This window comes from Pistacia vera, unplaced genomic scaffold, assembly GCF_008641045.1.
Source record: "Pistacia vera cultivar Batoury unplaced genomic scaffold, PisVer_v2 Contig581, whole genome shotgun sequence".
In the NCBI taxonomy this organism is placed as follows: Eukaryota; Viridiplantae; Streptophyta; class Magnoliopsida; order Sapindales; family Anacardiaceae; genus Pistacia; species Pistacia vera.
The window spans coordinates 812,804-884,892 of NW_022196425.1; the positions used below are offsets into that span (position 1 = coordinate 812,804).

The window sequence follows — 72,089 nt, forward strand, 5'->3', positions numbered from 1 at the left end:
ATGGACGAGAGTCCATTGTTATTGGATGGTTGTCCATCAAATATGGACACTCGTCCTTATTTGATGGATGACCATGTTAGAGTAGGTGCCCTAGAGCCAATCAATTATTGTAGAATTGACTCTCTGAAATAATGTTTATTAATCAATAAAAGACAATTTTCTTATATATCATGTAAATCATAATTGTGTGTATTGATATATATCTTTAGGATGGTAGAACCGTGACAAGGGTATCAGGGCTGCAAAAATTCGGTTAACCGAACCGGATATATGCTTTTTGTAACCGAACCGGTTTTTCGGTTCAAGCCATATTGAAAACCGAAACCGGTCCGGATTTTGCATAAACCGGTTTGCAAACCGATCCGGATTTTTAGTTTGCAATCCGGTTAACCGGTTTGCGAACCGGTTTTATTAATAATTTTTTTAAAATACATTACAGTCTCTAACTAACTCCAGCAGATACAATAGTCTGCTTCTCCCAAATTCATCCAAATCCCCCACACTATTATATAATATATGCTTCTTACTGTGGAGTTCTTGAAGGAAATACCAATTTGAAATCCAGATACCCAATTAAAAGCATCTACTTCACACCTATTTCTAGTGTGAAATACGGTAAAGAGTATGAGCAATTGTTGGCGATTCATTACCCTAAAAAGCACTCAAAGCGAGCATCACTGTCATAAAAAATCAATAATTTTATTTAAAAATTTTAAAATGATACCATTTAAGTTCTTAAAGATTTCTTATCTGTAAAGGGCAGGGGTGAGTGGGAGGAGAAGATTACATATGATAAACCCATATATTGTGGCCGAATAGTGAATACATCAACAAGGAACAAAAGATGCAAGAATAGTAAATAAACTGAAAATGCCGAACAGTGCATAAAGAGCACCAACATGTCTGCACTTTGCTGAGGATTGATTCCTACACCATCTGCATATAATAAACAATAAACTCCAAGTCTCCAACCATAATCACATTGATGTAAAGCCAAAACAACTTCCCCAGCTGCTAAGGTTGCACCATGGCGCATGCATAAAGAAGAAGACGGAGAAAACAAGCGAGTTTGAGAAGAGAGGATGGGAGGAGGAGAGACGAGTAAACGTAATGAAGAAGAAGACGAGTTTGAGAGGGCAGCGACGGCTAATGGAGTTTGAGAGGAGTATGGAGTGTGAAGTTAGGGATTCAAACTAATAAAGATAATAAAGATTTTTAAAAATTAAAATAATATTATTATATTAGGATTATAGGAAAACCGGTTTATTAAACCGGTTTCGGTTAACCAGTTACAAAAATAATATAAACCGTAAACCGAACCAAAAAACCGGTTTAGTCATTTTTTGAAACCGAAACCGGTTAACCGGTTAACCAATTTTTCAGACCGGTTTCGGTCCGGTTTCTCGGTTCGGTTCGGTTTCCGGTTTTTTTTTTGCAGCCCTAAAGGGTATCAAGTGTTTCAAATCTTGATAGTGAGAACCCTATGATCACATATGGTGGCCATTCTAGAAATGTCTGTAACCCCAGTATTATTCAATGGTGGTGCATGTGATCTTTAGACTTGAGATCATCGGAGCGCCTTATGCACCGATTAGTGTAGTTTGACACTAGCCCAACGTAGTTCTATTCAGAGCTATATCAATATGGTAGTAATTGGCTGCATCGAGGAGTGTATCAAGACTATGGTGGATTGACAAAAGATTCATCACTCCTGGGTACAAGAAAAGTTATCTCACGACATAATTCAGTGAATGACAATGACACTAAAGTTGTGGTCACAGTGTGATTGAGTTGTTGATCGATCTAATTTATTATTCCGGTCATTGGTCTAGTAACTGAATATAAAGATATCGAAGATAATTGAGGTTGACACAATTTATGTCCCTTAGCCTCAATGAGATAACAGATGATGAAATGATCAAATTGCATAGTAACCATATCGTTGATAAGCAAGCTGTTTCGCTGAATCTGAATCTATCGGGTGGCCATGATGCCTTGCTAGAGGTCAATCTTGGTTTGTGTTTAGTGAGACGATTGATTGGTGTCAATCGTGAGACTACTCACTGCCGATATGATGAGGAGCATTTGTGTCACACACATAGAAGACATATTAAGGATGAATTGGTGAGAAAGGGTATTTTTGTCATTTGTGATGAAATAGTATCTTCGTCATTTATGATGGAAAGAATATTTTTGTTTTTTGATATGAAATGGCATTTTGGTAATCTCACAGTGTAATTAAATTTGCTGAGGTCGTTGCCTATATTTAATTTCATATTGAAATTAACATTAGTGAGATTATGTATTTAAATTTATATATATATATAATATTAATATTTGATGATATTAATATTAGTGAAGATAATATATATGAAATATGAAATTCATATTTGAATTTAAATATATATTCAATATTAAATTTGATGATATTAATAAAGATAATAGATGACTATGAAAATCATATTTGAATTTGAATAAGATGCCATGTGGATTATTACCTTGTTTGGTAATGAGAATTTACTATTCTAGTCTTTGAATAAATTTATTCCTAACTAGATTAGGGTTTTAATTTTTGTTACATATAAAAGGCAACTTAAAATTAAAATAAAATGAGAGAACACATTAATTAAATCCAAGCCACTCACCTCACCCTCTCTCACGTTTTTCACTTGGTGGAGAAGAGAGTTTTTCTTGAAGAAAAATTCTGCATCCTTTTTTACTTGTGTGTCTTACTAGCACTTGAGATCGCAAGTCGATCGCCATCCTGTCTTCGTGTGGATACCAAGAGTTTACTCTTATCTTAGAGTGGGAGCGATTTGTATCGATTGAAGGAGCCTCCAAACGTTGGTATGAAATCTGAAAATTTTATATTCAATATCATTTCATATGTAAATAACGTAAATCGAGTATAAGGTTCTTGGGTTCAATGTTGTTGTTGGAGATTTTATTTTTGTTTTTTGCTGCGTAAGCCCCATCAGCGACTAACAGTGGTATCAGAGCCTTCCTTATACCTTTTATGTTGTTATTCGACGTTTGGTTGAATTGATTTCGATATGTATCGATTATGTTATTGCATGATGTGTAAAAACTAATTTTTTGTGTTAAAAATATGTTGCAGTTAATGTGTTGCTAATCTTTTTTTTTTTTTATTATTATTTTTTTTTTTGCATCTGTTTTTTGAGGATCAAAATCAAATAAAACTTGATTCCGATCAAAGGAGGATGCTGCCTTGTAGGGTGATGTGTTGCTGTTGTGTGCTTTCGTGCACTACAGCAACAAGAAGCAGTAGCGACAATGTGCAAACGCGCGCTGCTGCTTTATAGATTGCGTGTGACTGTTACGCGCTGTCGCATGGGGAGAGCATGTAACCTCGGGTTGTGCCGCCGCCGCAAATGGCACAACAGTAGCCTTGTGCAACTACACCAAGGCTGCTGCCGCACGCAGCAGTGACGCATGCGAATGCGCCACTACTGTCCACCTAATTGGCTGCTATTTTGGGGCTGCCTCGTGGTTGGCACCTGGTTTTTCAGCCAAGGGCTTGATCTGGTGTGCGTTAAAACGTGCACCAAATCCGGATTTTTGGGTAACCCATGTAGCACTTGGCCTTGGTTGGCACTTGGTTTTTCAGCCAAGGGCCTGATCTGGTGTGCGTTAAAACATGCACCAAATCTGGATTTTATGGGCAGCCCACGTAAAGATGCAATGGGCTGAATTTTGGGCCGCGATCGCATTGTTGTGTGATATTTTTAATCCATAATTTTCTAAAAAAAATGTTGTTGCATGTTAGAAACATTCTGGAGGCCCAATTGAGTGAGACCCGATAACAATTAACAAGGGACTAAAATGAAAATTTTAAAACTTGTTAGACTTAAAAAGTACTACCAAAATTCAAGGGGTAATTGATAATTTACCAATCTAATCAAAATTAAATTTTGATTGTTTATGCATGATTCTTGTTTGTGAATATGCATGGTGCTTGGTGCATAAGCCTATGAACCTAGTTTAATTGTTGTGGGTTATGTAATTTAAAATAGGGCTTGCGTGCCCTGTTTTTCTATAAACCTCCAATGTAACTTCTTTCTCTCATCTCACTCCCCTCGAATGTAACTCGAGGTTTCTTTTCAATAATGTAAAATGTAATTTTATTTTTGAAAGTTGTGTAATGTTCAAGAAGAAGAAGCGATGGAAAGGAAGGAGGCGAAATTACTTGAAGAATCTATTTCCTTTTAAACCTAGGTTGACCTCCTGATTCCGCTTGACTTGAGGAAATCGGTTTTAGTTAAGGCTATGCACCAACACATTTATTTTATGCTTAGTATGCATGCTAAGCGTGTATGTTATGACTATAACATGCTAAGAAAGATAAAATTGGTGAGACATAAAATAAAAAAAACTCTTAACTGAAGTATATTAAGTCAAAATTGAAATGTCGTCCATCACCCTGTGTTTAATCAAACCACTATTTGTTGGAACCTTGTTCACCACAGCGAAGGGTACACTTCTACCAGTGGGAGGTTACAGTTCATTGGAGTTTTCCTTAGTGGTGATGGGTCGACTTAAAATGATGAGTTTTGCTTGTTCGCCAAAGAGAAGGTTGCTAAGCTCTTCATAGGCATAGTAGAGAAGTACACTTATTGTATGTACATGGCGACATGTAGTGTCCATTCTACTAATACTGAGAATCACACTTGAGGACAATGGCTTCAGTCATTATATTGTGTGATTGGTTTGTTGGCTTACTTCGCATTTGAGGTTGGTAGTGGGAGCTATCAACTGATGTGGATTAAGTTTGTTGGCCTACCTAATCAACCCATTTTGGCTTGTTCGCCAAACCGAAGGTTTGAAATGGGCTAGATGAGATCTCAGCCCACTAGGAAAGCCAACGGGCTTTCCCGAGTTAATAGTGAGGGCTATTAGTTTGAGGAAAATAGTGGGAGCAATTATTTAATAAAAGGCCTTATTAAATAATAATAATAAACATTGTAATAATGTTTACTTATTCTGCACTTGTAGATTCACTTAAAAATTGAGAAATATGAACCCATCATCACTACGACAAATCATCGAACTAGGAGACAAATGGAATGGTGAGAATTTCATTGATTGGTGTAGAAGTATAAACAATATACTTCAGTCAAGCGATAGATTATATACCATTGAGCAGACTTTGTCACCAAAGCATGCTAATAGTTCTATCCATTTTATTGGGTATGTATATATGAAGCATACACATGATGCAAAAGCAAAAATGACAAGATATATTGTGCTTGCATCAATGACACCATTACTGTGATAGTAGTGCCAGAATGTGGATTTAGCTTCTATTCTTCATTTTCTCTAGAGAAATGAGAAGTATATGGTATCTCGGTCATTGTTCATATGCAAGATGGAAGAGGGTACCAAAATTGGCGATCATATACTCAAGTTAACCGAGTATATGTACAAGCTTAAGATTTTGGGATGCAGACTTAATGAGGGCTTAGTGATAGACCTAATATTACAGTCTTTGCCAGATCCTTACTCTCAATTTGGCTATGACTTCATTGAGGATGATAAGAAGAATACCCTTTCTGAGTTTCTAGATATCTTGAAGGCTACTGAGTCAGGCATGAAAATGTTAGAAACATTGACGTTGGTTGAAGCCAACTCAAGTGAGAAAGAAAAGGCTCAAAAGTCTTTGGAAGGAACTGTTGTAGATAGGAAGGGCATTTGTCCTCACTGTGGGAATCCTAGCCACTGGAGGAAACATTGCAAGGCCTTCCTAGCAAAAAGGAAGAAGAATGCTACTTCTTCGTCAGGTACGTTCATGATTGAGATTAACTTCTCCCATCAACACCTTGGGTCATTGACACAAGATGTGGTATTCATATTTGTTCAGATGTGCAGGAACTATGGTGGAATAGATTGCTTGCCAAGGGAGAGTTTGACCTATCAATTGGAAATAGAGCACGTGTTGCAACATTAGCTGTAGGAACTTATTATCTAATTTTGCCTATGGGCTTGGAACTTGGAACTTGCGGATTATTATGATTTTTCCTTAGTTTTTAGAAATAATATTTATGTGTCCACTTAGGACAAGTGAGAATATTACTTTACTAATGGATTGTTGTCATTGAGTATAAATAATATTCTTTATGGAACTATTTCATAATAATATGTTCTTAAATAGATAATAAGGATATTCTCAAAATAACAACTATGCCAAGTATGGCAAGTTGAGTTAAACATACCTGAAGGAATGTGGAATAGTATCAAAACTCACCCCTCCGTCTACACCTTAACACAATGGAGTGTCTAAAAGGAGGAATAGGACCTTACTTGAAATGGTTAAGTCCATGATGAGTTTTAGTGATTTGCTCACATCATTTTGGGGTTATGCCCTAGACACTGTGACTCACGTATTGAACCGTGTGCTGTCAAAGTCTGTCGATAAGACTTCATTTGAACTATGGAGTGAACGAAAGCCCAACTTGTCTTATCTAAGGATTTGGGGTTGTGAAGCTTATGTCAAGAAATTGACCTTGAACAAGCTGGACCCAAAATCCTGTAAGTGTATATTTGTGGGGTATCCAAAGGAGACCAAATGATACTATTTCTACCACCTAAAAGAGCGTAAAATTTTTGTCGCTCGTACTGGTGTCTTCCTAGAAAAAGAATTTTTCCTAAGAAATACTAGTGGGAGAAAAGTAAAACTTGATGAAGTTCTAGAACCACAAGATACATTAGACCAAGAACGGGAAGATGTGCCACAAGAGGTGGTTGAACATCGTGAGGAGGTCACTCCACAATCCGTGGATCAAAGTGAACCACCTCAAGTAGCACAAGAGCTACGTAGGTCTGGAAGAGTATGTCATGAGCTTGAGAGATATAGTTTTCTCGTGACTCAACATAGCGACATACTGGTCTACCAAGACAATGAATCCAGGACCTACGAAGATGCTATATCGGATCTGGATTCTGTTAAATGGCTTGAAGCCATTAAATCTGATATGGACTCCATGTACCGGAACCAATTATGGTTTCTGGTGGATCCACCTTAAGGGATAAAACTCATAGGATGTAAATGGGTCTTCAAGAAAAAGACTGTCATAGATGACAAGGTGCATACCTATAAGGCACGACGGTTGCCAAAGGTTTTAAACAAATTCATGGTATTGACTATGAAGAAACTTTTTCGCTGGTTGCCATGATAAGTCTATCTAGATTATGCTTGCGATTGTTGCATATCACAACTGTGAAATTTGGCAAATGGATGTCAAAATGACTTTCCTAAATATAAATCTTGAAGAGGATGTGTATATAGCACAACCCGATGGTTTCGTTCTTGACGGATAAGCTGATAAGGTATGGAAGTTGCAGAGGTCTATTTATGGACTCAAGCAAGCTTCAAGGAGCTGGAACATTCGTTTTGATGAAACCGTAAAATAATTCGATTTTATCAAGGATGAAGATGAGCCCTATGTTTACAAGAAAGTAAGTGGGAGCGCAGTGGCATTCTTGGTGTTGTATGTCGACGATATACTTGAGATCATGAATGATTTATCGAACTTGCAATCAGTAAAGACTTGATTATCCAACTGCTTCTCTATGAAGGACTTAGGAGAAACAGCCTACATCTTCGGAATAAAGATCTACCGAGATAGATCGTGTAGGTTGCTTGGCCTAAGTCAAGTTACATACATACACAAGGTACTGAAGAGATTCAGTATGGAAGAATCCAAGAAGGGATATCTTTCAATGTCACATGATATCTATCTCTCCAAGGATACGTGTCCTAAAACACACTATGAGAGAGATATGATGAAGAGGATCCCATATGCATCAGCAATTGAATCCATCATGTATGCCATGTTGTATGCTCGGATTGATGTCTTATGTGCATTAAGCACTTACAGAAGATATCAGTCAAATCCTAGTGAGCAACACTGGATGGGTGTCAAGAACATCCTTAAGTACTTGAAAAATGACTAAGGATATGTTCTTGCTCTATGGAAGGGAAGATGAGCTCACTGTAAGAGGATACAGTGATGCTAGTTTCCAAATGGATAAAGATAATTTTCGGTTGCAATCCGGGTTTATATTTTGTCTCAATAGAGCTGCAGTGAGGTAGAAGAGCTCAAAGCAAAGTACTGCAGCGGATTCTACTACTGATGCTAAGTATATCGTATTATCTAATAGTTGTGTAGATGGTTTGGATCAAGAAGTTCATTACTGAACTTGATGTGATTCCAAGTATTGCCGATCCAGTAAAGTTCTACTGTGACAACAATGAAGCCATTGTTGTGGCTAAGGAACTATGGTCTCACTAGTGATCCAAACACTTACTTAGTTGATTTAATCTTATCTAAGAAATCGATCAGAAAAGGGGATGTGCGGATTTACAGAATACTTACTAACCCACAGTTAAAGTTTCTGTTGCAGTAGAAGCTTGATGGGCACTTAGGGTCATTCGGTGTTGAGTACATGAATGATTGGCTATAGTGCAAGTGGGAGATTGCTAGAGTAGGTGCCCTAGAGCTAATCAATTATTGTAGAATTGACTCTCTGAAATAATGTTTATTAATCAATAAAAGGCAATTTTCTTCTATATCATGTAAATCATAATTGTGTGTATTAATATATGTCCTTAGGATGGTAGAATCGTGACAAAGGTATCAAGTAATTCGAATCTTGATAGTGAGAACCTTATGATCACATATGGTGGCCATTATAGAAATGTCTGTAGCCTCGGTATTATTCTGACCAAGGATACAGATAATACGGTAAGACTATCATAGTGTTGAATGACCCTGTCGAAAGACAGTGACTGATCTCACTTGTCAATGTTGTTTGCTGACAACCTGGTGCAACACATGGGTGCTTGCTGTAGGCAAGTTCACTGGACAGACCCACCAGAGGATTCCATATGGATGGTAATCCTAGTGTCTATGGAATAAATTCTCTAACGAATGGTGGTGCATGTGATCCTTAGACTTGAGATCACCGAAACGCCTTATGCACCGATTGTTGTAGTTTGACACTAGCCCAACGTAGTTTTATTCAGAGCTATCAATACAGTAGTAATTGGCTGCAACGAGGAGTGTATCAAGACTATGGTGGATCAACAAAGGATTCATTACTCCTGGGTACGGGAGAAGTTATCTCACGGTGCAATTCAGTGAATGGCAATGACACTAAAGTTGTGGCCACAATGGGATTGAGTTGTTGTTCGATCCAATTTATTATTCCGGTCATTGATCTAGTAACTAAATACAAAGAGATCAAAGATAACTGAGGTTGACACAATTTATGTATCTTAGCCTCGATGAGATAACAGATAATGAAAGGATCAGATTGCACAGTAACCATATCGTTGATAAGCAAGCTGTTTCGCTGAATCCGAATCTGAATCTATTGGGTGGCCATGATGCCTTACTAGAGGCTAATCTTAGTTTGTGTTTAGTGAGACGATTGATTGGTGTCAATCGCGAGAGTAATCACTGCCGATATAATGAGGAGCCTTCGGGTCACATACATAGAAGACATATTAAGGATGAATTGGTGAGAAAAGGTATTTTCGTCATTTATGATGAAAATGATATTTTTGTCTTTTGAGATGAAAGGCCATTTTGGTAATCTCACAGTGCAATTAAATTTGCTGAGGTCGTTGCCTATATTTAATTTCGTATTGAAATTAAAATTAGTGAGATTATGTATTTAAATATTATATATATTATTTAATATTAATATATGATGATATTAATATTAGTGAAGATAAAATATATATGAAGTATGAAATTCATATTTGAATTTAAATATATATTCAATATTAATATTTGATGATATTAATAAAGATAATATATGAATATGAAAATCATATTTGACTTTGAATAAGATGTCATATAGATTACTACTTTGTTTGGTAATGAAGATTTACTATTCTAGTCTTGGAATAAATTTATTCCTAACTAGATTAGGGTTTTAATTTTTGTTGCATATAAAAGACAACTTAAAATTAAAATAAAATGAGAGAACACATTAATTAAATCCAAGCCACTCACCTCACCCTCTCTCACGTTTTTCACTTGGCGGAGAAGAGAGTTTTTCTTGAAGAAAAATTCTGCATCCTTTTTTGCTTGTGTGTCTTACTAGCACTTGAGATCGCAAGTTGATCGCCATCCTGTCTTCGTGTGGATACCGAGAGTTTACTCTTATCTTAGAGTGTGAGCGATTCGTATCGATTGAAGGAGTCTCCAAACGCTGGTATGAAATCTAGAAATTTTATATTCAATATCATTTCATATGTAAATAACGTAAATCGGGTATAAGGTTCTTGGGTTCAATGTTGTTGTTGGGGATTTTGTTTTGGTTTTCCGCAGCGTAAACGCCATCAGCAACTAACAGACCGTTCATTCACGGAATACTTGTTAGTGTGCTACGTGGCTACGTCTGACTCAGATGACATGTTGGTCGGTACAAAAATTTGGTGTAAACCTTATGTGTCCGTAGCATTATTGTTTAAAATATCAAGATAGGTAGCAAGGCAAAGACCACGTTTGTACCATAGATATATTGATATTATTAAAATTTTGTAATTTTTTATGTAACATACCTAAAATGAATCAATTATATACGTAGTAATAAACTTCCATGAAGATTTTACAAATTCAACAATTAATTAATTATTTGACTACGGGGTATCATCCGGAAATAAGAAAATACACATATTGTAAAGAATTTCTACTAATATTTTTAGTATGTGACAAATAAATAAATTTTTTTTTTTTTATTTCATTATTTGACAGGTGATGGCATTTTTCCTCTAATAATCAATTGTCATCTGACTAACTTGACCGACACCTACGCATAAGAATTTTCTATATTGCATTATCAGATCTTGCATTAGTAATATAAACTTTGTTTACAAAATGAATATTATATTAGATTTATGTGAAAGAAATGAATATACATGTGCTTGATTGTTGTATAATCTAGGCTCCAGAACTAGTCGTCCCTTCTATAACTCCGCTTCAATGATCAGTACGGTTGTCCATTTGTAATTATAAAGTTTCTTCGCTAGCTAGATTCTGGATATTATCGCTGAATTAGTGTTCATATATTTAAGTGTAAACGACTTTTTCCCACCTAGTAATAGTTTATTGATATTTTTTCATCAGTATATTTTTAAAATATTATTTTATTATCTAAATTTATATTCTATTTTCGATTTCGGTATTATTATAACCTCACATCACCATCATTCTCTTCTTTGATCATCACTCACCAAAACCTCTTAAACCCTACTACCATCAACCTCGTCAATCATCGACAATCGAGCGATTAAGGATTACACAATCTTCTCTCTCAAGTCAAATTCCGATCAATCTCAACCACCAAAATCCAACCTTCCACCATCAAAAAATTCATTGGCCTCCCCTCTTCAAAAGCCCCAACAACTTGAACCGAGTTTCCTATCTGTTCACTGTCATAATATAAATTTAGATAATAAAATGATATTTTAAAAATATGTAGGTAAAAAAGTATCATTAATCCATTATTTGGTCGGGAAAAAGTCTTTTTAACTCTATATTTAACGTATTGGAGAAGCCCTGTTACCAAGGCAAGCAAAACAATACAAGGATAATGACATATGATGAAATTATAAACACGCATCAGCTAGGTATTGTCAAGAGAGATATATTGATGGTAAACTCTACTATTTCCGTAATGAATATTCTAAAGATAAAAATTATTGGTCCGATAAAAGTGAAAAGAGAAAAAGAAAAGGGTGACAGCATTACAGAACAGAATATGATTCATAATTTATACATAATTCGACTGTTTTTGTATTCATAAATAAAATAATACAAACCCTAAATATATACACAACCAGGTACAATCTTCTAATCAACATCCCAAATAATCAAACATGACTTCTGTCTTAATTTCAAAAAGCTAAACACCTTAATTAAATAGACCACAATAAATAAATGAGTATGTAATATTTTCAAGTGTAACGTTCGATAACTTCATTTCATAGGAAAACCATATTATTATCCATCTCAAATCTCATATCCTCCAGGTTTGAAGGCACCCCATGATCTTCCAAGCTGTTCCCTTGCAGCTCCATGTCCCATATGAACCCATACTCGTCATCATTATGTTCACCTTTGGTGCTAATTTCAGAGATGTGGCTGGTGTTCTTCTCTTGTGAAAAGTGAAGAAGATTTAGCATAGAATTAGTTGGACAATGGTTTTGATAGAGAGGAGTTGGCTGATATCCAAAAGGGATGCTTCTGTCAGTTGCAGGAGATACAGCTGAATTTAAAGAGGAAGCATTTGCAGTGGTATCGAAAATAAATTCCGGGCTGAGTTTGTTGCTGTTCTCGCCTTTGCTTTTGTGAAAAACTCTACACAACACCCAATCCTCCTGTGCTCAAAGAATTTAACGTACGAACTTAATCAGCACACAAGAAAACACAAGTTAAAAAACAAAAACATGCACAAAAAGGAGTTTATCATCACACTTAGGTGGAGGAAATTGAGTGGACAGCAGCCAGGTTCAGTCACTCACTTTCGTTCCAATTAATTTCCTTTTGGATGATTAATTCAGATTCTTTCTCGCAACATCTATTAATTTAGTAAACTCAATAAGGTGATAACACATGGCAAGTAGATGTCCACTTGAGATGATGGTAAGCTATTTCTAGGAACACCGTCACTTTCTCTATGTCTCTTTGCTTTCTTTAGAATAATGATGATAATGGTTAAAAAAGTAGAAATAGTACGAATTGAACAGACCTTAGGGGGCATATGTGGGGTCTCCAATCGAAATTCATGCATGATCCATCCTGTTTTGATTCCATTGGGTGCTCGGTTTCTGTAAAATACCAACGTCTTCCTCATTCCTACCAGCTCACGTGTTGCTGGATCAAGCACTGTTCGATCTTTTCCGGTAGCTTTCCAGTATCCAGATGTCGTTGCACGATTTGTTCGAAACCCAGTGGCATACTTTCGGTCCCGGAAACTGAAGAAGTACCACTCAGTTGCATTCAGCTTTGCCACCTCTTCAGTTGAGTTCACAGCCATATGAAAAAGAATATTACAAGTTAGATATAAAATTAAATAAAGTATCAATATATTCAAATAATTATAAACATTTGATATAGTTACATCAATCTAAATTTCGCATGTAACTTTGCTTTCACTCTACTGGAAAGATCAAACTAAGATGTGATATTCTTTTGTCTCTTATGATTATAATGTCAGTTTATGAATTAAAGGAAAGTTGAATTTCTAAGGGGGCAGGTTTAGATGCATACACTTAGTGAACTAATTGGGAGGTAGTGAGGAATGACGCCATGGCTTAATAGGGTGAGAAAAAGCTTCTACCTCTTCTGATATTGATTAGTTTGTTGCACAATTATGTATAGGCAGTCACTGGTGAAAATGATGAACATAGAACTGACTGACTGGGAAAGAGATACTCCAGGTAATTATAAGTGCTTTTACAAAGAAGAAATGGCCCAATTACTTACTTGAACCACAAGACAAAAAGTTCTTCAGTTCATAGAAAGACTTGTGTTTACAAGATTCATTTTTAATTTACTATTAGGCGTGTTCAAACGCCACCTCTTTTCACCATTATCACCTAGATATCCAGTCATGTTTGAAACCCACCAAAAAAGAAAGGAAAAGAAAGAAAGAAAAGGTACTTTCCGATTGAAAGTCCCTAATAATTCGGCCTTAAACAAAACTTTAATAAAGCAATTACTATGTGCTTGCTTGTGGAAACTTTTCCTATCGTGCTATAGTGACCTATGTTTACTTGAACAGCAAGCCATGTTTGGTGATGATATTCCTAACACCGTTTACACAGCGAGCCATACTTTAACAGGTTTGAAAGACTGTCATTTTAGTTTAACTTTATATATAAAATTCAATAGTCATGAATGGATTCACACGGGAAATTGCCGTGCGATTACATAGACACTACACCTACACTGCTTTGATCTGTTTACTCGTGATGGCAACCCACATATCGTTTCTAACTGGGGCCATCTACCTCAGCTATAATAATTATAGAATAACAAGCGTGCTTGTGGGTTTGTCTGTGTTTCTGTGTGAAACAGATAAGCGAGGAGAGGGATATAATATGTTGAAAGAAATGGTAGTTACGTATGAATGAATATATGAAGCTGATGTGCTGTGTATGGCACCTTAATCAGGAGTTACCGTTAAAGTAAATAAAAAGGATAAAAATTATCACCTATGTTGATATATATATATATATATATGTGAATATATGATATTATGTTATTGTCAAGGTTATTAAAGACATTCTTCCTTATTCTTTTTTGCCTGGCTATTTGACTCTACGTCTACGATTCTATATCAATACAGAAACCCAGTCTATAGCTAGTCATTTACCACTGAATCAAAACCTACGGATATTCACATCATATTTGAAAAGAGGAAAGGAATAATAACTTTGAGGGTTGTCTATCTTCATATACCGGGCCCGACTACTGGATAGGAATTGAAAACTTAAAATCTTATTGCAATTTCGGTTAGTATCTGTAATGAATATTCATGTTCTGCATTCTCTTTCCCTCCTCCTCACTCACTCTCTCTCTAATTCTCCCTTTCTCTGTATAAATATATAAGGAAAAGGGGATGACATAATCGAGTCCAAAGTTTTCTTGTTTTCTACCAACACTCCAAAAGATAAAGGCCGGACAAGCACAGAAAACAAACTAATAATCAATCTAAACAAAACATTCTTGCAGAAGGGTGTCACTGAAGCAAGTTTGGCACTAACATGAATTCAGATGAGTGAATGAATGACATGTCGTACTGAAAGAATTAATCCCTCTCTCTCTTTCTCATGCTCTCTCAAATGGGAATTGGGAAACATGCATGTTTGTATGTATAAGTTAGCTATCTAGATCCATCATGCACAACCATGTTTGTCTGCCTGATACAGAAACTCCATCAGGTGTTGTTCTCTGTATGTTTTAAAATTAGATACTAAATCACCAACAAAAGTGAGTGCGAAACTTTTATCATACACAGTGAACAATGATTAATTGTTTCAGTATCCATGACCCAGAAAGACAAGACGAAGAGTATTGATGATCACACACAGAAAACAATTAAGTAAATTAATAAGAAAAAGCCTACCAGGGAGCTGCCATGGCTCACATGTATGCAAGTCAATTTCCACCAAAGTTCCTTTAAGAACATCCTCATTTGCAATCTTTTTGTAAAGATAATGGCAAACCAACTCCTCATCACTAGGATAAAACCTAAACCCAGGAGGCAGTGTGGCTCCAATGTCTCTCAGGCCCATATTCATTAATTGTTTGAAAGTTGCAGGACAAGAGAACAAAAAAGAATAAAGAAAAATTGGGTATGGGAGGAGAGAAGTAATGTAGATGATGTAAAAAGAAAAGAAGCTAAAGGTATTTGGGACTTGAAATATAATATGGAAGAAGAGTATAAATATATATATATACTGTAAGGTTAGGATGACAAGTGCCTTTGGGAGTTAGAATTTCTTATAATATAATAGCAAAAGCCATGCTTGTGTAACCTGTTAGTTATAGTAGGAAGTTTCAAGAAAAACCAAAGTTACAAGAAATCTGTCTGCTGCTATAGCATATGGACAAACATCCAAACCAATTTATTAGCAGAGAAACCCTCCAAAACACCCCTTTTTAATTTATTTGTTATTTCGATATTTCTTTAATTATTAATTAATTTACATGTATACACACATAAGATTAGGAATCCCCGTGAAGCTTACAAAGCAACAGATCAAGGTTATAAACTAATAATAATTTAATTATATATTAGCCACTTTCACGTGGGATACACGGTTCTAACATTTCAACCAATTAATCATATATATTCATATGTTTACTTACCACTTATAAAGTTTCTTGTGGATTATTTCATTAATTTGATTAGTTCATACCGCCCATACATTGAATTTTCTTAATTACTCATAATAGAAGTGAGTTCAATTGATCTTAATTTATTTTTTGAAAACGGCTTTCTTCATAAGGTACATAGTTTTTGAGATTTAATCTTTGATTAGACAATATCATAAAATCTTTGAACGGATTCCTTGCCTCTCGCTGCAACCCAGCCCCACCAAAAACATAAAAAAATAAAAAATAAAAAAAATAATAAAAAATGAAATAGCCCTAAGGCTTGAATAATATAGAGAATTATTAAGCTAATTATTCCAAAAGAATACAGAAGGAACTAAAAAATAAGTGATGACAGTATTAATAATATGGTTTAAATTAAATATAACCAATATTACAAGTGAAATGGAAATATGTGTGTGCATAAAAACAAAGATGATATATCAGCTATTTGATTGCTTATGTGGAAATATATAATTAATTAATTAGGCAGAGGGTTATCCTATTTGATTGATGAGAGCTAAAACGCGGACAGCTCATAAAAATAAATAGCTGGAAAATGGGTATTGTTATATATCCTATCTGTTCGATTTTTGATCACAGAAGAAAACCTTGGATGGATGCAAAAGAATGGGCCATAAAAAAATTGTCTATGATCAGGGTCCACAAAGAAGATCAAGTACATCAGAGCCATCATTCATAGAGAGAAACTTATCTATATTAATTTGGTGGATTTTTGTTTTTGAGTGAGTAATGTTATAAAGGCTTTAATAATAATGGAAATATGGACAAAATGATATTTGTCGCAATATATATCATCTCTCACCATAAATAATTAGCATACTATTCAATTACAAACAGACGATGACTGGACTGGGGTCATCAGTCCATGTCACCACTTGAGATCCAAATAATAATTCAGTTCAAATTTCACTATACGAATGTGGCCAGACCCCCCCTATTAACTTAAATTAATTCAATTTTTATATACATATATCTCAACAAAATAGTCCCCTTTATTCAAGATTTTTCTTATATATGAGTAACGTTTCTTATCTTGTTTCATACTTGAGAAGATTGAAATCATTGCATGAGATGTTGGAAGTCGAAATTATCCGCTTGAGTCAGTCAACAGACAAGTCATCTGGTTTTCTCAAAGCCTGATGATTGAATAATTAAGAGTAAAATTTAAAAAAAAAAAAATTCCATAATTAACGGGAGAGGAATGCGGCGGAAGACATGTGATACCACAAAGAAAGGAACACGTCATAGGGGAGATGACGTAGAGAAAATTCTAATTAAAATAAACCAAGGAAGGAAAGGTAAGATACACAAATGATTGTGAGTTTTAGGATTAGGGTTTATTTCCAAGCAGGGAATTTTTGTTAGGTGTGAGATGAGCTGATGTTAGACAATGAGTGACGGCTTAATATTCCTCTGTTGAGGGGCCAATTCTTACCATTTTTCTCCCTTCTATTTACTTGATACTCTTCCATAAGTCATGGGCTCTTTTTGGGACATACCTGATTGAGGTCCATCTTCGTCTTTACACGCCGCGTGCCACGCATGCACTTAATGAAATTAATCCCGGTTAACATATGTATTACTGCTTTTCATTTTGATTTATGATCCACCAAACCAATCATCCTGTTCTTGTATATAATTATAATGTGGGATTTGTATTAATAATTATGGAGTGGGCCCAAACAATAAACATGATCCGGAGGCTACATTACATCCTCTCAAAGTACTGTAACCAACGAAATCCTGCCATACAATATTGGAGCCCACGTGGCATTCTCTAATGTTCATTGGCAACTTGGTTCTTAATTCGTGTTGGTGTCATAAAAAATCATTGCTCTGGCCTACAATTATTGATTTAATATTTATGTATACAAGTGTATATAAAAATAATTGTTTCAATGATTATCCTAAGATTAAAATTTTATGTATTTCCACTTCTACAACGAGTTGTCAGCAACATTTCTTTTGTGTTTACACCATCATTCATATGACACCAGTAATTAATCAGGGCCGTCTCAAGGTGTAGGTACGCTAGGCACTTGCCTAGGCCCCCCTACAAATAAGGTAAAAAATAGCTCAATTTTTTTTTAAAATATATTACAAAAATAAAAATAGTATATAATTTCTTATCCAAATAGATCCAATGGGCCAAAAAAATTAAAAAAAAGCTGGAAAGACTCAAATTTATTATAAACTTTTTACGTATATTTTCACCCAAAGTTTGATAAAATAGTAAGTTTATACCTCTGGTTTCATATATTTCAATTTGTACCCCTAAATCTCTCAAATCACTCATCCCCAATTCAGTCCTAAAATTCGACATTCACATAAATAATCTTCATTCCTCTTTCACCGCCAACTTTTTGGAGTTGATTCCGATCAATTTTCTCACCAAAATCGACCAGAATCATTACTTTATCATTTTTCAAGTGTTTTCCTAGCCTTGATAGCCCTCGATTTGACCAATTTTTTACGAATCTTGCAACCTAACTCCACCACACGCGACAACCATTTTCGGCCTTTTCGACATGTACCCGACGTTATTGGCCTTCCTCGACACCACCATCTTCCTCCCCTCAACCCTCTCACCAAAACCCCTATCATACCTCATCTGTTTACTCCGCCAATTGCTAGCCACCGATAACTTTTGGGTCGCGACTTCTCAAGGCTTTTCCGGTTAATCCTAGCATTGGAAATCACCCATTTCACCAACCATCGCTTCTCCAACATCTGCTCTCCAAAACCCCCCACCAACCTGACCCCGTTAGCCCGTCAGTTGTCGTCTCCTAGTGATTTTACATCTTAGAAGGTAAGAAAAATAAATTTAAAATAATTTTATTAATACATGTTTATATTATTAGAAGGACTCCAAAGTAACTCTTGTCTAAGGTCATAAATGTTTTTGAGACGTCCCAATAATTAATGGAAATGCAAGCCAATTATAACAAGCAAAAACATGTATAGTTACAGGAGAGATACGAGATGGGTAGTTATATATGCACTTAATTAATTAATTGGGAACTGCTTCCTTATTTGCAGCAAGAAAAGGCAATACTTTTGTATAATGAAATGGCACATAGTTTTAATATTTGCCCTAAAAAGTAGTTTTGGATATATTTGGCGTTGGTGTCGGGCAAGATTAGCTAGTTAGCTTTTGCGCTTCGATTCCATGGACGCCTTTTGTCAAAAAAAGAAAAAGTATGTCGTTCCACTTTATACGCTTTTGAAATTTGTGTTATTCGATAAGATTTTTATATGTGACTCAGGCATTATACAGTGGTGTTTATAAATATCAGTTGAAGAAGAAAAAGAATCAATAATTAATCCATTTCCAGTCATATTGCCTAAATTAATGAACGGTTAGGGTTCAATACCAAATACAGATATATCCTGATATTCAATTAATTGCATGTTTTGAGCTCTTCCTTGAAAGGGCCATATTAGTTGTCTTCATGTATATAAATATTATTGGAAGTACATGAATTAATGAAATACAAATCTAAACAGGATCCATATTCAAACTCAATTTATTATTTTATAGTATTCAAAGTTTAAACTTCTGTGACACGAATTACACAGTTTAAAATCTTTTCAATCACCAAATATGCTCTAGACTTGAATTAATCAATTAACTCAATCATGACTCCAAAATAGGTTTTATATTTGTGATAGTTATTCCATGTTTATCATAAGATTAGGGTTATTAATTACTATATAAAATAGGATTTAAAGTGGGAAAGTCTAAATGACAAGATTTATGGCAACAGGAAACTAGACACCTCTTTGTCAACAAAGCTATCGTAGCATGCAATTAATGCAATGGGATTGTTCGGGATGGCCGCATCAAAGAAAATTTTCATACAGTGAATTTGAAGATGATTTGGAATAAAATGGCGCTCTCAATGGCTATATGATTGATTAGTCAGACACACCCACAATTTCCAACTTTATGTCTTTTTCAAACTTATATAAAAATATATTTTTGAATAAAATTAAAAGTACCCACATCAAAAGATTCGGATGATAGCTTCAAAACGTGGGAAATTGTTATCTACAAGTATAAGCATTGAGGTGCACGCAGCCATGGATGTGATTGAATTACAATTATCATCAAATTAAACTCCGGCATCTACAGTATTGTTAATTAATTTCATCTCTTTAATTATATGTTGAAGCAGACGATCCTCATCAACTCCTTCTTTCTTCCCTCAGAACACAGCTTTTGCAGCAATGGTGGCTATGGATTCGCCTTCGCTTAATAGGAGTACGTAGTCTACTGGAGATGTCGGCCAGTCCTTTCACTATTCATTCTGAAGACAAATTTGAAAAAAAAAGGAGTAGCATATAGGATTTGACGCGTATTGACGTTGCATGGTTCTTGTGGCGACAACTGGCTGGATTATATGGAGAAAGAGAGGGAGATCGATGAGATGATTGAGTAAAGAGGTAGCTAGCGTGTCTGAGGAGGCTGAATTGATGACTTACATGCCAGATTTTAATTATTTTTGCGCCGCAAACGTGTTCGAGCCACAACACTGAAAAAGAGATCACAAAAATTATATAAGTGTGTTAAAAAAATAATTTTGAAAATAATATTCACGCTATATATACATATATAAATGCATGAGTAACACATGAGATATAATATATTCAGAAGAATGAGAAAAAAAAAAAAAAATATATATATATATATATATTTGAAGAGATCCACATGATCATTTTGGTATTGGATAAATCGGTAGAGATTTAAAGTGGATGAGATGGGTTTCTATCTATTATTAGCTAGCTTGAAACGTATATGCATGATTAATCATGAATGACTTTTTTCTAATTAATAATAAACCTCCTTTTTCTCTTTATGTATCTATCTTAATCTAAATCGTCCTAGCTTTCTGGTTGCGTTTGAAAGCTATGTTTTAACTGAAAAATCTTTCTCTCTTCATGGTTTTATCTGATTCCAGTTCTGGTTTTAGACTTTAGAGCACTAAAGTAGATTAATTAGATAGCTTCTGACTCATGTTTATTTTCCCCTTCTGTTTAAACCTTCACCCGTACAATAATAATAAAGACCTATTGCTGTCACCTTGATCGATTATGTCGATCAAAGATAGATTAGAATCCGTGATCTTTAAGCTACAACGAGGCTCTCACATGCACATTTCAGTTATGTTTCAACCCTTATATATATATATTATGTCATCTTCACCATATGTATTTATCAGAAAATGAAACTTTAACCATTGCTTTGATCTACCGATAATCACACAATTATAAATAACATTACTGGGGGACCATTTCTTCCCAAGTAATATTCCAGCAGATCCATTTATTAAGTTGGTAAAATTTTACTTATTGTGAGACAAAGAGATGCGTCGATGTCGATCTCTCTTCTGCCAGGTGTGAGACAAATAATATTGACGAAGAAAAATATAATTCACAGGGTAGCTCCATATATATATATATAAATCAAATGTGTCGTCTGAGATTCTATATATATGTGTATATATATATATATATATAGAGAGAGAGAGAGAGAGAGAGAGATTTGTAGATATGCATGCAAATAGACATCCAAATTGTTGTATGCAATAATAATAATTAGTTTGGACTAATCTGCATGAATATATAAAAATGATCTCGATAGATCAAAGGGTTGATTGGATTTACGTAGATTGATTTAACACTGGGAGCCACATATGCCTTGATCAGAACCAATTATTATTCAAAACTTCAATTCTCTGTCATCTGGTTCATGAGGTTGGTAGGAAGCAGAGCTAGAATCAGACTTTCCCTAAAAACAAACCATCTTCAGCCCACTCATCTTTGTGTATAATTAAGTTGTTTTTAGTTTAATTTGTTCATTAATTTATGCTTTAATCCTAATTGAACTCTGACACGATAAATAATATAGAGATCGACCGACACTCAAGATTTTATTAGTAAAAGCAAATATCAGGACAACGAATCACTCGAACACGGTATATAATCCAGCAAGAGATTCGATTGATTTTCAAGATGTTACTAGTGAAAACAAAAATTAGGACAATGAAATCAACATTTTTACCTTATATATTATAAGATTAATCAGTTAATAAGTCGTGATCATTAAATAATTATTAAGTTATATACACAGGATCAATAGCGGACCCGTGTCTCTGTCATTGTTCGTCAAACGACCAATGAAAAATTTAAAAAAATCATCAAACCTTTAACAAAAGAAATAATATAATATCAATAATCTGAAAGAAAATAATGCAACAACACAATACTTTACCACTTGAATAAATCTATGAGAAGTAAAACCTATGTTGAAAATAATATTCAATTCACGAGGAAATATAAGAAATTTTTTACGTGGAAAAACCTCTTCAATTAAAAAGAGCAAAAGACCACGGGAATCTAACGATCTACTTAAATCCAATATAATTAAAATAGTTACAACAATCACAATCCACAAAAAATGTTCTACACAAATTTCTTATTTCTCACCTTTTTTTCTTTTAATTATTAATATATATATATATATATATATTTACTTTTAAAGATTATAATATAAATTTTCATAACTTTGATCAGATCTAGCTTAAGTTAAAGTCAACCAAAACTTAAATTAAGTCAACGTTGCCTTGACTTTTAATATAAATTAATAAAAAAAAAGGAAAATTTTCTTAATATAAACATAGACAATAACTCAAACTTCTTTAATAATTTTGAGCAACTAAACAGTGACTTTTGCAATGTAAGAAAGTGCTGGGTAAAGGGTTAAACATAATACAAACTCACAAGATCCATGCATTTTTCCATCAAATTAGAATAAAAAACCTCCAAAAAATATGCATGATTTAACCCAAAAATAAACTAAAATGAAATGAGCAATACATATACCTAAAACCGAGAAAGCAGAAAACGAAGCTAATTGTGGCACCTTGATGAGTGAAAGCTTCAACAATTTCATTCTTCAAAAGTTTTAAGAACGAATAACATAAAGAAAGTGAAAGAGAGAATAAAGAATTTTAGGAATAAAATCATAAAAAACAGATGCACGTAGAAAATAGTGAAGAGAGATTTAAACTTTTAATATGATGTAGGTGTGTAATGTATATATCAATAGCAAGTTTTTATGAGTCTGGATATATTTATAATATATTTTTTTTAAATATATATTAAGAGAATTTTTTTGTAGGCCTATATAAATAATTTAAAAAAAAAAAAAAAACATGTGAGTGTAGGCCCAAGGGGCTGGGTCCGCCCCTGCACAGGATCAATTAGCATCTTCTATTACTTTATCTTTCTCTTTATTATCATCTAAAGACTAGCTATAGAAATCTGATGTGACCTCCTATAATTAAACATTTTAAGTCCATGTTGAAACAAGTTTCCCGTCTTCCTCTTCCTCTGCACTGCACCCCCTAGACTTGACTGTTCCCTCCCATTAATTTTCTACCATTATCAAATTATATGGAAGGTTTCATACTCTTCAACTACGTTTCAAACAAAAAATCTTATATACCTAATTTTCTCTACCTAACGCTCTCTTTTATATAAAATATGCTTATAGTTAATTACTTTCATTTTAACAAACTTATTAAACTGAACGAATCCAGTCAAATATTTAGTCGTTTTGTTTCAGCACGATATATACTTCAAAACTATCCTTAACAGACAAGAATTAAAATAGATATTATAATTATACTAACATGACAATATTGTATATCTTTCACGAGAGATTAAGAATCCGTATTAAATACTCTTAGACTTTCCTTGTATAACAATATTTGCAATTAAATACAGTTCCACGAGCATGCAGTAACATATTTACGTGGCTTTGAGAAGGACAAATTGCAGAAACTGATTGATTGTGATACATTTCAATTTATCCTTTTTTTACCCACATCCACAAGAAACTCTAATCACTATTCTATATATATTATATATATCTACGTAGAAAGATCTCTTAACAGTCTTAATGATGTAAACTTTTTCTTTTTTTATTTCTCAAAAGCCACTTAGATTCTATTATCTTATATTCGTATCAGATTACGGGCTATTCCCCAAATCTGATAAGATTTTTTTATTTTTTTTAATCATGTATTAGTGTATATATCTAAGTATGCTATAATGTCACATAAAATAACATGTTTTTATGATAGATTTAAAAATAAAACATTACTCGTAATAAAATAGAATATGTTAATATCACTATGAATACGTACGCATTAGTAGTGACGTACTGAGATCTTAAAGTGGCCATAATAATGATTAAAAAAATTATCAAGAGTGAAAATTTAAAGGTCACGACTCTGATCGGATTTGGAAATTATTCTGGTCATATGCAGTTTACTGTCAAAACGTTTAAATAATCTAAGCAGCCATTCTGACATTCCATCCTTGTTTTATTATATGAAATATTGTTTACGACATTTGATCCTCGAATTCTGCACATGTTACCCAAGCTTCAACACAATTATATAATCAATATTAACCACCCGGATATCTAACGATCAATTAAACTTCTAGTGTATTATTTAAGAGGTTTTGAATTTGATCTATCTATTGTTAATAGAGGTGTCCTGTAGAGATTTATCCAGTCGTCAACTTCAAGATCCTTGAAATTAATTAAAGTATGCATAACTGACTCAAACTCCTGATTATTCATATATATTATTCTTTATTAGAAGAGAAATTAAACTATATATTAATTTAAGGCCAACCTTTAACCCTTGTTATAGTTGTCTATTAAGCACCACTATATATATTAAGATGATTATTAATTAAGTTGATGAATCTTTTTAAGAAGAAGATAAGATTATTAATTAAAATTAGTTTTTAATATTAAAACTACCGTTCTAATCAAGGAGCAACTTTAATTTTTATTTTTTGGCAGATGGAGAAGCCACTTTATAATGTGTGTGTCATCATCAAATCAATTGGCATTATATAATCCAATAGCATGTGGCTGCTTCCAAGGAGGATCAGGAAACCCTACCTGACAGCCCCTTACAAATTATAAAATAAAATGATAGTCGAAATTCCAGGTCCATGATCAATTATTGGCGGCATACACAGATGAAGACAGATGTGCCTTTCGCCAATAACTTTCTTTTTTAAAGCCTTTATAACTAATCAATACTTACTATTGGTTAATTAAGTTGATCTACCACTTTAAAAAAGGACTTGTTGCTGCTAGAGCCGAGCTTCATGAGCCTGCGATGGCTGAACCTTGTTTAAAATGAATGGAGAATCTTTTCCAGATATTGCGAACAGGGAACATAATTAAATTCAGACAGAATGACCCTACTAGTAAATTACTGCTGAATTAATTGCAATTAGAAGTCTTTTCATGTTACATAATGCACAGCAGAATTGATATATGTACATCCAAACAAAGATAATATTTAACATAAGTTACTCCTTTCATCTTTTAGGTTCAAATCACTTCGAGTATTTAAAAACAATTTTTAAATATTTTAAATAGACTTTAAATTAGTTAAAGTACCACAAACTAATTTAAACACCTGATCATTAAAAAAAAAAAAAAACCTTTTATTATCTGAATATGGCTTGTTAACCAAAAAGCTAGATACTACCTCCTAACATATAATATATGCGAGCGTGGTGAACTACATAAATGGTTTTTGGTGGATCGATTTACAAAATAGATGATAAAAATCCACACACGATAAGCTGAAGATGCAAACATTTAAGAAGATGGATATTCAAGGCAGATGGCAGTGAAACAGGTTCAGTCTCAATCATGAGAATTTTATTTGTGTTGGTTTAATAATTAAGTGGAAGTGAGTTTTCTGGCAAGATGGTCCCTCCAAGGGATAATAATTCAACAATGGCTGGTCCAAATTATGTGGAGTTGGCAGAACCCGGCCCTCATCTAACCCCTGTCAATCTCATTATGCTCAATTCATTGCATTGGATTCTCAAAACATATTGCTATCACCCTCTCTCTCTCTCTCTCTCTCTCTATCACTATTTTAACTTGACTATGACATTAACCATGCATGTAAGTAATATCATCATTCATTTGATTAGTTTTTTCCCAGCAATTAAGGTTGTAATTGTAATACAAGTATTATTATTCTTTATCACAATGTCTTGCGTCCACAACCTCCATCCAAATCCAATTAATATAACTCACCACCCGTCATTTCATTCTTTAACTGCTTTACGTCTTTGTGTGCTGCTCTAAAATTTTGATTGAACCAATGACACTTGTCACTGCCATCAATTTGTTTTCATGTGTTTTGTACGTGACTGGGATAATTTATGCGTACATCAATTCGCTTCTATTTCAAATGATACTGTATAAATTATAATGCTTATGACTTCCACTGTATCAGTATACCGTCCAAGTCTTTGGTTACAATGCTAGATTTTTCGACAAGTTAAGTTATCAGAATTTCTAAATTAGATTCAAAACAATAAGAACAACCTTCTTCCATGACATGTAAATTTGAAATTGAAAAGCCTACAACTTTTAAGGGTATGCTTGAGAGTTTTTTTTTTCACTAGGTTTGAGGGGTTTTTAACTAGATTGGTTTTGAGGTGTTCTAAAACTATTACTTACCAAATTTTTTATGTACTGGTTTTGACTGACTTAAAAATCCCACATAACAAATATAGTGTATTTTTGAGGAGTTTATAAAACACCCCAAATCAGGGTGTTTTGGTTGGTTTTAAACTTTTATTTCACAAATACCCTATCCTAGTGATGGCAATGGGCCAGGCCGAGAACGAGTACCCTTTGGCCCAGGCCCAAGCCCTACCTCATGACAAAAGCCTAAGCCCACCCCAGGCCTGTCACAGGTATGACAAGTAAAGCCCAAGCCCAACCTGACTGGCTTTTTGTAACCTCAAGCCCGACCCAAACCCGTCCATTTTTAAATATTAATAAATTTCAATTTTTTTTTATATTTTTAATTCTAGAAACAATTTTTAAATATTAATTTATTTTTTAATACTCACCAAATATATAAATAATTTTCCACAAAGTGCATCCATCCATTCATGTAGGGTCGAACTGGAAGACATACCTAAGCCTGACCCGTACCCGAGGACAGGCCTTAAAATTAGGCCTAGGCCCAATCCGCGAACATCGGATAAAGCCCAACCTTTTTCGGGCCAGGAACCCCAAAATATCGGGCTCATTGCCATCTCTACCCTATCCACTATAAAATTATCCCAATTATATCAAAAAAAAAAAAAAAAAATTAAACATATTATACGTGTCTCCAACTATATTAAATATAAAATAATTTTAAACACTCTTACAAAAGAAAATTATTAAAATCTCATTTATAGATGCTTTCTTCGAGAAATGGAGTTACAATTTTTCAATCATTTCAGATGTTACAAAGAAGGGCGAAGAAGGATAAAAAGACTTTATCACATTTAAAATTATAAAATACTTATAAATAGAAAACAAATAAAGAACCTTTACCTTGTAATTGAAAAAGACAAAACTCCTAAGTATTAGTTGAAGTTGAGATATTTTTATAAGCATATATGTAAATTTATCCTTTGAAAAAACTATCAGAATCGCTAGAAAATAAACTCCCAAACACAAGTTAGGTGTTTTAAAAACCGCTATTAAAAACCCCTCAAAACTGCTACAGTGGTTTATCCTCAAAACCGCTACGATGGTTTACCTTCATAATCGCTACCATAAAACTCCCAAGCGGACCCTAAACATCTCGGTTCTGTTTTTTAGGCCCCATTACTCATCAAATCCCCACACTCTAACCGAACACCCAGACCCAATGACTGAGATTAACACTGACACCCAAAACTTCTTGTAGTCCATCTAAACCATCTCAACTAGCGTACAGTTTAAAGGATAGATTAACTTATTATTATAATTGATAACGTCCTTTTATTCTGACCAAAAGATTTAACACCTTATATCATATGCTTTTATAAATAGTACATATATCCCTTTTAATCCAATAATCTATTTTCCTTAAAGCATACTTCACCTAGCCCAGCTATGTACATCAACAATAAACCAAATATAGAGAAGCCAACTTCATAACACGCAACACGAAGAACTAGTATAACAATGTTGGAAATTACATTGATAATGACTAGAAATCTTCTTTATGGCACAAAAAAGAAAAAAATAATAATAAAAATAAAAAATAGCATCATGAGAAGATAGGTTATTGCATACTGCATAAATGACCTGAAATGCTTTTATTGTTGAATCTCTCAGTGTTTCAATTAAAAACATCGAGAAGTTACAACATACCTACAAATAATTAAATTAATAAATAATGAATAATACGAGACCCAGAAGAAAAGACACTCACGTCATTTTGACTTTATTATGCTAATCCAAATGACCGCCTGAAATCCTTGTTTGATCTCAGTTTGTCAACCTAGACAAATATTGTACTGTTTTAAGTGTTAATTTATATAAAGAATCGAAAGCTAAATATTCTAAAAGTATGAGCAGTGAAACCTCTTCTTATAATTGACAGGCAAGAGAGGAATATCACAAACCAATGGGAACTGGTATCTTCCTAAGTTTAGTCCTTTAAAACCCGGACAACTAAACCAGTTGGTGTATGGATGGTTTTGAGGTTACCAGATCCAATCAAATCACGAAGGTGAAATCTCATATCCAGTGGAGAGAATCGAAGTCGCTTCTTCTCTAGAGGGGCCAACATCATCTCTTTGTATCTTCTGCGGTTTAGTAAAGAAAGAAGTTCCTTTCTTCCCTGGATAGGGAATGAAAGAATAAATAAATTTATCTAACATTTGAACAGAAGAAAGCACCACTGTCACATGCCACACTTTGCTCTGAAGCAATTTGTTAAACTCAGGTAGCATTTGGGCAACTTTTCACTTTGTACTTTGCCTTTTTGAAAAGCTAATTTTTACAATTATCTCTTTCTCTATAAGGTATGAGCGGTAATTTACTCACTATTTCTTTGTATTTTTGCTTTCAAAAGTTGAGAAAAAACAACTTTCAGATGCAAATTGAATGGTGTCCTAATAATTCAACAATCAACACAAACATGATCACCTTTCAGGAGTTTGTTTTGACTACAACCTAGTGCTCATGTTCTGTTTTTATACCAATGCCAAGGACCATAGGAGCCTTGGAGGTTACTTCCTAGGTTGTAGTCAAAGCAAATATAGACTTTCTCAGTGAGGACATGTACAAATACTTTCTATTATCTAGCACTAGGTAAAGAAATAAAAGCTTCCATATACCTGAGAGAGGCCCTTCAGTACTGAACCAATATTTGGAATTGCAAACCAGTACATGTTTGGATCAATTAGTTGGCGAGTCTATAAAACACGAGTCAGTGTAAGCAAGAAACAGAGACCATCAATGTGGTCAGGGAAAAACCAATATAAACAATGTAAAAGGAAGGTAAAATTAAATAAGATATAGTTGAAAAGTACAGAACAATTACAATTAACTGGCTATTCTATATAAAACAAGTTAAATGATTGGTGACAGATTTATATATTTCCAACTTAAGTTTACTCTCAGACAGTAGGGGTAAATTACCCCGAAATTCCATCTACAAGTCCACATAAACAAGGGAGCCTCAAACCTGCTCCACCCACAAAAAATACTGGAAACTTACAATAAATAATTCTAGTTTCAGTTATGTGGTATAACCAGACTATCGGAAAGCTTGGACACTTATTAAATATAACAAGAGGATAACATGGAGAACAAGTACTTAAGAACTGTAAAGACAAAAAGTATATGACATCCACTATAAAAAGTTGCCAAATTATTTACTAAAGTGCTTCTGCAACAGTGGCACATACATGGGGCACATTTGGAATAGATGTAGGATGACAACACTCCATGTACTCTACTAGAAAACTCCTGTATTTTCCTCTAATCCATTTATGTAAATAACAGGGATCGAATTCCAACCACTGCAACAATATAATGAATTTACATTTTCATTTAAGAGCCTCCATGTTTTATCATCCAAAATTGTTCAATTCTTCCCAACCGAATTATGCATACTATTATCATATCAAAGCAAAAGAGCCCCCAAAATACACAACAAACAATCAAGGAATTCAAACCACAGCGACAATTTAATAGATTAAAGAGAAGAGAAATTTCAGTTCACTTACAAGAAGTCCAGCATTAATCAAAAGAGACATATGCTCATCCTTCACCTTTCCACCAAGTGATAAGAGTGAATACTGCAGCAACCAGCAAAACCATAAAAATTGAAGTAAACATACATGCCTATTAGGGACTTTTTGAGTGAAGTTGAATTAGTTATACTGAATAAAGGGTTATGATAACGAATTTTTGAAAACAAAACATAAGAAGTGGAGTAAAAGGAATGAACAACATAAGTAATTGACATCATAATCACTCACGAGCTCTTGATGTTCAATACTAGGTTCAAGCTTGGAATCAATAACATGTTCTCTAAACCACTCAAAAACTTCAACATCGCCCCGCTTCTTTTCTTTAATTCTTTTCACAACACGTTCCATCTACAAATGATTTTCAAACACAAGGTAAACCATTAACACATTGCCAATTAAAAAAAAAAAATTGAACTTGACATTGTACAATGTTCTACCACTAGTTAGCAAAAAATCAAACCCAAATTTGTATCTATCAAACATTCAATTAAAGAACCTGGTTCAGATAGTCCTCCAAAAACATTATAGCATGATCATCTTGTCCCGTATTTAGTTTGAAAACGCGCAATACTTTCTCCCTCCTCAAAGACTACACAAACGAAACCAATTTCAGATTCAAATATAACTAGTCAAATAAAGCTAGATTTTATAGAACTTCAGAATCACAGAACAATACCTCTAATTCTCTATCCACTTGTGTTCTGTCCTCTACACTACTGTATAATTGCGATTTTAAAATGAACGGCTGAATTGAGACCTGAAAAAAAAAACCACATTGATGATTGACGAGCTCAATTGAGCTGGTAAGAAACTTATAAATCACTTTGTGCACCAAAATTATATAGCGTAACCTTGTCAATGTGCGGGAACTGAGCTCGGATTATGCGAAGCGCCACCAAAGTGTCACTAAAAGTAAGATTCTCCTCTGCATTCATCAATAATTTCAATTGAAAATACATAAAATTGTTCAAAAATTAAAATATTAGGAGAAAAAAATTGGATAGTACCGAGTGAAAGAGTAGGATCAGCGCGGCTGCTTTCAGCGTCGATGTCTTCGTCTCGTTGGCGTTTTCTGGTTTTAGATGAATCTGAAATATTGTTCATCCTGTGAGTTCCGGATTAAAATTCTACTTGTCCTCGCTACACGGATTTTGACTCGCTTTTGTTTTCAACTCAAGTTGGAGATTGAAACCGAGACTCGGTGCTTCCAGGCGGTTCAGCCTAACCGCTTCCCGTTCGCGGTTTAAGTACAATAACTAGGTCGTTTTCGCAAAGAGTAATGTAAGCTGACAATTAAAGAGGGAAGCAAATATAACGAGTTTTTTTACTTTTTATTTCGCTCTTTTATTCATCTTTTTCTCACCTCAATTTTTGTATATATTTGTAAGGGTAAGATTATTGTTCCATAAATTACAAACTGAAAAAATTAAGGTAAAATACAGCTGCCTTCAAAAAGTAAAAAAAATAACAATGACACCCATCAGGTTTAAAAAGTTTCAAGAAGACACCTCTACGGGCCACGGCTCTACCTTCTGGATAATTAGAAGTATGAAATTTATTTTTACTAATATCTATGTTACGGCCAAAAAATGTCCTCGGCCTAAATAGGATAGTGCGTCTGACAGTGAGGAAAAGCCCAGGCCCAATCCTGGTGCGACCCAAGCTAGAACTCCCCGGATAAGGCCCATTTGATATGGGGTACAGTCGGTCTGAACCATCTAGACACAGGCCTCCTAATCCCAATACACTTCCTGGACCTATGATCGAATTCAGAGCCCACGGTCACCTACGGATCACATTCCTACTCGAACACTGATAAAGCAGTCCATTACCATCCTAATTCCTCCAAGGTCCATGTTAGAGTCATACTTGGACTCCCTTTCACGCCAGGATAATGGGGCTAAAGGATATATCCCTAGAGGAAACGGATTACTATGAGAACTCCCAATCCTACCAGGATTGGGAGTTCTCATAGTAATCAGGATTGGGAGACCAGAGAGCTACTATTTAAACAGAGGTCAACCCTCTCACAAGACAGATTACATTACACCTTCAGACCCCGGAGTTCCAACTTGAGAACTTCACATCATAGCCGTAGTCATAGTCCCCGACTAGACTTCTAGTAACCATTCTACTCCCTAGCCCTTACTAAATCAGCCTCTTTCAACCTTGCTGACTTGAGCGTCGGAGTGCCTATGGCAATCACCACCCCAGTGTTTTCTGTCGCTTCACGTTTGTTTCTCTACGTGTGCAGGTATAGCAGATCGCTAGTGGCCTCAACCTCACGAGATCAGTCCCTTTTTCCGTACAGGTAGATTTTTACGTCTACAGTTTGACGCCCATCGTGGGACCTCTAGCAATCATTCGATTCAACAAACCCTGCTACATAAAGGAACTTTCCATGGCTGACAATTCTGACAATGCTAACCCCGGCCTCGAGGCCAAACTGGAAGCTCTGACTGCTCTCATGCAACAGAACTCAAATAAGGTGGCCGCACTGGAAGTTGAGTACACTGTCATTCAGATTGAAAACGCCTCTATCAAGGCCGAAAACCAGTATTTGAAAGAGAAGGTAAGTCAGTTTTATGATCTTGAGCTTCTGCCTTGTCAGGTACCACCCAATCTGTTCTGCGCCTCGGTGCCATCTATGCAGCCTCTCCACACCCCAGAGTACAGACCCATGGCCTCAGATAAAAGGTCGCGTCAATTATGTTCGTAGGTGGTCAACGATTCGATCCTGACTCATGAAGAAAGGGATCTGCCAACGGAACCCCACTCAGTCGATCCACTACAGGCATCAGATCAAGAAGTCCAAGTGACAGAAAGCTCGCTACAACAAGAACCGCACATCCTCGCCATCCCACCTTACCTTCAGTCAAGCATTCCTACACAAACTTCATTCGGCTCGGTTCACCCTCGCGGGTTGAGTGGTCACCCACACCAAACCATCCCCTTCGAGTCCATCCATCCCAACGGACCGACCGAGTACCAAACAACCCCTCTGACCATTCATGTAAGGCGAAACACCTGATCAGTTACAATGGGAGTCACCCAACCGGAGGAAATGAATGGTGATTCAACCTACCAAGCAATACACGAAGGAATGATCCACCAGGCTACACCACGCGGATTGACCCAATAAAATGTGCCGAGTGCGAATCCTTTAACAAACCAAGTCAAGCGGGATGANATCTCTTAGTAAGGGAGAAAAGTATTAAAAGGATAATAATAAAAATTTTAGTATTGTACACCTTTAATCATTTAATTAACTAAAAAAAAAGGTAAGAAAAATGTGTCAAACTTATTAGGTGCGTGCAACTGCACTTACTCAAATTCATGAGAAATCAAGTTATTAACTCATGAAATTAAAGACAATTCCTTTATTACACGTTTAAATTAATTAATATAGTTGACATTACCATTAAATTCATAATAATCACCTGTTTGTTTTACTATCCTATCATATCCATCATATCATAACATAATCTTATCATATCTAAAATACATATTTATTTCAATATTTTCAAAATTTAATCCTATTCTATTTAACTCAAGGGTGCGTTTGTTTTATTATTCTCAAAATATTTGTTTAATTATTTGGAAAATACTATACTATTTTTTTAATTATTTTAGACCCCTTAAGTTTATTAATTTAATTAAACACCCCTGAAAAAAAGTTTAAAAGATAATAAAAACACCCTCACCCACCCATAGTTGCCAGATTCCGGCAACCACCGTCAGTGATTACCGGAATCTGTTACAACGGCGTAGAAACGATCGGAATTGGCCGGTAATTCACCAATCTAGCATTTTCCAATCAGATCCACAGTGGATCTGGCCAAAAAATGCCAGATCTGGCCCTCAACGACGGTCATATCTTTGGCCGTCGCTGACGGCCAAATCTGGCCTTTTTCGGCTTGATTTGTGATGGATCTGGCCGAAAAATCCATATCGACGCACGACCGGCCAAATCCGACCGGTCTGCATCGTAATGTCATTTTCCAACCAAATTCCGGTGGTGGTGGCCAGAATCTGGCACTATGGGTGGGTGGGGGTGTTTTTGTCATTTTATAAAATTTTTATATATTGGGGTGTTTAGTTAAATTAGCAAACCTAGAGGGTTTTTTTGTCAATTTTTAAATTTTACCTCATAATACGCACCCTATTCAACTACCTAATGTTATTCCCAAAATCCTATCCAAAATAACAAAACAAACGCACCCCAAAATATTTATATTCTTAATTTTTAACTCCCTAGGTTTGTTAATTTAACTAAACACTCCAAACAATTAAAATTTATGAATTGACAAAAACACTTTCATCCACCTATTAAATGCTAGCAACCGACCACTACCATTGGAGGGTGGTCGAAATCTGTCGAAATGGAGCACGACTGGCTGGAATAGGCCAGATCAGTGCACGATCAGCCAGATCCAGCCAATCGTGCATCATTTTGGTGACTTCCGACCACCCTTCGGCTGTCGGAATTTAATAGATGGATGGGGGTATTTTTATTAATTTTTAATATTTTATTGTAGGGGGTGTTTAGTTAAATTAACAAATATAAAGAGTGTTTTTGTTAATTTTCAAATCTTATACTCCAAATAATAACTCAATTCAACTTTTTCAAAAATCTTCCTCAAAATACTCTACTAAACACACCCAAATGTTGTAAATTTTAGACGAATATTCTGATATTTCTATCAATCTATGAAGCCATGAATTCAAGAAGAGAGACGATATCTTTTAAGGAAGATTTTTTTTTTTTTTTTAAATAAATAAATTTATAAAGAGAATATGCAGAAATATATAAGTTGAAAGTTGTGGATACATGGAAGATTGACGAATTCCAAGTACATAGCAAATTTTAACTGACAAAGAACATTTAACGGAAGAATCTATATCCTACATTATCACCATAAACGCATACCCACAAAAACGACTACTTTTTATGAGACTTTTGTCACAACAATTCTGTCTCTTTTACTTTAGATCTCTCTCCATACTTTCTCTTTTTATTTTCTCTCCATTTCAGGTATATTTCTATTCGTTTCAGATCTCACTGGTTTTTCACGTCAAAAACTGTTCTTTTTTTTACGTTACATGGTATTGTTTCATTGTCATTTGGGTATATGCATTGCAAATATATCGACTTCAAACAATGCCGACTTGTTTTTATCTCTTTTTTTTTTTTTTTTTGTTTTCTTGGGCGGGTTTGAATTCAAGTTATGACATTGTCAACTGGGTCTATTTTATCTCTGTCCAAAGCTTGCTTTTGTGGTATCGCCTTCGCATTATAGCTAGCAACTGTCGGTGCTGAAGCTTTACACTTTGGTTGTTTTCATTTTTTGACCTCTGTCTCTTTTAACATGGCCATTTTTGATACAATTTAGATTTTGTTTTCATATAGATATTCCCTTTTGTCTCTATTATCTCTTTTTTCCTTTTTCTTATCTCTTTGTTCGTTGCTTGTTGGAAGCACTAGTGTTTTTTAGATTCTAGTTGCACTCGGTTTGTTTTGTTAATGCTAAAAATCTTGATAGTGCCATAATCTTTGTCTCTTCCTGTCTCTTAGTTGTTGCATTATATATAATATAAACATGTAATAGTTGTTTAAACTTTTAAATTATTTTCTTGTTTGATCGCGCAATGGTGGTAACGTTCTTTCTCTTTTTCAATTATAAAATGTGTTTATTTCTGGTAAATTTGGGCACAGAGTTTAGTCATTTGATGATTTGATTAAGCTTGGTTGTTGTACTGGTGATTCTGGTTTCAGAGGTTTTTTCGGTGGAAACATTCTGTTAATTGACACTTCCGATTTTGGTTTATCTGAATTTTCGCAGCATTGTTAATCATCATCCAGCCATCACATGTGATGCGAGGGCTCTAAAAGGATCATAATTTGGTCAAACAAAATTTTGGAATAATTCGAACGGAAGCCAAATTTTGTTTTGGGTTTTTAATTCAATATTCAGCCACTCAGCTTGTGAAGTTTGATCTTTGTCTTCTACATGTTGCAGTCAAAGTAGGAGGCAGATTTCCTTTTGGTGCTTTGGGTTAACGATAATAATGAGGGGGAGATCTGATGAAAATCAAAAGAAGCGATTGGTCACCTGGGTAGTAGTTTTGGTGACCATTTGTTTTGTACTTTATATGTGTTCTCAAAACCATGGTTCTCCTGCTGTAGAGTATGGTAGCAAATCTTTGAGGAAATTTGGTTCCTCATATTGGGGTGGCGATGAAGATGCTGATGATTCTTCCACCAAATCAATTGAATATGTAGATGATGGTAATATACTAAAAAGTATTCCGGTGAGCAATCTGATGACAAGCTAACTTTTTTTAAAATCTTTAAAATCAGGTTCTTATTTTGGTTTCTTTGTGCATAAATTGAACTAACATAAGTCTTTGTTGTTGCATATCGAAGGTTTGTGACGAGCGGCATACAGAACTGATTCCTTGCCTAGACAAGAACTACATGTTTCAGTCAAGACTGAAACTGGATCTATCTGTGATGGAACATTACGAGAGACATTGCCCACCACCTGAGAGGCGCTTCAATTGCTTGATTCCTCCTCCACCAGGGTACAAGGTGAGATTTTGTTCAAGATTTTTAATTTTGATTTCTGGACATTCCTTTGTGTCAGTTACTAAAACAAGGAAATATAAAGTTAGTATTTTCCTGACCTTGATGGTTACAGATCCCAATCAAGTGGCCCAAGAGCAGAGATGAGGTATGGAAGGCAAATATACCTCATACACACCTCGCTACTGAAAAGTCTGACCAGAATTGGATGGTTGTCAAAGGTGAAAAGATATCATTTCCAGGGGGAGGAACTCACTTTCACTATGGAGCTGATAAGTATATTTATTCACTAGCGCGTGTAAGTCAAGTTGATTGACCCATTTTCAGAGGAAAAAACACATAGTGATCATTTCAATACATGACTCTCTTTTTCTTTTGTATGATGAGTAAGGCAGTGATCTTTTATTCATTTCCGAATTGACAGATGCTGAGATTTCCACACAACAAAATAAACAACAGGGGAAAAGTCCGGACAGTTTTGGATGTTGGCTGTGGAGTTGCAAGTTTCGGAGGATACCTACTTTCTTCTGATGTTTTAACAATGTCATTAGCCCCCAATGATGTCCATCAAAACCAAATCCAATTTGCCTTAGAGAGAGGAATTCCTGCTTATCTTGGTGTTTTAGGGACAAAGAGACTTCCTTACCCAAGTAGATCTTTTGAATTTTCACATTGTTCTCGTTGTAGGATTGATTGGCTTCAAAGGAATGGAATTCTTCTTCTTGAGCTAGATAGGGTACTCCGGCCAGGAGGCTTTTTTGCCTACTCATCTCCAGAAGCCTATGCACAGGATGAAGAAGATCGAAGAATTTGGAAACAAATGAGCGCCTTTGTGGAAAAGATGTGTTGGAAAATAGCAGCGAAACAGGACCAAACTGTTATTTGGGTTAAACCTCTGACGAATAATTGTTACATGGAAAGACCACCTGGTACTGAACCCCCACTATGCAGATCTAATGATGATCCAGATGATGTTTGGGGTGTGCCAATGGAAGCTTGCATCAGTCCTTACTCTGAACGTAAGTGATATTGTCCCCATTCTGCATGTACAAGATTGGAAGGTCAAAATGCAGTAATAAGTTCTTTTTCTTTTCATTAGAAATGCATCGAACAAGAGGCAGTGGATTGGTTCCTTGGCCTGCTCGCTTGACAACTCCTCCTCCTCGTCTGGCTGAAATTGGCTATTCTAAGCGAATGTTTGAAAAGGACATGGTAATGTATCAGCATTTTTCTATCACAATTTTCATAAATATTATAGGATGCAGGTGGGTGATATGATTCATGTGTTGCAGCAACTTTGGCAGCAAAGAGTGGGACATTATTGGAGACTTTTGAGCTCAAAGATTAAGCCTAATACGCTAAGGAATATAATGGACATGAAGACACAAATTGGTTCATTTGCAGCTGCTCTGAAGAACGAAGACGTTTGGGTTATGAATTTGGTGTCTGAAAATGGACCCAACACTCTCAAGATAATATATGACAGAGGCTTGATAGGCGCTCTGCATAACTGGTATGAATACAAAATTAATTACTCATCCCATTTGACCATTCTTGATTTTTCCTCTGACCAAAGAAGGAAAAGAAAAAAGTTTTGCCGTGATTTATATCCATTTTTTGGGTATGCAACTGACAGGTGTGAAGCATTCTCAACTTATCCAAGAACTTATGATCTGCTCCATGCTTGGACCGTCTTCTCTGATATTGAAAAAAAAGGCTGTAGTGCAGAGGATCTATTGATCGAGATGGATAGAATACTGCGGCCCCAGGGTTTCATCATTGTTCGTGATAAGCCACCGGTGGTGGAGTTAATAAAGAAATATCTACCGGCATTACACTGGGAAGAAGTAGCAACAGCCGATTCCAACCGGGAATTGGAACAATATGAAGATGACATAATCTTTATAATTCAAAAGAAGATGTGGTACACTAGTGAAAGTTTTAGTGATTCAGAGTAAGACGGTGAGCATCATTGTCTTCCCATATCTTACCTTCTTCCAACTACAGCATTGCGGGGCATGAAGTTGCCCAAACTGTGCCGGTGGTTATATAATTTTGCCAGAGGTGATGTTCCTTGGTCTTTTTGCTCATTACTCATAAGTAAAATGCTTACCCACATTATTTTCATTATCTCTGTCAGGATTGTAAGATGATTACATTGCTAAATCTCGTATAGGGAACTGTTGAGATTCTTTATATAAACAGGAAATAGTATTGTTATCCACTTTGTCAAAGCACTTAGAGTTACTTGTTGAATTTCTTTAATATATCCTGATAAAACATAGCGACATGGATGTTCTAACAAAGTAAATCGAATAAATATAAAAGAAAACAATCACATCCCATCCTCCTCCAAGTAGGAAAAGAAAACATACCAGGGCAATCTAGCTTCAGCCACTCCAATTTTCGAGGTCCTTTTTTTAAACAGGAAGAACATCAAAGAGCTAACTATTTCTAGGTGGTTGGATAATTCGATAGGAATTCTTAGGTATATTATTCAAGAGCTTCTGAGTTTGAATCTATTTTCGATTGCTAATAGAGATATTCATTGAAGCTCTTATCTGACCGATAGTTTCAGGATACCGGAAGATTAGTTGAGATGCGCATAAACTAGCGTCCAGACACCCTCAGTCATTAAAAAAAATAATAATCAAGGAGCAGAATAACATCATCTCATAGCATCATTTCGTTTCAATACAATAGTATTGAAAGTTGCTAAGTTTGTGTTGGTAGATCATGAAATGGACCTCTCAAAAGTTGAATATTTTACACCTACTCTTTATCTCATGGATACATGTTCCCTATAATTTCATATTACAATTAACGTTTACTTAATGCAGCACAAATGTCTTGAATCAGAAATTAAATGGCCAACTAATATTATATGTNAAAAAAAAAAAAAAAAAAAAAAAAAAAAAAAAAAAAAATCATTAATCCAGTGAATTATTCTTCGTAAATGGAGTATATATTTATTGACATGCGAATATGAAATATTGATATTTTATTTACTATTGTTTTGATAATTAACAAGAGTTTAGATTGAGTTATATGTTAAACTATACATTATTAAGTCAAATTAATTCAATAATTATAACCAACCAATAACTTCACACAAAGACAATGTATAATACAACCCATTAAAATAAAATAATACAAAAACCAAACATGGTTAAAAATTAAAATATGAGTGGAGCTTAAGAGCAATACGTATTGTTTACCATTACCAAAAACTACAAGGAACTAAATTGAAATAGATACTTAAAATAAATATACATGTGACATTGTATTATTTGACTAGAAAATATTACCTATTATTTCTTGAAATTCAAGAAATCAAATTTTTTTCTTTTTTCTTTAAAAAGAGAAATTTAGAGGCCTCGACATATGAGAGATCTCTTTGGTGACACATTTCAAATCGTTGTCTCTTTTGTGATGTTCTTGAACCAATGATCTTAAATTTTATCTAATTTGATTAAACAAATAACATAAAAATCTTTCTTTTGAACCATCAGATTTACACAAACAAACACAAAATGACAACTCAGAAGCCGTAGGATCAGTTTGTTCTTTATTGAGTAAGAATGAACTACTCTTCTATAGGTGGAGCTAGGGGCAGAACCATAAATTAATTTTCGGGAGGGCTGACAATAATTTTAACCGTTTGATAGTGGCCTTCCGAACCATATTTTCTCATAACATTATGTGCACGATGGCCAAAATACTCAGCCATCCATATCGTCATACTCAAGGCCAGAGCATTATCAGAATATGTATGTTGATCCAACGGCCCATTCATAATCTGTCACAAACGTTCAATGAATCAAGTTTTAAAGCCAAACCAAATAAATAATTATTAATTACATCTTATCAGCCTATGCCACTTCCTCAGGCCAACATAGAAATGAACCACCTCGGTGTCAACCAGAAGTAATTAAACTAATTGTGGTAGTTTCAAATACAATCAAATTGATTAACACTGAATAACAACAACAGTTTTTGCCTAGACTTGCAATTCATCTTCAAACCAGCGGCTCCACTTGTTTGCTGAGGAGATTTCAGTTTAGGACGGCACTCTCACAAAGAGGATAGGTCAGAAGCTAACAAGCATCCAGAATTTCATCATTCATTCATTTTATTTCATCTAAATGTCCAAACAGCCTTTTCTAGTTAGATGTGGCTTCTTTTGGCATCCAAAATGTACACATGTGGGGCTTCTCCTTCTCAAGAGCTTCCAGAATTTCCTGCAACCAAAGGAAGTCAAAGGTCAAACTTGATTTTGCTGCTCCTGCTGATGCTAGGAAGAAATCGTATACTCTCTATTTTTTGTCCCATTCGTATTTAGGCTGTGACAAACGATGTCGTTTCACCGTTGATGTCAAAGAAGTTGGCCACAATGCAAAATAGTAGAGGTGTACGGCCGTCTTTGTTTCCCTATTCAAACTATATCATATCCAATCCCATCAAAATACATATTTGTTTCAATATTTTCAAAATTCAATCATCTTCTATTCAACTCAAAATATTTAGATTCTTTTAACCCCTAGGTTTGTTAATTTAACTAAACATTCCCAACAATAAAAGTTTATAAATTGACAAAAACACCCCACATCCACTCATATATTATCGACAACCGACCACCACCATAGGAAGGTGGTCGAAATCTATCAGAATGACACACGACTGACTAGATGTGGCCAATCGTGTGTCGATCTGGCCTTTTTCGACCAGATCTTTAGTTGTAGATCTGGTCTTTTCCAACCAGATCTGGTCGTCAACGACGGCCATATCTTGGCAGACATGGGGATAGCTTGTAAATAATAGGAAGACATGGATGAAATACTCTTGAAAATATAGGCTACTATTTGGTTAATTTGGTAAAAAATTTGTACATGTCTAAGCAAAGGCAAACATGGGGCCACTTCAAGAAGCAACCAAATAAACATTGAAGGCAAAACTTAGGTGAAACGAAACAAAATGAATTTTTCCTTTTGGGGTAAAGGTAATTTTATAAATGGAACAAAAGGATTTTTTTTTTTTTGTTAATAGATGAATGAAAGAAAAAACGCTAAGAAAGGGGTTCCCCTTAAACATCTAATTCGTTGGACAAATCCAGCAAACAAATCACCACAAAATCATCAAAGAGAAGCAATGATATACATTCCTAACAAATCAACAACCTAGCCCTTTGGGATTGCTTAACAAAAAGAAGACCAGCAAATGAAACAGAATGCAAGTCTCGTGAAAACAAAAAAAAAAAAAAATATTGATGTTGGTTATGTTAAAATTCGAAATTTAGGGTAATGAATTTTTTTTTTTTTTTTTTTTTATAAATTTTGGGAGGGAAATTTTTGGGAAAGTGACGTGGCAGATGAAATGACACTGCCATGTCAGCTGCCATGTCATAAGGTAAGAGAATGCTGTAAAAATATGATGTAAATATAGAATTACTCTTTTTTAAATTAGGTCCAAGGGAAGAAACAATATCTTAGATAAAACCTTGATACATGTATTTTTTTTATATTGTTATAATTTGTTAATGTAAAAAAATCAGTCGTTTGACTTAAGCCATTAATCGTTTATTTAAAATATCTTTTAAATTGCTTAAAAGTTTTTTTTTTCTAGGTCACGGGACGACCGGGATAGCTTGCATGCACCTCAACTAATCTTCCAAGACCTTGGAATTACCGGTCGGGTAAGAGCTATAATGGCCACTCTTATTAGGGGTCGAGATGAATCGAACTCGGGACATCTTGAGTAATATGCCTAAGAGTTCTAGTTGGCCACTCGACCACCCAATGGTGGTTAATTGCTTATAAGTTATTCATTAGATTTAATTAGTGGAACCATCATTTGAGGATGAAAATTAATGCGTCACAATCAGGGTGCGTTTGGTTCATGGAATGTTTTGTTGCTGAAAAGGTAAGATTACCATCGAGATAGATTGCCTTGAAGATTACGGGGGAATGTTATATCAATATGTTTCGTTAGATTAGTGGGTATAAATAATTAAGATGTTTTGTTGGAAAGAATAAAATATTATCGACAATAGCTTTTACTGAATTGCCTTTCATTTTTAATATCAGTATAATTATATTATTATTATTATTTAAATAAATTCTTTTAACCCCCTATATTTGAAAATTTAGCTAAAACACCTTCAACAACAAAGTTTAAATTTTAAGAAAATACCACCAAGACCACCACCGGCCACCGGCATCAGTCACCAAAACGGTGCACAATCAGCGAGATTAGGTTGGCCGTGTGCCGTTTTGGCTATTTTCGGCCAAATCGAAGGTCGAAAACAGCTAGATCACTGTGGATCTGGCCGAAAGTAGCCAAATCCACAACGATCTGGCTGTTTCCAACCAAATCCACACTGATATTGCTGTTTTCGGCCAGATTGAAGGCCGAAAATAGCCAAATCTTCATGGATCTTATCAGAAACAGCCATAAACAGTCGATCTATTTGGGTCGTTTCCGGCCAGATTCACGGCGATCTTGCCGTTTTTGGCCTTCGATCTAGCTGAAAACATCCAGATCGACGCACAATCGACCAAATCCCGCTAGTCGTGCATCAATCTGGTGACTATTGCCGGTGGCCAGTGGTGGTGGCTGGCGGCCAGCTGTGGTCTTTGGTAGTTGGGGATATTTTGTTAAATTTTAAACTTTTTGTGACTGGGGTACTTTAGCTAAATTCTAAAATGTAGGGGGTCTAGGCTGATTGTTATTTGGTAGACATTTGAGAGCAATTGTGTTCGGAATGATATTTAATTAAGATTACCCTGATAATCTTTAAATACCACCCCTTGAGGAGGTAACCTGATTACCCCATATTTAACCCACAGTACTCACTATTGGTATTGAAAGATTACCGAAATCTTTTATTACTTGACAACCAAGCAAGGGAATGTCCGGAATTAAAGATAAATTACGAGAGTTATCTTTCCAGAGCTCTAACCAAACACATCCTCAGAGTGAGGATATTTTACACCAAATCTTAAGGGTGGCAATTCATAAACTCTTGTAAATATTCGGTTATAGAGATTATTGGCTAGTTAAAATTATCCTATGAGATCAGATTAAATTAACAAAAATCTCTTACCATTAAATATAAAAATAGATTATAAGAGGATGATTAGAAAATTTTTCATCGACTCATAAAATTGTAAATTCGAATGATTAGGTGACTGTTTACTAACAAAATAGAAATTGTCACTATTTAAATAGAGGCCAGCCCTCTCACAGGATATATGACATTACACCTTCGGCCCCTGGAGTTCCTGCTTGAGAACTTCACATTACAGCCGTAGTCATAGTCCCCGACTAGACTTCTGGTAACCTCTCTACTCCCTAGCCCTCACTGAATCAGCCTCTTTTAGCCTTGTTGACTTGAGCGTCGGAGTACCTACGGCAAACACCACCCCGATTTTTTTCGTCGCTTCATGTTTGTTTCTTTACGTGTGCAAGTACAGCAGATCGCTAGTGGCCTCAACCTCACGGGATCAGTCCCTCCTTCCTCACATGTAGATTTTTACGTCTACAGTTTGGCGCCCATTATGGGGCTTCTAGCAATCATTCAGTTCAACAAACCCTGCTACGTAAAGGAACTTTCCATGGCTGACAATTCTGATAACACTAACCCCGGCCTCGAGGCCAAACTGGAAGCTCTGAATGCCCTTATGCAGCAGAACTTAGATAAGCTGAGAACACTGCCATCCGGACCGAAAACACCTCCATCAGGGCCAAAAACCAGTCTCTGAAAGAGAAGGTAAGTTAGTTTTATGACCTTGAGCTTCTGCCTTCTCAGGTACCACCCAATCGATTTCGCGCCTCGGTTCCATCTATGCAACCTCTCCAAACCCCAGAGCCCAGACCTATGGCTTCAGATAAAAGGTCGCGTTAACTATGTTTGTCGGTGGTCGACGATTCGATCTTGACCCATGGAGAAAAAGATCTGCCAACGAAACCCCACTCTGCCGAACCACCTCAATCACAAGATCAAGGCGTCCAAGTGACAGAAAGCCCACTCTACTAAGAACCACCCATCCTAGCCATCCCACCTCACCTCTAGTCAACCATTCCTACACAAAACCCATTCAGCTCGGCTTACCCTCACGGGTCAAACGGCCACCCAAATCAAACCATCCTGCTCGAGTCCATCCATCCCGACGGACCGAGCGAGTACCAAACAACCCCTTTGACTATTCATGTAGGGCGAAACACTCGATCAGTTACAATGGGAGTCATCCAACCGAAGGGAGTGAACGGTGATCCAAGCTACCAGGCAATACATGAAGGAATGATGCACCAGGCTACACCACGCAGAATGACCTAACAAAATTTGTCGAATGCAATGGCTGACCAACTCAAATGGGATGACCTAGTGGTATCACCCTCTCCCATGGAACAAATTTTGGCCAAGTGACTGGTTGATGTAGAGGCATTGAGGAGGCGCATACTAAGAATGCCGATCCCCACCAAGAAGAGCAGGCCCCACTGCTACGCCGATTCACCTTTTGTAGATGCGATCGCCCTAGCTGACATGCCCCACAAATTTACTATCCTTGGCATGAAGCCCTACGACGGCACAACCGACCCAGATGATCACATAGCCTCGTACAAGCAGCGAATGTTCACTATTTCGATACCCCAAGCGTTGAGGGAAACCTGCATGTGTAAGAGTTTTGGTTCAAGTTTATTTGGTCCAGCACTTCAATGGTATACCAATCTCCCGAACGGTTCCATCGACTCATTCGTACAGCTCACCGACACCTTCGTGGAGCAGTTCGCCAGTAGCAAAAAACTCGAGAAACTCTCAGCTGATCTATACAGAGTATACCAGAGAAGGGGGGAGCCACTGAGAGAGTATGTCGGCAGATTCAACAAAGAGAAAATTTCCATCCCTTCTTGTAACCCCGAGACAGCCGTAGATGCCTTCAGGAAGGGTCTCCTCCAAGATGAAAAATTGTACAAAGAGCTGACGAAGCTTGGCTGCACCACGATGGAGGACGCCTTGGCCAGAGCAGTGATTCAGATAAGGTGGGAAGAAGATGAGATGAATCGGGCAATACACACTAGGTATGACCCAAGGCGGAATGATAGAAGGCCAGAATTTAGATCGATTGAACCCCATCACCAGCCCCCTCCTCGTAACCAGAACAGAGTAAGAAAACCATATGACCGCCAGCCAATTAGAACCGACAACAGACCAACTAGACCAACCCGATACAAAATCCCAAAGTACAACCTCAACGTCGAACCAGCCCAGGTGGTGGCGAACATGAAAGGAATGGGATCTGGTGTTAAGTGGCGAGGCAAGCTAAATGATGAAGCAAGGAGAGACACGTCCAAGTGGTGCGAGTTCCACGGCGACCATGGACATAACACCCCAAACTGCATTGCCCTGCGGTTGGAGGTTGCCGTACTATTGAAGAGAGGACATCTCCGAGATCTGTTGACAGATAAAGGTACCATCAGCTAGAAAAGCACGAAAGAAAAATCTCCACCTTCGCAAGAACCTACGCCAAAAGGATTTTGCAATATCATCTCAAGAGGGTCAGAGTTCAGTGGGGTAAGTTACTCTTCAGCCAAACGCTACGCCAGAGCCAATAACCACCATGAAATACAATCTATCCACTCGTCCTCTCGGTCACATTCCCACCAGGTAATTCAGTTTGAAGATGACAAGCCGGTCACCCTGGCAGCACCTCACCACGATGCTTTAGTCGTCTCTCTCCAGATCGCCAATATTCTGGTCAAGAGGGTATTCATAGATGGGGGATCATCAGTAAACATTCTGTTCCTTGAAGCAGTGAAGACTACGGGTCTAGAAGAAGCAAACATCAACAGAAGGCTGACCCTACTGGTTGGGTTTAGTTCTGAGCAAAATTACACCATCGGAGAGATCGTCCTTCCTATCTACGCCAGCGGAGTAAACAAGCAGACCCTATTTCTAGTGATCGATTGTCCTTCACCATACAATGTCTTCTTGGGTTGACCTTAGATCCACGACATGTGAGCGGTCCCATCCACTTTCCACCAAACGATCAGGTTTCCTACCAAATGGGGAGTACAAGAAATCAAGGGCGACCCAAAAGCTTCCAGAGATTGTTACAAGAACGCCTTTAAGGGTAAGGGTAACGCTTCATAGCAATTACAGTCTCATCCAACCCCTTCGACCGAGCCGGATCAACCATCTATGGAAGAGTTAGATGAAGTACAGTTACATCCGGACGACCCCGAGAGAAAAACACACATAAGTTCCTGCCTCGGGCCCGAGACAAGAGAGAAGCTGATAGAGTTCCTCAGACAGAACTAAGACTATTTCGCCTGGTTCCACGCCGACATGACAGGGATCAATCCAGAGGCAATGGTCCACCGCTTCAAGGTAGATCCGGATCACCAGCTAGTGAAGCAGAGGATAAGGAAATTCGCACCAGAGTGCAACCGGATTGTCAATGAAGAGGTTGAAAAGCTACTAAGCAACGGTATGATCAGAGAGGTCCACTACCCCGAATGGCTGGCAAACATCGTGGTTGTAAAAAAAAAGAACGGAAAGTGGAGAGTCTGCATCGACTTCACGGACTTAAACAAAGCATGCCCTAAGGATTCCTTCTCGCTCCCACATATCGACATGATGGTTGATGCGACCCAGGCCACGAGCTCCTTAGTTTCATGGATGCTTTCTCAGGGTACAACCAAATCTTGATGCATCGGGACGACCAAGAGAAGACAACCTTTATCACGGAGAGGGGAACCTGCTGCTACAAGGTGATGCCATTCGGTCTGAAGAATGGCGGGGCTACCTATCAGCGGCTAGTCAACAAAATGTTTGCCGAATACCTCTGGGACACTATAGAGGTTTATATCGACGACATGCTTGTTAAGTCCCTAATAGCCGAACAGCACCTTGACCACCTCAGCTAAGCATTTGCCTTCCTAAGAAAGTATAACATGAAGTTGAATCCAGCCAAATGCTCATTCGACGTCTCGTTAGGTAAATTCTTGGGCTACATGGTAACTCAGCGAGGGATAGAAGCCAAACCCGACCAGATCAGAGCAATCCTCAGTATACCATCCCCAACTTGCATCAAAGACGTCCAGCGCCTTGTAGGACGAGTAGCTGCCTTGAGCCATTTTATCTTCAGATCCGCCGACAAGTGCCACATTTTCTTCCATGCACTCAAGAAGTCTAACAAGTTTAAGTGGACCCCCTCCTGCGAAGAAGCCTTGCAACAATTGAAAAGGTACTTGACCTCCCCTCCGCTCATTTCCAAGCCTGTGGATGGGGAAAAGCTTTACACCTATCTGGCGGTCTCAAAGACGACTATCTCAGTAGTGTTAGTTCGGGAAGAGGAAGCGAAGCAGCTTCCAGTCTACTATGTGAGCAAGTCGCTCCTCGACGCAGAAACACGGTACAATCAGCTGGAGAAACTGGCCCTCATACTTATCCATGTATCCAGGAAGCTCAGGCCGTACTTTCAGTGCCACTCTATAGTCGTACTCACCTCATTCCCACTCAAGAAGATACTGCACAAACCAGAGCTATCAGGTCGACTCACGCAATGGACAGTAGAGCTTAGTGAGTTTGACATATCATACCAGTCTCGTACTACCGTCAACTCCCAAGCATTGGCAGACTTCACTATTGATTTCACCTCGAGCACCACCATCTAGGCAGAAAGAGAGTTACTATGCATGCACAGTGGGTCACCTTCCAAGTGGACCCTCTCAGTGGATGGCTCAAGCAACGTGAATGGAAGCGAGCTCAGACTTGGGCTCAGGCTTGAGCTCGGGCTCGGGCTCATACTGACTACACCAAAAGGAGACATCATCCGACGGGCAATACGATGTGGGTTCAAGTGCACAAACAATGAAGCCGAATATGAGGCCCTCATCGTTGGACTCTCCCTGGCCAAAGAAATCGGAGCAAGGAGACTGGAGGTGAAGTCCGACTCCCAACTCATGGTCAACCAGGAGTAAGGTACTTACCAGGCATGCAACTTGAAGATGACAGCCTACTTGAACCTGGTCAAAGAATTACAGACCTAATTCGAAGAATTCTCCATCGCCTAAGTGCCAAGAGTGGAGAACTCTCATACTGATGCCCTAGCTAACCTCGGCTCAGCGCTTCAATGTTCTTCCCAATCATCCATCCCTCTGTTATTCCTACAATGGCCAGCCAACTAGAAGGAACAACCAGCAAATAAGTCACTCGAGGAAACAATGGACATTGAGCTAGCTGACTACTGGATGAACTCGATAGTGAAGTACTTGGAAAACAACGAGCTCCCGGCTGACAAAAATGAAGCATGCCGCCTGAGAGCAAGAGTCGCCAGGTTCACCATATATGAAGGCCAACTCCTCAGGAATTCATTGTCCGGTCCCTACCTCAAGTGCACCGGCCCCGAAGAGGCCAAACGTGTTCTCGCCAAACTCCATGAAGGCAAATGTGGAAACCATGTAGGGGGACGCAGTCTGGCTCATCAGGTGATCACCGCTGGATACTATTGGCCAACCATACGCACTGATTCGACTGCTTATGTTAAGAAGTGCGACAGTTGTCAAAGATTCGCTCATGTCTCACACCTCCCACCCAAGCGACTCCACTCTATCATCACACCTTGGCCCTTCATGAAATGGGGAATGGATATAGTGAGAAAGCTACCGACCACACCCGGGCAATGAGTTTTCCTGTTGGCTGTGACATATTACTTCACTAAATGGATTGAAGCCGAGGCTTTTACACAAGTCAGAGACCGAGAAGTAAAAACTTTTATCTGGAAACATGTCATCTGCAGGTTTGGGATACCAAAGGAAATCGTCACCGACAATGGATCCCAGTTTATCAGTTCAGGCTTCAGGGATTTCTGCGACATGTGGGGGATCAAGCTCAACTTCTCCACCCCCCGCAACCCCAGTCCAACGGCCAGGCCGAGTCATTGAATAAAACCATCATGCAGACCTTAAAAAATCGACTACAGAAAGCGAAGGGCGTATGGGCAGATGAGCTACTCGGAGCCCTTTAGTCCTACCGAACTACAGCTCACTCGTCAATAGGCGAGACCTCCCTCACATACGGTTCTGAAGGAGTCATCCCGACCGAATTATCAGTTTCGTCCACTAGGCTCCAATGGGCAGATGAGAAAGCCAACAACCAAAACCTTTGCCGGACCTTGGACACCGTCGATGAGCTACGCGACCGGGCAAGCATCCGTAATGCAGTCTATCAACAACAAGCTGCCCGACACTACAACCGCAACGTGAGGATTATAACTTTCAAAACATGCGACTGGGTCCTCCGCAAGGTCTTTCAAAACACTAAAGAGATCAACTCTGGCAAACTCGGACCCACCTGGGAAGGTCCCTACAAGATCATCAAAGAAGCGGGGAAGGGTGCCTACCGACTCCAGACTACCAAAGGTAAAGACATCAACAACAATTGGAATGTAGTCCACCTCAAACGCTACTACTTTTAGGTGAACTCATTCGTTTACATGTTTGTTTTCTTTTTGTTTTTAATTAAAAGGGATGAGTGGGCCTATCCACCTCCTTCATAGACAATCGGTCTCATGGCCTGATTTCAATGAAGTATTATTCAGCAATTTACATCTTCTGTCGGCCTGTCCGATCAATGAGTTTACATATTATTCAGCAATTTACACCTTCGGATTGGCCTTGCCCGATCCATGGATTTACACCTTCGGATCGACCCTGCTCGATTCACGGATTTACACATTCGAATCAACCCTGCTCGATTCACGGACTTACACCTTCGGATTGACCTTGTTCGATTCATGGATTTACACCTTCAGATCGACCCTGCTCGATTCATGGATTTGCACTTTCGGATCGACCCTGCTCGATCCACGGATTTACACCTTCGGATCAACACTAATCCTTAGATCGGCCCCGCCCGGTCCATGAAGCTACATGTCCAGTCAACCAGACCGAGTGAAGGGTTCTTACACCTCTAAATTGACAAGTCATCGACCCAGCCTAACAGAGAGTCTACACGACTCAGCCACTAGGTTGCACCAAAATCACAACACAAGCATAAGAGTTCAACACCTAGTGCATATACGAACAAAAAAGCAATCAACAACTCATTCACCCATCAGGAAAGAATAAAAAACAGAATAGCAAGTATTAACATATAAACAGCCTCAAGCAGCTCAGTTCAGAAATATAATAAAAGGCACACATGCCAAGAAAGGGCATCGTAAGCCCCAAAATACATGAGCAAAGCAAAAATAAAGCTAAGTGTCATCGATGCGAGTCGTCTCTCCCAACTCGGACTCGGTCACCCCATCACCAACGCCAACACCCGCACCCGCACCCGTCCCTACAACCTGTTCGCTCACATCCTTAGTAATCGATGGCCCCAGTTGGCAAGCAAAATCGAGCACCTACTCATCAATCTGCTCCTTCGTATGCTCAGCCCCCTCCTCCAACATCTCCTGCATGAGCTGGATGTCCTCATCTGGATTCCAGTGAGAAGTGTTCTCGGCCTTGTACTCGAGCATGAGTTCCCCCTGGGCCCTAATAATGGCATCATCAACAATGGTGAGGCACTGCTCCTTGAGGGACTTAACCTCTGTAGTCTTCTCGGCTAACTCTCTCCTCAACCTCTCCAACTCACGCTCGGCCGCCTTCAGACACTGTTGGCTCTCCTGCTCGGCCTTCTAGGCTGCTGCCTCCCTTTGGCGCAAACTGGTGTTCGCCTTGGACACATCCTGTATCCTCTTCTCCTACGCCACTATGGACTTCTTCAGATGCAGACTGCTCGTGAATGCTTGCATAACAAAATGATTTCATCAATATAAAACCACGATGAACACAATAAAATAAAACTCCTGCCCTACCTGAAAAGCACGGGATACCCCCCAGTCAGCGGCAGCAACCGCCCCCATCTGGTTCAAACGGATCTCGTCTGCCGGGAACAAGAAGGAGTCGGCCAATTTGCTCATGGAAGTCGTGTTAGAGTAGGTCGACGCCGAAGTCGAAATATGGAAGGTGATCATCTCAGTCTCTTCATCCAAGACCGCTGTCTAGGATGACCCGGCTCCGGCTGCGGGCTGACGACTCAGCAGTGTCGCCACCATATCCTCTGCTCTTTTGTCCTCTCTGGCCGAGGATTCCCTCTTCCTCTTTTCCCGACGCTGGGCGATGGGCTGGCTCGCACTGGGGACCGTCAGCTTCTTCATCAATCTCTCTACAAGCGCAAACTCTCCAATAGTTAGTGGGTTCAGCCTGGACTTACCAAAAGTGGTATGATTGCAGTAGCGAGTCAGAAACACATCCCAAGTTTGCTTCAATGAAGGGAAGGGAATACCTCGTTGAATCGCTTCTACTTCGGCCCAAAGATGGCTGATCTTGAGGTTGGCCTCCGCCAATACCACTCGTCAATCCCTCTACGTCTTGGGAATGGCAAGAACCTTCTGGGTCTGCATGTCTAAGCCGTCTCTGCTCTGCTTGGCCCGATCGAATTCAAGCTCTGCAAAGAAGAAACACAATAAGGTTTAGTAATCAAAATACAAAACAAAGATAAGGTTTCTCACTAGTGGCTCGCCAAGTGTTCAGAATATTGCCCTGGCCTCTCTCCCCGAAGACCGCCTCACCCCTCACAAAGAAGTATCGATCCTTCCAGTTCTTGTCACTTAACCGAAGGTCGGTCACAAGGTGAGACCGATCATGCCTGAGGTTGATCAGATATCGACCCTTCTCCTTGTTGTTTTCCTTCAGGAAATACGAATAGAGTAGCTCGTGCAGTCCAAACATAACCTGGTTCCGCACACAAAGGTCTTCCAGTGCTATCAACAACCTCCAACCGTTCGGCATGATCTGAGATGGGGCAATCATGAAGTGGTTCAGCACCTCCCAGACGAGGCGGGGAAAGGGAAACCTTAGCCTGCAAAAGTCCTCTAATGCCATCAACAACCTCCAACCGTTCGACATGATCTGAGACGGGGCAATCATGAAGTGGTTCAGCACCTCCCAGACGAGGTGAGGAAAGGGAAACCTCAGCCTGCCATGAAACCACTTCTCGTAAACACTCACCTAGCCTTTTACCTCCCAATCGATTCGTTCATATGACCGTGGCACCCTGATCTCGATCAAATCCGGAATATGATATATCGTCTGGATCTGCCACACGTCGTTATCCTTAAGCACGGGCGGATAATCCCTACTCAAAATCCCACTACCTTGCTAACTCGACTCTTCCTCAAGGCTACTACTGGACGAGGATGGACTACCAACTCCTTCGGAGTCTTCCCCATTCCCCCCTTGCCTACCCGAACCACTCGGATTAGCATCACTGGTCCCTGGGGCAGCCACACTAACACCGATCGATACACCGGTCGGAACGCCCCTCTCGGACATCATCACTATGGTAGAGGCATGTTCGTACTCATTCCCAACATCTGCCCCATCCCCACTCGAACTACCCAATTTTGAATCTGACATGTCAACCTATTCGCCCTACCCGACTGACTGATTCGATCCCACAGTCCAAACTCCAAAATCCTAAGTGTCAGACCACCACACGCCTTGCACCATCGACCGAACAACACACCGTAAGAGCCCCTTTTATCCTACCACAAGTCCTTCGGCACTGATCGACCTATCCCCGTTAACACCTCGCCTTTCAACTTTCACAAACCAAGTTAGACTTTTGATTGACCCTTGCAATCGACCGACCTGGTCCCAGATTCAACTCTACCTAGTACACGCTCGCCCCAACTGACCGACGTCAATTCAGAGCTCCACTCTTTCCACAGTTCCACTCGCTCTAGATTACTGACTGCTCTAGGACAATTGGACAGCCGTGTATTCACTCGCTCATCCTGGTCGATCGAACATCTATTGAGTCTTGCTCTCCCTACAATTGCCCAACCATTCGATCGGTACGACCGCTCGACCCGTCTCTCCTAACTTTTCAACTGTTGAAACCCAAGCCTAACTTACCCAGTCGACTCAGTTGGGCAAACCGAGATGAGCTAAGCCGAGACCCCCCCAAACTTGGTTTAGTCTTCCTTTGTTTTCCAAAACCCCAAAAAAACTCCGAAGTTGTACAAATTAGTTACACTTGCCCAAATCACTCCCCAATCCTCCAGAAAAACCAAATCAAACTACAACCTCGCCCCACCGAAAACTCAAAATTTGACCAAAACCTAGTCGAACCATTTCAAAATAAAGAAAAAACCTTCTTGTTTGTCCCTTTCGATTCCTCTCCATGCACCAAAAGACTCCTAAAATCAGCACCACACTTTTCTAGAGACAAGCCAAAAGCAATAACGATTCGAAAAATCAGAAAAAGAAGAACTAGAAGAGACGTTTACAGCGAAAAAGCGATCGAAAAAGTCCTAAAAACGTGAAAACCCTTCCCTGCGAAACGCTGTGAAAACGAGAGAAAAAGAAAGGAAAATGCTCCAAAGAGGTCCACCCCAAAGCATTTAGACATTGCCTTTTAATAGCCTCTCCATCGACCGTCCACGTGGCAGCGTTCACTCTGCCCTAGGCAAATCGCCTATTTGAATTCCCACCCAAAGGAAAAATGAATCTACACCATACACATGGAACAAATCCACGCATGCTGAGAAACCGCGGTCCCATGCAATTGCCACTCTTGATCGCACGATCCATCCGACCGACCTAGCGAGACCACAAATACCATTTATCCGACTGAGCCAACACTTTGAAGCACACTAGCCCCCGCAACGAAGTCGACACTCGGTACTTCACATCTTTAAGATCCTCCCAGTCGGGACAATTGACCTAGAATGGTCTTCTCTAGTTTTCAGCTCGAGGCAAGCAAAACAACAGAGACCCGGACTACTCGACACGAGTGGGTACCTAAGCGCATTTTAGCATTCACGCATCCCCTGGATTGCATTCGACCACTCAAACAGAACCCCCACAGTAACATTGGGCCCCTGTAACCCATTCGGCCCAATGGGGTCCAATAAGGACATCTTCTTCATACTGCTCGTTCATTCCCCAGACGGTCAGGCTAACCAAACGAATCGATTCCATCTACCTGACCGGTCTAATGCACCGAGTGAATGCATCTTCGGTGGAAGCTCGTTTAACTTATTCATCCGACCTGACATACCGATTGAATACACCAGTGATAGGTAGCTTCTCTATTTCTTCACTCGGCCAGACACATCGAATGAATACATGTACACCAGATGTTTCGCTTTATACTCAGTCCACTCGGCCCCGCACACTGATCTGCCATGCCCTTTTGAATTGGTTACACAATCTGACTCGGCGAAAGACACCGAGTGACTTGACCACGTGTCATCTACATCCGACCGATCAGTTTTGCCAGCAATCGCTCGTCCGAGAAGGGCGACCGGATATGCCTCGTTCGATTCCTACTCTCTGACTTTAGCGAACCTTAACTCAAAGAGTGGGGGGCAAACTGTTAGGGCCAAAAAATGTCCTCGGCCTAAATGGGATAACATATCTGACAATGAGGAAAAGCCCAGGCCTAATCCCGATGTGGCCTAGGCCAAAACTCCCCTGATAAGGCCCATTTGATACGAAGTACAGACGACCTAAACCATCTTGACACAGGCCTCCTAATCCCAGTATACTTCCTGAACCTATGATCGAATTCAGAGTCCACGGCCACCTACGGATCACATTCTTACTCAAACATTGATAAAGTAGTCCACTACCATCCCAACTCCTCCAAGGTCTGTGACAGAGTCATACTTGGACTCCCCTTCACACCAAGATAATGGGTGCCAGAGGATATATCCCTGGAGGAAACAGATTACTACGAGAACTCCCAATCCCACCAAGATTAGGAGACCAGACAATCACTATTTAAACAGAGGCTAACCCTCTCACAGGATATATGACATTACACCTTCGGCCCCTGAAGTTCCCGCTTGAGAACTTCACATTATAGGTACAGCAGATCGCTAGTGGCCTCAACCTTACAGGATTAGTCCCTCCTTCCGCACAGGTAGATTTTTACGTCTACAAAGTTCATCATCATAATATCAAATAATATAAATTGAATTGCTAATTTTATTTAGTAACCTCAAATATAAAATAACCATCTCTTAATAAATAACTAAAATGATTTTATAATTTTCCCATTTAATAACAGAAAAATGCTGGAAAATTACATATTTAAAAAGAGCAAAATCTTCTAAAATAATAGAAATCTCTCAATTGTTAATGAATTTTTAGTGAAACGTTAAAATTTGTATCTTTAATTTTTTAGTGAAACGTTAAAATTTGTATCTTTATAAATTAATAAATATCACCGAATTATCTCGTATTGTTTATTTTAACGCACTGATAATTGATTTTTTAAGTCATTAACTCTTTAGAAAAAAAAAAAAAAAGTAGGGAACCCTTTTCGATAATTCATTTACGATTAAATGAATCATCTGGACAATTCATATACATACTTTATTTTAAATGCATGACTGAATAAAGGAAGCAATTTATATATATGAATTGAAGAACTATTTCTTCCATTATTTATGATATATATAGATACAAGACAAAATGCTCTGAAACCGACAACACGAATGGTTTCTAGGGCATACACTAATATATACTAACACCTTCTGTACAGGTAGATTTTTACGTCTGCAGTTTGGCACCCACCGTGGAGCCTCTAGCAATCATTCGGCTTGACGAACCTTGCTACGTAAAGGAACTTTCCATGGCTGACAATTCTGACAACACTAACCCCAGCCTCAAGGCCAAACTGGAGGCTTTGACCACCCTCATACAACAGAACTCAGACAAGGTAGCTGCACTGCAAGCTGAGAACACTGCCATCCAGATCGAAAATGCCTCCATCAGGGCCGAGAACCAGTCTCTAAAAGAAAAGGTAAGCCAGTTTTATGACCTCGAGCTTCTGCCTTCTCAGGTACCACCCAATCAGTTCCACGTAGCGGTTCCATCTATGCAACCTCTTCAAACCCCGGAGCACGGGCCCGTGGCTTCAGATAAAAGGTCACCTCAACTAAGTTCATTAGTGGTCGATGATTTGGTCCTGATTTAGGGAGGAAAAGATCTACCAATAGAACCCCGCTTAGCCGATCCATCACAACCTCGAGATCAAGACACCCAAGTGATAGAAAACCCGCTCCAGCAAGACCAGCCCATCCTTGCCATCCCACCTCACCTTCAGTCGACCATCCCTACACAAACACCATTCGGCTCGGCTCACCCTCGCCGGTTGAACGGCCACCCAAACCAAAGTATACCACTCGAGTCCATCCATCCTAACGGGCTGAACGAATACCAAACAACCCTCATGACCATCCATGTAGGACGAAACACCTGATCAGTTACAATAGAAGTCATCCCACTAGAGGGAATGAATGGTGATCTAGGCTACCAGGATGTACACGAAGGAATGATCCACCAGGCTACACCACGTGGAATGACCCAACAAAATATGCCGAGCGCGAATGCAATGGCCGACCTAGTCAAACAGGATGACCTAGTGGTATCCCCCTCTCCTATGGAACAGATATTGGCTAAGAAGCTGGCTACTGTAGAGGCAGTGATGAGGCGAATACCAGGAATGCTGATCCCTACCAAGAAGAGCAGGCCTCATTACTACGCGGATTCGCCCTTTGTGGATGCAATTGCCCTAGCTGACATGCCTCAAAAGTTTACTATTCCCAGCATGAAGCCTTATGACGGCATAACTGACCTGGATGATCACATAGCCTCGCACAAACAGCGGATGTTCACTATCTCCATACCCTGAGCGCTGAGGGAAGCCTGTATGTGTAAGAGTTTTGGTTCAAGCTTAGCCGGCCCAACACTCTAGTGGTACACAAATCTCCCGAATAGTTTTATCAACTCATTCATACAACTCACTGACACCTTTGTGGAGCAGTTCACTAGCAACAAGAAGCTCAAGAAACTGTCAGCTGGTCTATACAGAGTATACTAGAAAAAGGGAGAACCACAGAGAGAGTACGTCGACAGATTCAACAAAGAGAAAATTTCCATTCCTTCCTACAACCTCGAGACAATCGTAGACGCATTCAGAAAAGGTCACCTCTCGGATGGGGAATTGTACAAAGAATTGACGAAGCTTGGTTGCACAACGATAGAAGACGCCTTGGCCAGAGCGGTGATACAAATAAGATGGGAAGAAGATGAGATGAATCAAGCAATTCACGCCAGGTACGACCCAAGGCGGAATGATAGGAGGCCAGAGGTTAGACCGACAAAACCCCGTTACCATCCCCTTGCATGTTACTTGAACAAAGTCAGGAAACCATATGATCGCCAACCATAATATGACCATCAGCCACCCAGAACCGACAACAAATAGGTCAGACCGAGCCAATACAAAATTCTAGACTACAGCCTCAACGTCGAACCAGCCCAAGCGGTGGCGATCATGAAAGGAATGGGATCTAGTATTAAGTGGCCAGGCAAGCTCAATGCCAAAGCAAGGAGAGAGACAACCAAGTGGTGCGAATTTCACAGCGACCATGGACATAACACCCCGGACAACATTGCCCTGCATTTAGAGGTCGTCGCACTATTGAAGAGAGGACATCTCCGAGATCTACTGAAAGATAATGGGAAGCACATCGTTAGCCAGAAAAGCACTAAAGAAGCATCTTTTCCCCCACGAGAGCCCACACCAAAAGGATTCTGCTCACTCATCTCTAGGGGGTCAAAAATCAACAGGGTCAGTTACTCATCAGCCAAATGGTACGCCAAGGCCAGCAGCCACCATGAGATCTAGTCTATCCACACGGTTTCTTTGTTACACTCCCATCAGCTAATTCAGTTTGAAGACAATGAGCTGGTCACCTTGGCCACCCCTCATCATGATGCTCTAGTTGTCTCTCTCCAGATCGCCAACATCTTTGTCAATAGGGTATTCATAGATGGGGGATCATCAGCTAACATTCTGTTCCTTGTAGCAGTGAAGGCTATAGGTTTGGAAGAAGAAAACATCAACAGAAGGCCGACTACTAGTTGGTTTAAGTTCTGAGTAGAAGTACACCATCGGAGAGATCGTCCTTCCTATCTATGCCAGCGGAGTAAACAAACAGACTGTTTTCCTAGTGATCAATGCTCCTTCACCCTACAATGTCATCTTGGGCTGACCTTGGATCCACGACATGCGAGCGGTCCCATCCACTTTCCACCAAATAATCAGGTTTCCTATCAAATGGGGAGTACGAGAAATTAAGGGCGACCCGAAAGCTTCCAAAGATTGTTATAAGAACCCCTTCAAGGGAAAGGGTAACGCTTCATAGCAATTACAATCCCATCAACCTTTCCGACCAAGCTAGATCAACCATCTATGGAAGAGTTGGATGAAGTACAGATACACCCGGATGATCCTGAGAGAAAGACACAGATAGGTTCCCGCCTCAGGCCCGACACAAAGGAGAAACTGATATAATTCCTCAGGTAGAATCAAGACTGTTTTGCCTGGTCCCACACTGACATGACAAGAATCAGTCCAGAGGCAATAGTCCACCAACTCAAAGTAGATCCAGATCACCAGCCAATGAAGTAAAGGAGAAGAAAATTCGCCCCAAAGCGCAACCGGATCGTCAACGAAGAGGTTGAAAAGCTATTAAGTAATGGTATGATCAAAGAGTCCACTACCTCAAATGGCTGGCAAACGTCATAGTTGTAAAGAAAAAGAATGAAAAGTGGAGAGTCTGCATCAACTTCACTGACTTAAACAAAGCGTGCCCTAAGGATTCCTTTCCGCCCCCACATATCGACATGATGGTTGATGCGACTGCAGACCATGAGCTCCTTAGTTTCATGGATGCTTTCTCAGGTTACAACCAAATCTTGATGCACCCGGATGACCAAGAGAAGATAGCCTTCATCACAGAAAGGGGAACCTACTACTACAAGGTGATGCTATTTGGTCGAAAGAACTCCGGGGCTCCCTATCAACGGCTAGTCAACAAGATGTTTGCTGAATACCTCGGGGACACCATGGAGGTTTACATCGACGACATGCTAGTTAAGTCCCTGATAGCCGACCAGCACCTTGACCACCTCTGCCAGGCATTCACTGTCCTAAGGAAGTATAACATGGAGTTAAATCCAGCCAAATGCTCATTCGACATCTCATCAAGTAAATTCTTGGGCTACATTATAACTCAGCGAGGGATAGAAGCCAACCCTCACCAAATCAGAGCGATCCTTAGTATACCATCTCCAGCTTGCATAAAAGACGTCCAGCGCCTTGCAGGATGAGTAGCTGCCTTAAGCTTATTCATTTCTAGATCCGTCGACAAGTGCCACCTTTTCTTCCATGCACTCAAAAAGTCTGACAAGTTCGAGTGAACCCCCTCCTACGAAGAAGCCTTGCAACAGCTGAAGAGGTACCTGACCTCCTATCCGCTTATTTCCAAACCTGTGGACAAGGAGAAGTTTTAAACCTATCTGGTGGTTTTAGAGATAGCAATCTCAGCGGTGTCAGTTTAGGAAGAGGATGCGAAGCAGCTACCGGTGTACTATGTCAGCAAGTCACTCTTCGATGCAGAAACACGGTACAGTCAACTGGAGAAATTGGCCTTCGCGCTCATTCATGCATCCAGGAAGCTCAGACCGTACTTTCAGTGTCACTCCATAGTCGTACTCACCTCCTTCCCACTCAAAAAGATACTGCACAAACCAGAGCTATCAGGCCGACTCACACAATAGATAGTGGAGCTTAGTGAGTTTGACATATCATACCAGCCTTGTATTGCCGTCAAGTCCCAAGCATTGGCAGACTTTATTACTGATTTGACCCCGAGCACCACCATACGAGCAGTGGAAGAAATACTATGCATGGACAGTGGGTCGCTCTCCAAGTGGACTCTTTCCGTGGATGGATCAAGTAACGTGAATGGAAGCAGACTCGAGCTAATACTGACTACACTAGAGGGAGATGTCATTCATCGGACAATACGGTGTGGGTTCAAGTACACAAATAACGAAGCTGAATATGAGGCTCTCATCACTGGACTCTCCCTAGCCAAAGAAATCAGAGCAAAGAGACTGGAAGTGAAGTCTGACTCCCAGCTCGTAGTCAACCAACTGTAAGGTGCTTACCAGGCACGTGACTCGAAGATGATACTTAAACTTGGTCAAAGAACTACAGGGCCAGTTTGAAAAGTTCTTTATCGCCCAGGTCCCAAGAGTGGAGAACTCTCATGCTAACGCCCTTGCCAATCTCAGCTTAGTGCTCCAATGTTCTTCCCAGTCATCCATCCTTTTGTTTTTCTACAGTGGCCAACCAACTGGAAGGAGTAACTACCAAACAAGTCACCCGAGGAAGCAATGGATATTGAGCTAGCCGACTGTTGGATGACCTCGATAGTGAGGTACTTAGAGCACAACGAACTCCCAACTGACAAGAACGAAGCACGCTGACTGAGAGCATGACCTACCAGATTCACCATCTGTGAGGGCCAACTCCTCAAGAAATCATTCTTGGGTCCTTATCTCAAGTGTGCAAGCCCAGAGGAAGCCAAACATGTTCTCGCCGAACTCCATGAAGGTGAATGTGGAAACCATGCTGCGGGATGCAGCCTTGCACACCGGGTGATCACCGCTGGATACTACTGGCCAACCATACGCACTGATTCAACTGCTTATGTTAAGAAGTGTGACAGTTGTCAAAGATTTGCTCGTGTCTCACACCTCCCACCTGAGCGACTCCATTCCATCCTCACACCTTGGCCCTTTATGAAGTGGGGGATGGATATAGTGGGGAAACTACTAATCGCACCCGGACGACGAGTCTTCATGTTGGCTGTGACAGATTACTTCACCAAGTGGATCGAAGTCGAAGCTTTTGCACAAGTTAGGGACAGAGAGGTAAAAGCTTTTATATGGAAACATGTCATCTATAGGTTCGGGATATCGAAGAAAATCATCACCGACAACTGATCCCAGTTTATCAGCTCAGGCTTTAAGGATTTCTGCGACATGTGGGGGATCAAGCTTAGCTGCTCCACCCCCCGCAACCCCTAGTCCAATGGCCAGGCTGAGTCATCAAATAAAACCATCATGCAGACCCTGAAAAAACGATTGTAGAAAGCAAAGGGTGCATGGGCAGATGAGCTACCTAGAGTTCTTTGGTCCTACCGAACTACAACTCGCTCGTCAACAAGCGAAACCTCTTTCTCCCTCATATACAGTTCTGAAACGGTCATGCTGGCCAAAGTATGAGTTTCGTCCACTAGACTCCAATAGGTGGACAAGGAAATCAGTAGCCAGAACCTTTCCTAGAAATTAGACACCGTCGATGAGCTCTACGAGCAGGCGAGCATCCGCAATGCTATCTACCAATAGCAGGCCACTCGGCACTAAAACCGCAGTGTTAGGATCAAACTCAGGCCTACTTGGGAGGGTCCCTACAAGATAATAAAAGAAGCAGGGAAGGGCACCTGCCGACTTTAGACTCCGGAAGGCAAAGACATCAGCAACAGTTGGAATGCAGTCCACCTCAAACGCTACTACTTTTAGGTGAACTCATTCGTTTAAACGTTTGTTTCTTTTGTTTTTATTTTTAAAGGGATGAGTGGGCCTATCCACCTCCTCATAGACAGTCAGCCTTATGGCCCGAATTTAATAAAGTATTATTCAGAATTTCACATCTTTGGATCGACCTTGCTCAATCAAATTATTTTTACACTTTTAGATCAACCCTACTCGATCCACGGATTTACACCTTCGGATTGACCCTGCTCGATCCATAAAATTACACCTTCAGATCGACCCTGCTCGATCCACAGAACTACACCTTTGGATCGACCCTACTTAATCCATGGAATTACACCTTTGGATTGACCATGCTCGATCCACGGAATTACACCTTCGGATCGACCATGCTCGATCTACGGATCTACACCTTCGGATCGACCCTACTCGATCCATGAAATCACACCTTCGGATCGGCCTGGCCGATCCACGAAATCAAACCTTCGGATCGGTCTGCCCGATCCATGGATTTACATTGTCAATCGGCCCTGCCTGGTTCATAAAGCTATCCATCTAGACAGCCAGACCGAATGAAGGATTCTTACACCTCAAAAATCGAAAAGTCATCGATCCAGCCTAGCATAGAGTCTATGCGACTCAGCCACTGGCCCACACCAAAGTCACAGCACAAGCATAAGAGTTCAACCCCTAATACATCTACAAAGAAAGAAACAATCAATAAATCATTCACCTATTAGGAAAACATCAAAAACATAACAGCAGGTTTTAACATATAAATAGCCTCAGGCGGCTTAGTTTAGAAATACAATAAAAGGCATACACGCCAAGAAAAGGCATCGCAGGCCCCAAAATACATGAGCAAACAGAAATAAAGCTAAGTGTCATCGATGTGAGTCATCTCTCTCATCTCCGACTCTGTCATTCCATCGCCAACACCAGTACCCATCCCTGTAGCCTAGTCGTTCACATCCCCAGTAACCGATGGGCCCAGCTGACTAGCCAAATCGAGCATCTGCTCATCAATTTGCTCCTCCGTATGCTCAGCCCCCTCCTCCAGTATCTCCTGCATGAGCTGGATGTCCTCATCCAGATTCCAGTGGGAAGTGTTTCCTGCTTTATACTCTAGCATGAGCTCCCCCCAGGCCCTAATGATGGCATCATCAGCAATAGTGAGGCACTGCTCCTTGAGGGACTCAATATCTACAGTCTTCTCAACTAACTCTCTCTTCAGCCTCTCCAACTCACCCTCGACCGCCTTCAGACGTTGCTGGCTCTCCTGCTCGGCCTTCTGGGCTGCCGCCTCCCTTAGCGCAAACTGGAGTTTGCCTTGGACATATCCTGTATCCTCTTCTCTTACGCCACTATGGACTTCCTCAAATGCAGATTGCTCGTGAATGCCTACACAACAAAACATTGTCACTAGTACAAACCGTGATGAACAAGATTAAATAAAACCACTGATCTACCTGAAAAGTGCGGGACACCCCCCAGTCAATGGCTGCAACCGCCCCCATCTAGTTCAAACGGGTCTCGTCCGCTGGGAACAAAAAGGAGTCAGCTAATTTTCTCATGGAAGCTGCGTTAGAGTAGGTTGACGCAGAAGTTAGAATACGGAAGGTGATCATCTTAGTCTCTTCATCTAAGATCATTGTCTGGGATGACCCTACTCCGGCGATGGGCTGACGGCTGGGCAATGTCACCACTACATCCTCCACTCTCCTATCCTCTCTGGTCAAGGATTCCCTCCTCCTCTTCTTCCGACGCCAAGCAATGGACTCACTCGCACTAGGGACGGTCAGCTTCTTCATCAGTGTCTCTGTAAGCACAAACTCTCTAACGGTTAGTGGGTTCAGCTAGGACTCACCATAAATGGTATGATTGCAGTACCAGGTCAAAAGCACATCCCAAGTCTGCTTCAACGAAGGGAAAGGAATACCTCACTGAATCGACTCTGCCAATACTACTCGCCAATCCCTCTGCGCTTTCGAAATGGCTAGCACCTTCTAGGTCTGCAAGTCCAAACCGTCTTCGCTCTGCCCGGCCTAATTGTACTCAAGCTCTGCAAGCAAAAAACACAATAAGATTTAGTAAACAAAGTACAAAGAAAGATAAAGGTTCTCACCAGTGGCTCACCAACTGCTCAGAATATCTCTCTGGCCTCTCTTCCCAATGACAGCCTGACCCTGCTTAAAGAAGTATTGATCCTTCTAGTTCTTGTCACTAAAACGGAGGTCGGTCACCAGGTGAGACCGATCATGCCTGAGGTTAATCATATATCGACCCTTCTCTTTGTCGTTCTCCTTCAGAAAATACGAGTACAACAGCTTGTGCTGCCCAAACATCACCTGGTTCTGCACACAGAGATCTTCCAGGGCTATAAGCAACCTCCAACTGTTCGGCATGATCTGTGATGGGGCAATCATAAAGTGGTTCAGCACCTCCTAGAGGAGGTGAGGAATAGGCAACCTCAGCCCATCATGGAACCACTTTTTATAAACACTAACCCAGCCTTTTGCCTCCCAATCAACCCACTCGTACACCGTGGTGCCCGGATCTCCACCAAACCTGGAATGTGATACATAGTCCAGATTCACCACACGTCGCTATCTTTAAGCACGGGCGGATACTCCCTAGCCAAGATCCCACTACCCTGTTGGCTTGGCTCCTTAGAGTTACTGCTAGACGAGGATGAACTACCAACACCTTTGGAGTTTTCCCCACTTTCCCCATGCCTGCCCAAACCACTCGAACCAGCAGCACTAGTCCCTTGGGCAGCTACAGTAACATTGGTCGGTACACCCGTCAGAACGAAGCCGTTGGGCATCATTACTATGGTCGGGGAATGTTCATACTTATTCCCAACATCCGCCCTAACCCTGCTCGGATTACTCAATTCTAAATCTGACATCTCGGCCCATCTGACCTACCCGATCAATTGACTGTTCTCGATAACTCAACCTTCCAAAAACCTAAGTGTCGGACCACCACTTGCCCTGATCATCCGACCGAACAATGAAATGAAGAACCCCGATTATTGTTCACCTTTTAGCACCGACCGACCTATCCCAACTGACTACATGTTAACTTAAGGGAACTTAGAACATAGATCGTCCCTCGCTAATGACCAACCGACCGAATCGAAGACTTAGCACTACCCTCGCCCGTCCCTTACTCGTCCCTCGCTATCGACCAATGGTCCAGCTCACCGTTCCAGTGAGTCTACCTGCCCTAAGTCACCAACCCACCAATTCAATCACTAAAACTGCCCACTCGGTCTAGACGACTAACCCTTGGTTCAAGTCCACTTCGCACGACCCCCTTCCACTCGGTCGGATAGACCAGATGACCTACCTATCCACTTAACCCGAGACTAACCTCACTTGATTCGGTCAGGTAGGTTGACCGATCCGAGTTAAGAAAATAATTAGATCATTTTGTTTCCTTGTTTCTGTTAGTGTATATTAGTGTATGCCCTAGAAACCATTCATGTTGTCAGTTTCAGAGCATTTTGTCTTGTATCTATATATATCATAAATAATGGAAGAAAGAGTTCTTCAATTCATATATATAAATTGCTTCCTTTATTCAGTCATGCATTTAAAATAAAGTATGTATATGAATTGTCTAGATGATTCATTTAATCAATAAATGAATTATTGAAAAAGGTTCCCTACGGAAGCAATATAATTTGGGCAACTATATTGCACAGTAGACATATCGGATGCTTTCGAAAGATATCATGAGTTGATATAAGTACGGATGACGATGATAGTCACGTCACTGGGGCATTGGTATGGATTAACAGTTGGTGAACTGTTTTTCGAACGTGACCAAATAACGACAAATCACTTGGAAAAGCATGTAGTCAATGATTTTCGTTTGGTTATATTAGTACACGATGTAGTCCTTTGACCTGAGACATTGTAGACGGATCCAATATGGATGCATATGGTTCATACGGTGTATAAGTACAAGACTAATCATGTTTCGTATAATAAAGCCTATTTGGTCATGCGTTGTTCATATGCGGAAACGAACGATGGTCAAGAGGGGATCCATTGACTCGAAAATATAGGATTAGGAGTACCGCTAACTCCATCCAGATTCGAGTTCCTAGACGAACATCGATAAATGTCAGAAAACAGAATCTCTGGCTAGAGTCTATTATTAGTCATACAAAAGAAAGTTTGTGATGACGAGTTCCGGACATACTGATCGATGATTCGGGAGAAGATTGAGTTTAGGATTTTGACGTTCCATGAATCCATGCTCGATCAGGATATCTCAATGGAGGGACTTTACCTGCATGGTACGTATGATCTGAAATGGGTTCGATGAAGTATTTCTTCATCGTGGTTTAGGGACTATGGCACATTGCTAGATGTTTACCATAGTCGTTGGGCCTCCAGACAGGTTTCCAGATTCATCCAAAACCAGCTCACGGCTAATCCACGGTGGACCTACATGGTCACACCAATAGCCTTGAGAAGTTAGAGAATGATGAGAGAGAGAAATGATTATCCGAAGAGGGCTAGCACCTTCCGAGGGTAATAACGGGATTTCTATAGTAATAGTTACATAGAAAACAATTTGTGACATTTTAAGGGTTAAAATGGTCAAGCAATAATTAATTATATTTAATTATTATATCTTAAAGTGTTAAGATTAATGAGATGAACAAAAATAACCTTTTAATAGTTAAAGGGTAAAAAGGGTAAATTTATGGGTTGTTAATGTAAACTAGTTTAGTTTACATGGGCCCTTGAATAATATTGATTATTCAAAGGGTAGCATATTAAATTCGTGGGGTCCCTTTATAAAATAAGATTTTATTGGGCTTGGAAGTGAAAAATAAATAATTGCAAAATAGCCCAAGTATATATAAGTGCAAAAGGTTGCATTTTTGTTCATTATTCACTTGTTCACTCAAACACAAACTAAAAGCTCTCTCTCCCTAGCCAAGGCCACTCTCTAATCCTCTCAAGGTGGTGTTAAAGTGTGGAGGTTTCATCCTTTTGAAGCTAATCTTCATCAATCCAAAGCAAAGGAGTAGGTATAATCTCATATCCAAGCTTTGCATGTAAACCGTTTTTTTTAATCCATGCTTTCATGCTTTCATTCTCCATCTCCACTACTCTTCATGCACGCTGATTCTTTCAGTTTCTACCCAAAACACTCGAAAATACCCAGAAACGGACCAAATCATCGGAAACCCACCAGAAAACTCCAAAATTCACACCTATTTCTGAAAATCTGTAATCTAAACACCTCAAAGCCCACTCAAAATCCCCCAAAACTTAAAAAACCTCAGTCTCTCTCCCAAAACCTCAAAAAATCTCACCCTCTCCCAAAACCTCAGCAAAAATAAACGAACAAGCAAAACAAACAAAAGTTCAACCAAAGGGAATAATGTTTACTGTAAAATGATCCTGAAAACTGTAGAAGGAAACCACTGTTGCTCAAGAAACTGGAACAAAAATGAAGAAAAGAAAAGGAAAGGAAAATTTTTTTTTCAGGAAAAACACAAATGGGAGACGAACAGTCTACCCCTTGTTTTTATAAGGGAAATCTGAGGGAAGCAGAGACGTGGCAGCCCACGATTGGCCAACTGTCAGAGCGACTCTTCATTTTCCATCCTCTAAAACGATGGGCTGATTGCCACCGTACAGGTGGTAGGCATCCATGACACCTAAGGAATCACAGCACTGTATGGATGCCATGTCCAACCGCCCTACCTTCCTGACCAACTTAGCACGCGATTGTCGGAGTAGACCCAACAGGCTCCCATGTTTCACTACTCCAAGAGATTCTCCTGGCCGGTTGGATGGCTGGGAGAGCTCTGGCTCATGTTCACACTCAAGACGATCAAGTTAAGAATCCTTGCCCATTCGGTCTTCTGTAGCGGACAAGTAGGCAAAGTTTGCTCATGGAGTTGTCCCTCTAGCATCCAGTAGAAAGCCCCGTGGTATCACAAGCACGCGTCATACTGTCCAGCAAGCCAGCCGAGTCCATTTCATCCATTCGATCACCCAAGTATCTCGACCGAATGAACCTTTAGTTTAAGGTCGCCTCTAACTCACTCGACTCGGCATACTAAGTCAATGCCTCTGTCGTGAAATGCTAGCTCATTTCTCTAATCGGCAGGACACACCGAATGAGCACCTGAACCCCAGAAGTCTTGTTCTCAGTCTTTTCGACCCTTCACACTAATCGGGCACACCCTGTTGGGATGAGTGCATATTCTGGATCGACAGTGGATACCGAGAGACTATGAATCACCCGTATCAAGCTGGTCAGCTACTCTGATAACCGATCGCCCGAGTAGGGTGACAGAATAAGCCTCTTTTGCTTCCTACTCTCTGACTTAAGAAAACCTTAATTCAGAGAGTGGGGGGCAAACTGTTAGGGCCAAAAATCGTCCTCGGCCCAAATGAGAAAACGAGTCTAATAATGAGGAAAAGACCAGGCCCAATCCCTATGTGGCCCAATACAAAACTCACCGGATTAGGCCTATTTGATACGAAGCACAGTCGGCTTAAACCGTCTGGACACAAGCCTCCTAGTCCTAGTTTACTTGCTGGACCTATGAACGAATCTAGAGCCTGTGGTCACCACATATCACATTCCTATCCGAGCATAGGTAAAGTAGCCCACTACAACCCTAACTCCTCCAAAGTCCATGTCAGAGTCACACCTTGACTCCTCTTCACGCCGGGATAATGGGACCAGAAGATTTATCCCGAGAGGGAACAGATTACTATGAGAACTCCCAATCCCACCAGGATTGGGAGACCAGACAGTCATTATTTAAACAGAGGCCAACCCTATCATAGGGTAGATTACACTACACCTACAGACCCTAGAGTTCTAACTTGAGAACTTCGCATCACAGCCATAGTCACAGTCCCCGACTAGACTTCTAGTAACCTCTCTACTTCCTAGCCCTCACTAAATCAGCATTTTAGCCTTGCTGACTTGAGCATCAGAGTGCCTACAGCAAACATCACCCTGGTGTTTTTCGTCGCTTCACGTTTGTTTCTCTATGTGTACAGGTACAGTAGATCGCTAGTGGCCTCAACCTCACAGGATCAGTCTCTTCTTCCGTACAGGTAGATTTTTACATCTACAACGAGCATGTCATCGATATATACTTCCATGGTAGTCCCTAGGTGCTCTGCGAACATCTTGTTGACAAGTCGTTGATAGGTGGCCCCAACATTCTTGAGTCCAAACGACATCACTTTGTAATGGTAAGTGTCCCTCTCTATGATGAATGAGGTTTTCTCTTGGTCGTCCGGAAGCATGAGTATCTGATTGTACCCTAAGAAAGCATCCATGAAACTAAGAAACTCGTGACCAGCTGTAGTGTCGACCAGCATATCAATGTATGGCAGAAGGAAGGAGTCTTTGGGGCAGGCTCTATTCAGGTCATGAAGACTCGCCACTTCCCATTCCTCTTTTGGATGACCACCATGTTAGCTAACCAATCGAGGTAGTGGACTTCCCGAATGAGCCCATTGTTCAGGAGTTTTTCTATTTCTTTGTTGATCACTCGGTTTTGCTTTGGGGTGAACTTTCTCCTTTTTTGTCTTACCAGGTGATAGTCAGGGTCGACATGGAGATGATGCATGATTGCGTCAATACTGATCCTTGTCATATATGCATGGGACCAAGCGAAGCAGTCTCGATTCTACTACAAGAAATTGATTTGTCGCTCTCTGATTCGGGACTCAACCTCGATCCTATCTGAGTCTTTCAGTCAGGATGATCGAGATCAATCTATACTTCATCTAGCTCTTCCATGGAAGGTTGGTCCGGCTCAGCTGATGAGTCCAACTCATTTGTAGTTGCTATAAGGTGTTGGGTTTTCCCTTGAAGGCATTTTTGTAATACTCTCTAGAGGACTTTGGGTCGCCCTTATCTCTCTCACTCCCCACTTGGTAGGGAATCTAATTGTCTAATGGAAGGTTGAAGGGACAACTCTCATTTTATGAATCTAGAGTCTACCTAGGATGGCATTGTAAGGTGAAGGGCAATCCATCATAAGGAAGATGGTCTATCGGTTTACTCCATTCATGTAGACAAGCAAGGTTATCTCTCCAATAGTATACTTCTGCTTAGAGCTGAATCCAACCAGGATGGTGGGACACCTGCTAATATCTAATTCGTCCAAGCCTATTGTCCTAATTGCCTCTAGGAAGAGAATGTTGGCGGAAGATCCTCTGTCTACAAACACTCTTCGTACTAGAATATTTGCTATTTGCAACGAGATAACCAAGGCATCATGGTGCGGGGCTGTCAGGATGGCTAGTTCATCGTCTTCGAACTAGATGACTTGTTAAGTAGGCTTCTGTGTGGATGGATGGGAAGAATGAGCTTCCAGATGATAGCTTGCTCGGGCGTGCCTCTTTGAGAGGATAGTTGACTCTTCTAATTCTGAACCACCTGATATCATGTTGCAGAATCCTTCTGGCTTTGGGTCAAGCGAAGGGGAGGATCGGTTCTTCTTGTCTCTGTTTTTTATTGTGCTTTTACCTTTTGTTAGAGTAGATGCCCTAGAGCCAATCAATTATTGTAGAATTGACTCTTTGTAATAATGTTTATTGATCAATAAAAGGCATCTTATACTATATCGCGTAAATCATCATTGTATGTATCGATATATGTCCTTAGAATGGTAGAACCGCGACGAAGGTATCAAGTGTTTCAAATCTTAATAGTGAGAACCCTATGAGCACATATGGTGGTCATTCTATGAGCACATATGGTGGTCATTCTAGAAACATCTGTAGCCCCAGTATTATTCTGAAGTAAGGGCACAAATAATACGGTAAGACTATCATAGTATTGGACGACCCTGTCGAAAGGCAGTGATTGATCTCACTTGTCAAGGTTGTTTGGTGGCAACCTAGTGCAACACATGGGTGCTTACTGTAGGCAAGTTCATTGGACTGACCCACTAGAGGATTCCATATAGATGGTAACCCCAGTGTCTATGGAATAAAATCCTCTAATGAATGGTGGTGCATGTGATCCTTAGACTTAAGATCACCGAAGCACCTTGTGCATCGATTGGTGTAGTTTGACACTAGCCTAACACAGTTCTATTCAGAGCTGTCAATATAGTGGTGATTGACTGTATCAAGGAGTGTATCAAGACTATGGTGAATAGACAGAGGATTCATCACTCCCGGGTATGGGAGAAGTTATCTCATGGCGCAATTCAATAAATGGCAATGACACTAAAACTGTGGCTACAGTGGGATTGAGTTGTTGCTCTATCAAGTTTATAATTCAGGTCATTGGTCCAGTAACTGAATACAAAATATCGAGAGTAACTGAGGTTGACACTATTTCTATGCCTCAGTCTCGTCGAGACAATGTATGATGAAAGGATTGGATTGTGTGGTAACCATATCGTTGACAGGTAGCCACTTCGTTGAATTTGAATCTATCAGGTGGCCATGATGCCTTGCTAGGGGCCAATCTTGGTCTGTGTATAGTGAGACGATTAATTGGTGTTAATCGCGATACTATACACTACCGGTATGATAAGGAGCCTATGGGTCACACACATAGAAGATAATTTAAGAGCCAATGAAGGGCGTTTTCGTCTTTATAGGCGAAAGAGNTCATATTACATGATAAATCGTAAATTTTAAACTCTTGTATCACTTCGAAATTAACTAGACAGAATATAAGTTACATGGACCAATGCCAAAATAAATTTTGAAAACAAAAACAATACTATTCCACTCACCAAAATCTAATGCCAAGCTCACTCAACCTGTTGATTCCTCATCACTTCATGTCCTTTGTCTCCCTCATATCCCTTTTTCCTTAGTTGATCTGACTTCTTCTTTCTCCACTAACTAAAATCCACTCAAATCTCCTAGTTTTTCTTTCCTCTTTCACTCCACTCTCGGCCTCAC

At 39.3% G+C, this 72,089-nt stretch overlaps 4 protein-coding genes across 6 annotated transcripts; 2 read left to right on the forward strand and 2 right to left on the reverse strand.

Moving 5' to 3' along the window:
* Window positions 1–11,777: 11,777 nt before the first annotated feature.
* Window positions 11,778–15,507, reverse strand: LOC116109512 (NAC domain-containing protein 21/22-like). Its single transcript, XM_031395735.1, has 3 exons — window positions 15,163–15,507; window positions 12,781–13,046; window positions 11,778–12,409 (listed from the first exon to the last, which is right to left on the reverse strand). Exons 1-3 carry the CDS (start codon window positions 15,335–15,337, stop codon window positions 12,014–12,016), a joined length of 837 nt encoding a protein of 278 aa, XP_031251595.1. The 5' UTR covers window positions 15,338–15,507; the 3' UTR covers window positions 11,778–12,013.
* A 12,570-nt stretch (window positions 15,508–28,077) lies between these two features.
* Window positions 28,078–31,404, reverse strand: LOC116109513 (serine/threonine-protein kinase 19 homolog). Of its 3 annotated transcripts, none has more exons than XM_031395737.1 (8): window positions 31,097–31,404; window positions 30,941–31,014; window positions 30,766–30,846; window positions 30,586–30,678; window positions 30,318–30,437; window positions 30,063–30,134; window positions 29,169–29,246; window positions 28,078–28,669 (listed from the first exon to the last, which is right to left on the reverse strand). In XM_031395737.1, exons 1-8 carry the CDS (start codon window positions 31,191–31,193, stop codon window positions 28,478–28,480), a joined length of 807 nt encoding a protein of 268 aa, XP_031251597.1. In that variant the 5' UTR covers window positions 31,194–31,404; the 3' UTR covers window positions 28,078–28,477. The 3 variants fall into 3 exon arrangements, 2 of the variants coding, with proteins under 2 accessions (XP_031251597.1, XP_031251598.1); XR_004124771.1 differs by having other exon boundaries at window positions 28,631–28,669; window positions 29,169–29,855; XM_031395738.1 differs by having other exon boundaries at window positions 28,541–29,855.
* Window positions 31,405–35,101: 3,697 nt separating this feature from the next.
* Window positions 35,102–38,633, forward strand: LOC116109507 (probable methyltransferase PMT3). The gene is made up of 8 exons (XM_031395727.1): window positions 35,102–35,124; window positions 35,933–36,401; window positions 36,517–36,681; window positions 36,791–36,973; window positions 37,100–37,694; window positions 37,775–37,887; window positions 37,968–38,188; window positions 38,312–38,633. The coding sequence occupies exons 2-8, from the start codon at window positions 36,159–36,161 to the stop codon at window positions 38,631–38,633; spliced, it is 1,842 nt and encodes a 613-aa protein (XP_031251587.1). The 5' UTR covers window positions 35,102–35,124; window positions 35,933–36,158.
* A 7,043-nt stretch (window positions 38,634–45,676) lies between these two features.
* On the forward strand, window positions 45,677–46,672 carry LOC116109545. The gene is made up of 2 exons (XM_031395772.1): window positions 45,677–46,142; window positions 46,263–46,672. The coding sequence occupies exons 1-2, from the start codon at window positions 45,677–45,679 to the stop codon at window positions 46,670–46,672; spliced, it is 876 nt and encodes a 291-aa protein (XP_031251632.1).
* Window positions 46,673–72,089: the final 25,417 nt, after the last annotated feature.

What these genes read in the sequence shown, in the direction of transcription:
- LOC116109512 (XM_031395735.1), bottom strand. Translation starts at nt 15,337, where the DNA reads ATGAATATGGGCCTGAGAGACATTGGAGCCACACTGCCTCCTGGGTTT. An exon ending in TGAGCCATGGCAGCTCCCTG is followed by an intron (nt 13,047 to 15,162) that starts GTAGGCTTTTTC and finishes ACTCAACTGAAG; the next exon opens with AGGTGGCAAAGCTGAATGCA. An exon ending in CCCCACATATGCCCCCTAAG is followed by an intron (nt 12,410 to 12,780) that starts GTCTGTTCAATT and finishes CTTTGAGCACAG; the next exon opens with GAGGATTGGGTGTTGTGTAG.
- LOC116109513 (XM_031395737.1), bottom strand. Translation starts at nt 31,193, where the DNA reads ATGAACAATATTTCAGATTCATCTAAAACCAGAAAACGCCAACGAGAC. An exon ending in TGATCCTACTCTTTCACTCG is followed by an intron (nt 31,015 to 31,096) that starts GTACTATCCAAT and finishes TGATGAATGCAG; the next exon opens with AGGAGAATCTTACTTTTAGT. An exon ending in AAGTGGATAGAGAATTAGAG is followed by an intron (nt 30,679 to 30,765) that starts GTATTGTTCTGT and finishes TCGTTTGTGTAG; the next exon opens with TCTTTGAGGAGGGAGAAAGT.
- LOC116109507 (XM_031395727.1), top strand. Translation starts at nt 36,159, where the DNA reads ATGAGGGGGAGATCTGATGAAAATCAAAAGAAGCGATTGGTCACCTGG. An exon ending in ATATACTAAAAAGTATTCCG is followed by an intron (nt 36,402 to 36,516) that starts GTGAGCAATCTG and finishes TGCATATCGAAG; the next exon opens with GTTTGTGACGAGCGGCATAC. An exon ending in ATAGGCGCTCTGCATAACTG is followed by an intron (nt 38,189 to 38,311) that starts GTATGAATACAA and finishes TGCAACTGACAG; the next exon opens with GTGTGAAGCATTCTCAACTT.
- LOC116109545 (XM_031395772.1), top strand. Translation starts at nt 45,677, where the DNA reads ATGGAGGACGCCTTGGCCAGAGCAGTGATTCAGATAAGGTGGGAAGAA. An exon ending in AGATCTGTTGACAGATAAAG is followed by an intron (nt 46,143 to 46,262) that starts GTACCATCAGCT and finishes GTTACTCTTCAG; the next exon opens with CCAAACGCTACGCCAGAGCC.